The following is a 72,089-nucleotide window of genomic DNA, read 5'->3' on the forward strand; positions in this document are numbered from 1 at the left end:
TAACCACGGGGGGAGAGCAGGGAGCGAGATCTCAGAGAGGGAGAGCTGAGAGCCCAGAGAGGGGGGGTGAGGGGGCTTTTTATAGGGCGACAACCAGGGGTGACGTGTAGGGCCAGGATTGGTTGAAGGGGGCACTGCTAGGATTCTGTGGGGTGTAGTAAAACCTGGGGGAAGAGACTGCATCAGAATAACTCCTCAGCAACATCTCCTCCTATCCCTTTATATCTAAATGGACACAGTAAAGAAAAATGGAATGGAGCAGGCTTAAATGTTTTAGAGGAATGTCGTGCTCAGGTGAGAAGATGTAGGACTTTCTGTGGAGGAGGGAAGGCTTAAATGGCTGCGAACCTTGTGAGATTTATGTGTCCTCCTGTGCTCAACCCCTCTTTAGAGAGAGAGACTTACCTGGAGAGACTCATCTCATAGGTTTAAGCGCAGCCTACTCAACCATCTCTTCACAATATCTCTACATCTTTTCTATATTTCTATCTAGTAATTGCATAAGATGTACAAAGTCTGTAAAAGACTATCATGGAGCAGAAACCTTTTGGGCATAAGCCTAAATGATATAACAAAACAGGAAGGGACAAGTAGGGGAGTAGTAAAAGCCAGTGTGGTGTGAAGGAAGGATTGGTGTGTAAAGGAACATTTCCTGCTAGCGGTGGGGGAAGGGCAAGGGTACATAAAGAGGGGGAGGCGGGAGGCATGACCCACTAAACAGAGGGGCCATTTGGCATTGTATAGTCCTCAAGGCAACAGTCTGTAAAGTCTATGAATTACTCAGGATCAGTCTATGAAAAACCAGCAGCGTGAAGGGAAATAAGCTGCTTCAAAATTGTGTAAAATGTAAATAGGGTATGTCAGAAAGTCCGATACAAGTCTCAGTCCGAAGTAGATGGCTAGGGGAAGAATTTGCAGGGGATGCAACGCTGCATGAGGGAGGTCAGCCACTGGAATGTTGCTTTTCTGTAGATAGCCAGCTGGAACCGCTAAAACATGACAGGCAGGTCAGAAGCAGAACCAGGCATGAAGAAAGTTCTGTCCTTGGAGTCTGTGTATCAGGTTCTTCAGATCATGTTGAGTGACATCTAGGGTTTCGGGGGGTGTGCCACGGTAGTCGTGCCATCTAGTGGGTGACATCAGGGCGTGCAGGGGTTCAGATGGTTTTTCTGGGATTCCTGTGAAAGAAACACAAACAATCTGCTTCTCGTGGTTAATTTGAACTTGTAACAAGTTATAGGTTTGTTATAGTTGATACCTCGATGATTATAATTGGTTTAGAATATCTTTATGATTTTATTTAAAGGTCGTCTAATATGACCTCCTGTAGCAGCCTCTACTGCAGGATCTTGAGACCAATTTTAGCTAAAATATGTATTTTAAACAGACTCAAATTGCTTAGAGAGTTAACGCATATTCGTGACAATGATTTTAACGTTTACAGTGCCAGATTGATGCCAGATCTGTTGTGGATTAATTTCCACAAGATAGTTTACAGGGCACCTTTGGGGGCCCTTCAAAGGTCCTGTATATAAAATTTATATAGTTTAGTTTTGGGAATGAATAGGCATGTTGAACATTTAGACTTTTACCTAAATAGTAAGTTACCTTAACAAATTAATTTTTACCTTGTCTGGTAAAAGTGTAGCTGTAGGGTTACACTTTTGACCATTAAGTTAGTGTTACCAAACTTGAGACATACCCATAAACATTTAGTTATAACAAACTGGAGGAAAAAGAAATTTTGTTATAAAAACACATTATTTAAAAACAAATTTAAATCTGTCATTAGTCACACAGTTTAAGACTAAACACTTACATATATACCAAAACTATATATAGAAATCAAAGAGGGAGAAAGAAAAAAAAAATTTTTTGGAATGTTTCTGGATGTCTCCAGAAACTTTGGCTGCATCCAGCATTTTTATATAAAGCCAATTACCTTTTAGATTACTCCGAGCAGATGGGTCATGCAAAAAAAAAAAAAATTTTTTTTTTTTTTGGTCATTCAACACACTCACTCACAAAAACAACTGGCCAGTTATAACATAAGACATACAGGTAAAGGGTAGGAGAGAGGTCTCTGTGAGCCAGATTTTGTAGGTTCTGCCATGTCGTATTACGGGTCCTAGGATGTATCCTGCATCTGGTCCTCTTGTAGTATTTCTTGTTCTTTAGGAATAACAGCGCCATCCTGCGAGTATTGTCGGACATGGCGGGCAGGAACACAGACAGGTTTAGAGAAATTTTGAGGGAAAATGCATGCGAAACCCCTTCCCATGGTCAATAATGGGTCAGGCCCTTTCCAAATTTTATCGAGTGGGTCTCTCCATTTGACCTTAACAGATGGGAGGGTAGATGGTGTTTGCCAGTGAAGAATAATAGGGGGTAAGGCCGAGTTATTGTAAATATTAAAGAGATTTAATATAGTTAAGGATTTTGCTAGCTGGATATTGGGGGGATATGTTCCTCCTTTATCTTTATTTAGTTGAGCCTTCAGAGTTTGATGGGCCCTCTCGACAATGCCTTATCCCTGTGGATTGTAGGGAATGCCTGTGGTATGAGTAATATTCCAGAGGGAACAAAAATCTTTAAATTGTTTGCTTGTAAACATAGGTGCATTGTCTGTTTTCAAAAATAATGGGACCCCCATAACGGCAAAACAAGAGAGCATATGGCTTACAAGCTTTTTAGCACTTTCTCCTGTCTGAGCTGTAGCCCACATAAATTTAGAAAAGGTATCAATTGAGACAAACACATATTTTTGTTTGCCAAAGTTTGGTATGTGGGTGACATCAATTTGCCAAATAGCATTAGCTTTTAAACCTCGGGGGTTGACCCCAAGGGTCTGGATAGCAGGTGTCTTTATGAGACTTGCACAAGAAGAGCATGTAGCGAGGATATGTTTTAACTGTAGTACAGGAACATCAGGGAATCGAGCTCGAAGGCCTTTAAGATTAACATGGGTTAGAGAATGAAAATTAGCAGGATCAGAGACAGAGACTGGGAAAGTTCCTGTGGAGGCAAGGTGGTCAACTGCGGCATTCCCTTCGGACAGGGAACCAGGAAGAGGGCTGTGGGAATGAAGGTGTTGAATATACAGTGGTTGGGTTCGAGAAGAGAGCATAGAGGCGATTTGAATCAAGAGAGGGGAAAGTGGGTTGTCTTCAATTTTCACATAAGAACGAGCAAGCCATGGAAGTAAGTTAACAGTATACACACTGTCAGAAAAAAGGTTGAAGGATTCTGGTACAGCTTTTAGTGCAAGAAAAACAGCGTAAAGTTCTTTGTACTGAGGGGAATTATCAGGAAGCTCAGTAAAGAGAGGTTTAGGAGATTGTTTGTCTGGGTAATATATAAGGGCAGCAGCTCCCCTTTTTCCGCCATCAGTAAAGATTGTAGGAGCAGAGGGAATGGGATCCCGAGAGAAAAGTTTAGGTACTAGTAGAGGCAGAAGAGGTAAAGAAGCTATCAAATTATTAGAAGGAAAATGGTTATCTATTTGTCCTGGAAACCCCACGAAGCTTATGGCAAAGCGGGAATGATGGTGTATAAGCCACTCTGTATCTGTGAGAGAAAAGGGCAGAATGATTAAATCCGGTTCTTTCCCTAAAACCTGCACAGACCTATTTCTCCCTTGGCGAACCATGAATGCTAACGCGTCTGTCTCAGTGAGGAGTCTTGGAGCTCCTCCTACTGGCATGTGAAGCCATTTGAGAACCCCATGGTCTTGCCACAGTGCCCCTACTACTGTGGGGGTGGAGTTGAAGATTAGAAGGTTTACCGGAGAGGAGGGGGAGAATTGAACAAGGTGCATGTCCTGGAGGGCCTGGTTAACCCTTTCCAGTGCCAAGGAGGCCTCAGGAGTTAACTTACATTTTGAAGAGGGCTGTTTGTTTCCTTTCAACAGGTCAAACAGTGGTTGGAGGCAGCTTGTGGGCAGATAGAGATACTGTCTAAGCCAATTTAAATTTCCTAGAAAACTTTGTAAAGAAGCAAGAATAAGGTTAGAAGGGAAGGTAACATTAGGTTTTAAGGGACAAATTTGCATTAGAGAAATCTCTGAACCTAGGAAGGATATTGGAGGGACTAGCTGTATCTTCTCAGGGGCTACATTAAGGCCACTTTTCTTTAATGCAGGAATGAGAAAATCATGTAAGGCATAGAGATCTGTATCTGATTTTCCCCATATTAAAATATCATCTGAATAATGAAAAATATTAAGGCCCTTATGAATATATGGGACAAGGGCAGATTTAACAGCCTCCTGACAAATTGTAGGACTATTGGCCATACCCTGGGGCAGCACCACCCATTCAAATCTATCAGCAGGGCTGGCGTTATTAATAGACGGAACAGAGAAGGCAAAATGTTTACAATCTCGCGGATGCAAGGGGATAGAGAAAAAACAATCTTGTATATCAATAGCTATGATTGGAATTCCCGTGGGAATTGCAGAAGCAAGAGGCAAACCCCTTTGGGGGGAGCCCCAGACCTGCATGGTTTTATTTACTGCACGGAGATCTTGAAGGAGGCGCCATTTTCCCGAGCGCTTTTTAATCACAAAGACAGGAGTATTTCATGGGCTTCAAGAATGAGGAATGTGTCCCAAGGACAACTGCTCTTGGATGAGCTCTTTTAAAATTTTTAGCTTATCCCTAGGTAAAGGCCACTGTTCCACCCAGACAGGCTCATTAGAAAGCCAGCTTAAGTGGGGTGTTTGGCTACGAACAGTGGCATTTAGTATTGGGGGTGCTGAATAGACCTGGTATCACGGGAACAAGTTTTACTCTCTGCAGAGGCGTCTGTGGATATCCTAACATCAAGACATTCCAGAAGATCCCTGCCCAGTAAGTTGGTGCTAATATTAGCTACCAAAGGGCGGAAGTGTCTGGTAGAACCTTCTGGGTCTTCCCACATGAGCGAGTCTCGTGTGCAAAATGCTCTGGTCATCCCTCCTATTCCATGTATACTGGGTCCAGGGATAAGTTCCCAATCTTGGGGAACCTCTTCTTGCCTTAAAATTGTCTTTGCTGCCCCCGTGTCAATCAAAAATTTAAAAGGAATATTGCCAATCCTTACTGTCATAGAAGGGTGGCCCCGTTCTAAAACAGGAGTGGTCCACAAAATATCAGGCCCCAAATTTGTACCATTCAGGGGCAAACCATCTTTATGAAATTGGGACCAACAATCTCTCTTCCAATGAAACCCCTTACGACATTTTGGACAAACAGTACGTGGTCTCTGGCTCCCTGACTGAAAGTGGGGTTGCTCTGGCTGGAGGTGTGGTTTCCCTGACTGGAGGTGTGGTCGCAACTTACCAGGACATTGGTTACGCCAATGTCCTTGGCGACTGCACTGAAAGCAGGCCCCGTTTTGCTTACGTGGGGCAACTGCATAGACTTGTGTCATAGCGGGTGCCCCATAATTGCCTGATGTAAGTTCCTGTGTTGCTAGAATCCAATTATCTGGGTGTAGGTGTTTAAGATTAAGGCATACCTGACGGAATTGTGGTGTCATGCCTTCCCAGACAATAGAGCGCAGGAGTAGTGTGCGGACATCAGGATTATAAACCTTTCTCTCTAAGCTTCTCTTCACCCTTGAGATGAAGCTCGCCAATGATTCATCAGAGCCTTGGTGAAAAGAGTTAATGGGAGCTGACGAATCTACATCGGGTGGGGTCACCCTTTCCCATGCTTGTGTTGCACAGATGCGTACCTGTTCAAAATAACCAGTTGGAAACCTGGCTTCTGCCTGCTGAGCTCCGGATTCATAAGCTCCTGCGCCAAACAAAGCATCAGAATTCCATTCTACCTGTTTGTTACTATTTTTCCTGCGATTGTCTAGAGCACTCATCGCAGAAGCATGCCTGCCACTGAAGATAGAGTGGGTCTGGGAGTGCAGCATGAGCCAGATCTTTCCAGTCTTGTGGTGTATTTAGATGCTGGTAAAAGCTCCTTAAGACGGACTTGGTCCATGGAGAATGCATTCCGTCCTCCCTGACCACTTGTCTGTGTGTTCCAAGATACTTTGAGGAATATGGCTGCCACGGCTGAGGGTTTTGTTTAGAAGGGGCCAAGTTTACCAGGAATGTGTGGATTTGGTCCGATGGCATGGGAGAGGGAGCTACAGAAGTGGAAAGTGCCGTAGAAACTGCTGTAGTGGCCGCAGGGGAGACTAAACGCATATCTACGGGGACGGAGCTCCCGGGGTGGACTGCACATGGTTTAAAATCCTTAAATGCTGAAAAAATATCCTTTAGCTCTCATATCTCAGCCACCAGGTCCCTTAATAATGACGTATCAGCAGGGGGCGGGGTCAGGGACGAGGAAGCCTCAGGCAGAGCTGAAACCGTGGCAGCAGGGGCCAGGGGCAGGGTCAGGAATGCAGAAGCTGCAGGCAGAGCTGAAACCAGGGCGGCAGGGCCAGGGGGGTGTTCAGGGATGCAGAAACCTCAGGCAGAGCTGAAACCGGGGCATCAGGGGGTGGGGTCAGAGGAGGAGCATCCGAACACGTGTGCGTGTCTGTGGGAATGGAATTCTTGGGTTTAGCCACTGATCTTTAGGACTTCTACGTCTTAAGCACATGTGATTTAACTCTCGTACCTCAGCCTCAAGGTCACTTATCCTTATGGCATACCACGTTTTACATATCTTGAAAGTGGCAACCACAGTTAAAAAAATCCAAGGGGTAGCGAAAATTAAAACGTTTATGACAGCGCGAATCTGTCCCAGGTCAAGAGATAATGACTGGGATACCTCATCATAAAATGACAACCAGGGGTGATGTGTAGGGCCAGGATTGGTTGAAGGGGGCACTGCTAGGATTTTGTGGGGTGTAGTAAAACCTGGGGGCGGAGACTGCATCAGAATAACTCCTCAGCAACATTTCATAATGTCATTCAACAACTTATGTTTTTAATTTCAAAAATAGTTTCTTTACTTACATATTTATGTATACAATATAGAGGATGGGAGACAGAAATAGAGTATCACTCTGGCATATGGGTTCCAGAGACTGAACCTGGGGCCTCTAAAATATAAGCTTGTGGTGCTCTCTACCCACTGTGCCACCGACTTGACCCAAATCTATTTTTTTTCATTGTGTCAAACATGCCTATTTATTCTTTTTTTTTTTCTTCCAGGTTTGTCACTGGAGCTCAGTACCAGCATGATGCATCCACTGCTCCTGGTAGCCATTTCTTCCTTTTTTCTTCTCCTATTTTATCTGATAAAACAGAGAGAGGAAGTGGCATCAGGATGGCTGAGAGGTCTAAGGCACTGTGTTGCAGAACAGAGAGAAACTGAGAGGAGGGGGGTAGATAGAGATGAGAGAGAAAGATAAACCCCTGAAGACCTATTTCACTGCTTATAAAGTGTCTCCCACTGCAGGCAGGGAGCGGTGGCTCTAACCCTGGTCCTTACATGGTGTTGGGACCTGCTTGGCCTTGATCTAGGCCCAGCAGACACTCCCTAAGCTTGGCTCGAGTTTCGCTGAGGGTCACTAACTTCCTCAGAGTGACACAGCACTTCCTGTGAGCTGTGCCTGAATTCACCTCTGCCCTCCAACTGATGATGTGTGAAGAGCATAGGCCCCAGACGGTGACACCACCTCACACCACCTCTAATGTCATCTCACCCTATCTTTCCATCCCTGCCCCCCCTGCCTATAAAGAATGGCCTTTTCCTCAATAAAGCGAGTCACTGCCGTAACATAACTCCCCACTTGGTGTCTTTTCTTTTCTCATCTTTTCTTTTCTCAAGTCGTCGACACTCTCCCTCCCGCTCAGCCCCAAAAGGGGGGTCCGGCTGGTCCAGATCTCCCTCCTCACAACTACCTATTGGGGAGAACGTGACAACATGGGTCCTTCTGCATAGTACTGTGTGTGCTTAATCACGTGCACCACTGCCCACTCCCCTACTTTTTTATTTAGATAATGAAGATGTTATATAAATGCAATACTTAAAGCAGGAAGAAATCACAACAAATAAACCTTGAGGACACTCTGCTAAGTGAAATAGGATGAAGACAGACAAATGTCAATACAATCTTTAAAAAAAGACAGAGAGAGAGAGGGAGTCGGGCGGTAGCACAGTGGGTTAAGTGCAGGTGGCACAAAGCACAAGGACTGGCGTAAGGATCCCGGTTTGAGCCCCCGGCTCCCCACCTGCTGGGGAGTTGCTTCACAGGCGGTGAAGCAGGTCTTCAGGTGTCTGTCTTTCTCTCCCCCCTCTGTCTTCCCCTCCTCTCTCCCATTTCTCTCTATCCTATCCAAAAACAACAATATCAACAAAAATAATAATAACTGCAACAATAAAAAACAAGGGCAACAAAATAAATAAATAAAATTAAATAAAAGAGAGAGAGAGAAGGAAATCAAGCTCAGACACAGAGAACAGACTGGTAGAGGCTGGATGAGAAGTTGTGGGGAGAATGAGTGAAGTCTATTAAAAGGCATCAACTTCCTGCTGTAAAATATGTGATGGATGGTATGTTTAGCATAGTGATCATAGTGAATACCATACATTACTTTTTTGTGTACTTGCAGAACCAGGGCCTTGAACATATGCAGTTCCACTGATCCAAGACCTACTTTTTTAACTCAGATAAACAGGGGCTTGGGGGTGGGGGACACCAGAGCTCCAGAGCCTTCCTTCTGACATGGCAACTCCCAAGTGGGCCATGAGTACAGCAAGGCTTATAAACCTCCTCCTAAACTGTTCCTTAACCCTTACTTGAAAGCTTCTAAGAGAATAGATATTAAAAGTTACCATGCTGACAATGTTTTGCTAATACCTTTAGCACGGAGATGAGACATTTTACCCACATATTAACAACTGGCCTATAAACAACTAACACATCAAAAATGATAAATAAAAAAGAGAAAGTGAATAGAGATAAATGAAAACATACACACAAAAGTCACCATGCTATGACTACATAATGTGATTTTAAAAAGTCCATGTTATGATCACAAGGAAAAATTCATAAGTATGTATGTTGACTGAAGGGTGTTGACTAGACATGGTGGTGATTATTTCTCTCTACATACAAAGACTGAATAACATGAAAGTACAAGGGGATATGGCAATGGACAATGGTAGCTCTACTAAAAAAATGAATTGAGAGATCTTGAAGTTTTACTCAATGAATGACTAAACCTATCACCAACTTGTGACTACTAACTAGACTATAGAGAGTAAACTGTTTTCTATCACCAACTTGTAACTACTCACTAGGATATAGATAGTAAACTCTTTTCTATTACCAGTTTGTAACTACTCACTAGACTATAGACAGTAAACTGTTTTCTATTACCAACTTGTAACTACTCACTAGACTATAGACAGTAAACTGTTTTCTATTACCAACTTATAACTACTCACTAGGCTATAGACAGTAAACTGTTTTCTATTACCAACTTGTAACTACTCACTAGGCTATAGACAGTAAACTGTTTTCTATTACCAGTTTGTAACTACTCACTAGTCTATAGACAGTAAACTGTTTTCTATTACCAGTTTGTAACTACTCACTAGGCTATAGATAGTAAACTGTCTTCTATTACCAACTTGTAACTACTCACTAGGCTATAGACAGTAAACTGTTTTCTATTACCAACTTGTAACTACTCACTAGACTATAGATAGTAAACTGCTTTCTACTAACAACCACCTCTGGTTTTCCACTACAGAGAAACATGATGTTCCTGAATATTGACACTGGAAATTTCCACTGATCTGCTACAAAAAAAGAGAATTAGCAATTATCTTAGAGGTCAACTAATAAAGTGGTTTTATAACAAAAGTGTCAGTTTGGCTCCAACCAGGCTGGTAGATTGAAATCTCTGAAAATGACAGTGGATTGAGGCACCCCAGGAGCTGTGGAGAGAGGTTGTGAGGAGGTAGTGGAGGCTGGAGAGACCTGTGGGGCTGAGTAGAAGCGGCTGCCGAGCCCACCTCCCTTTCTCCATGCTCATAGAGGATGTGGATGTCTTCAAGTTCTGGCTGGCTAAGTTTCTGTAGCCCATCTGTGACACGGACCCTTCAGCCTCAGCCTACTGTGATGTAGCACTGGTCAAAAAGGACAAACCTGAGAAGTAATTGAAAGCCTTTTGTGCTGATCAACTTAATGTCATTTTACAAAAAGATAATTATTTTGGGTCTCAAAAATATTTGGGTAAAGTTTTAAAAGTTAAAATTTTATAATAAAAAAGTGTCAAATATCAAAGTAAAATGGAGGCTAGGCAGGGGCACACCTGATTAAGCACACACATTCCACATGCAAGGACTCAGGATCAAGCCCTTGCTTCCCAGGTCTTGCAGAGAGGAATCATCAGGAGGGGGCAACTTCAGGAGTGGTGAGGCAAGTACTGCAGGTTTCTCTTGTATCTCCATATCCCCCACATCCCTCTTAATTTATTTCAGTCCTATAAATCAAGGGGGGAATAATAATGCCTCCAGAAATGGTTGACTTGCCATGCAGGCACTGGGCCCCACCAGTAACGCTGATAACAGGAAAAAAAAAAAAAGTCAAGTAGGAAGACTCACATGTTGGGAAATTATGTAGATGCAGTTACATCCACCATGTTGTCCCCTCAGGATATTTTCAATTCCTGTGAGAGTTGAAACTATATTCCCAGAGTGCCTTGTTCCACCATGTCCCCTCAGGGTATTGTCAATTCCTGTGAGAGTTGAAACTATATTACTGGAGTGCCTTTCCTGACCAATCCTGTCCCGACTTCCACTTCTGGTTTTTATCCTATAAAGCCCACTGCTGCTGTGGGTCCAGTTTCCTCTTGCCCGATTTTCACCTGGGTGACCTGACACAGGGAAGGATTATTGTGCATAGCAGGAGGCTGCCATTTTGCTAGCTCCACGTGGCCCAAACTGCTGCACTCTCTCTCTCTCTGAGGTACCCTCATAAATAAAGATGTGTGTTCCCCTCTCTGCTCAGATCCCTTCTCTCTCCCCTCCTACGCCGACCAACACTCACCACTTGCTGTTAACTGACATCTATGTAGCATATATCCAATTAGATTCAAGAATCACTGTTGAGCTCCTGGAAATACTGAAATAAGGATTCTAGACTGGGGGAAGACTGTAAGAGAAGACATCCTGTCATGGAGTGGGGGTGGAGGTGAAAATAGGGGTCAGGGGGTGTCACCTGAATTTGTACTTCCAGAAGGAGTATCTCATCAAAGGTGAGAAATTAAGAGAGTTATTTAGTGGAAGGAACTGAATGCACAGAGTAAGCTTTGAGGCCCATGAGGCCATGATGATGTCTAGAGAAGAATGTGGGAATCTCAGAACCAGAACAAAGAAAACAAGGAAAAGAACTTAGGAGACTATGAAGGAAACTTTTCGGAAGGCAGAGTGCCTGACTTGCAAGCAGGAGGTGTTGGATTCAATCCCCAGAACCACACAAGCCAGAGTGATATTCTGGCTTTCACTTATCTCTCACTAACACATAAGTTGATAAGTATAGTTTAAGATGTTATTGATGTGATACATATATTCTAAAGAGTTTGTATTATAATTATTATTACTAGCATAAGATAGAAAGGAAGAGAGAGAAAACCACTTAGGCATATGGGATGCTGGGGATCTAACTTGGGACTTCACACTTCCAAGGTCAGCATCATAGGTAGACTAGGTGGTAGAACTGAATCAAAAAAGAAAGGTGAAGCTAATAAAAGGCTGGGATTTTATCCAAAAGGCCATGGAGAACCACTGAATTTTTTTTTTTTTTTTACAAAAGAAGCTGTGTTTTGGCAGTATTAAGGCAATGAAATAGAGTAGCAGTTACTCTGGCCTTTGAGTTAAAATTCTAGCCTTGTTACTTGCAAGATAGGTCAATCTGAACATGTTACTTAGCCACATATTCACCTAACCTCTTTGAGCATGAATTCTTCAACTGCACACCTAGAATAATACAGTAGCATACAGAGGTTATGAAAGGAATTGAGACCACTTAAAGTACTTATCAAGTACTCAACAGAAATAGTTATTGTTGTACCCATGTGTCAACAACTGTACTGTAATTTGTTACTTTCTTTCCAAATAAAGTGAAGAAAGCAAAGTAGTTATTGATCATTATCATGCAAAAACTGGATTAAGAGGGACCAAATGTGTGGTCTGGGAGGGAACATAGTGGATAGAGTATTGGATTCTCAAGCATGAGGTCCTGAGTTCAATGCCAGAGTGATTATTTTCTCTTATAAATCTGTAGATCTTTAAATAAATATCTATTTTTATTAGAGAGAGAAAGAAAGAAGTGAGATAGAGAGATAGCACTAGCTAGCTACTGGGCAGTTTGAAAGTATCTTCCTTGCATTCAAGGTAAATTCATCCAAACCAGAGGGTTCTGGACCCCAATCCTAGCAAAGACACAAAATGTTAGTCACTGGAAGCTTTGTTTTTTAGACCACTACTGAAAGGAAAGCAAATCTGGGAAGTACTAGAAAAAGGGAAAAGGAAGGATACTTGGACTGGTAATAGGAGTAGGTGTGACTTAGAAAGTTAAGAGGGCTGAGGAGACACCATAATGACTAAACAAAGAATTTTAAGCCTGAGGCTCCCAGGTTCAATCCCCAGCAGCAAGATATCAGAGCTGAGCAGTACTTTGGTTTTTATATTTCTATCATTAAAATAAATAAATAAATAAATAAATACTTTTTAAATAAGAAAGGAAGTGAAGGGGATATATACATATAGTCTACCATAGCTGTGACCTTGGGAAAATTAATGAAATTTCCACCAGAGAGGAAGGGGACCCAGAACTCTGATGGTAAGAATGGTGTGGAATTATACCTTATTATCTCATAATTTTGTAAGTCACCAAGAAATAATCTAAAAATAAGGTAAATCCATGCATATCCCCTGGTGAACCCTCTCTTCTATGTGTGCACAGTGCACAGCACTCCTGCTCTAGCAGGTAGTGCTCCCAGTTCTGGCTGTGCCCTGAGGGCCAGTGCTTCAGCAGCCTGCTTGGTGTTTGCTCTTCTCATCTGGGTTGTGCTCCCAGTTCTGACTGTTCCCTGAGTGTTGCTATGTTTCATATTGGTTTGCTCCCCTTCCCCCCAACTCTGAGAGAATTGGTTTGTCCCTTGCTAGTTTCACGCCCCTTTTTCTCCCGCCCCCTATGCTAAGGACGTCCAGAGTCCCAGGAACACCCACTGAAGGAGAAACATGGAGAAGCACATGGTGTGGTGATTTGCCCGTTCATGAATAAAGATTAAACTGCAGCTTCTCAGCCCAGCCATGTGTCTGCGAGTCTCTGTCTCTGTCTACCGCCGCCGCGCGCTAGCCCGGCCTGCTGGAGCCCCCAGACTTAACAACACCTGAGGGTCTGTGCTTCAGCAGCCTGCTTGTTGTTTTCTCTTCCCATCTGGGTTGTGCTCCCAGTTCTGGCTGTGCCCTGAGGGTCTGTGCTTCAGCAGCCTGCTTGTCGTTTTCTCTTCTCAATCTGCATTCTCCTCAGGGAGCTCTTCCACCACCAGGGCACCAGTTTTCACTCACCTGCTTTTACTCAGAACTTCCAGACCTCTATTTCTGCCTCAGATCTCTTACCTCATCTGCAAGCTGTGTGCACCCTGAGGTGCACTAATTTCCCAGGGGGACCCTGCTTGCTTTCCCAATAATCTTCCTATCTCTTGAAAGAGACCAATTGTAAGAGCAAACAAAAAGCCTTTCCTTTAGACCTTCTCTCACCAGTCTCCCGCCCCCACGCTCCAGGCCATGGTCAAGACCAAGACCGGTGCACCCCACCTGGTTAACCCCCTCCATTTACCCAAAGTTGCCACGTTGCCCCCACCCCAGTTGCCCCTAGGATATCCAGGCTCCCCTCCTCACCAGTGGCTCTCCTGTATTGTCTCAGACTCCCCACTGTTGCACCCCTGCTTCCTCAGTCTACTCCAGGGGTCATGCTATACCTCACATCACCATTGCCTCCATCTGACACCCCCTCCCCTCAGTTTTCCCCCAGATAGCCTCGGGTACCCTCTGCTTGCCCCAGATATCCCAGAATCCTCGTATAACCTTCCCAAGGAGGTTGCCCCCGGTGAACCCCCCCACCTTCCCCTTGGCTTCCCCCCAGATATCCTGTCCCCTAGCTACTGCCCATCTCCCCCAAATAACCCCCTCCCCCTCATGTGGGTGGACATATTTGTGGGACTCTCCCACCACCCCCAGTTGTCAAGAGGGCAGTTATCAAGCTTCCCTGTTCTTGATTGGGAGTATGGGCTGCAGAAGGTGGAAGGTCTAGAATATGACCCTTCAAATTAGTGTTTTTGTTTACTTTGAGTAAATGCCTAGTAGTGGTATTGCTGAATAATAAAGACATTTCCAGTTTTTTGTTTGAGGTAAATGATTTTCTGGAACAGAATTCCTAAGTATGATGGTCTGGGAAGTGGTGTAGTGGATAAAGGCATTGGCCTTTCCTGGATGAGATCCTTGTGAAGCAACTCCCCTGCAGGTGGGGAGCTGGAGACTCAAAATGGGATCCTTGCACTTCACACCATCTGCACTACACCCATTACAATACCGCCCAACTCCCTCCAGTGATTTATCTTTTTTCCCTTTGTTGCCCTTGTTTATCATTGTCATTGTTATTGTTTTTGTTATTGCTGTTGGTGTAGTTGGATGGGACAGAGATGGGAGAGAGGAGAGGAACACAGAGAGGGGGAGAGAAAGACACCACAGACCTGCTTTACCACCTGTGAAGCAAACCTCCTGTAAGTGTGGAGCTCGGGGGCTGGAACTGGGATCCTTACACTGGTCCTTGCGCTTCACGCCATGTGCACTTAGTCCACTGTGCCACCGCCCAGCTCCCCCAGTGACTTTCTGTACTGCTAGTGATAAGCCCATTTTTGTCCTATTGATGCATCCCTTTTGGGTAAACCACCTAGAACAATCTCAAAGCATGCCACATCAGGACAGAGACAGCTGTGCAGGATAGTCAGCTGACTCACAACCTCTATCCTTGCTCTATCCCTGCTCTATCCCTGGTGCTGAACAGAGTAGCAAAATTCAAGGATAGCAGCCCAAGGTCATCTACTGGGATGTCTGCAGCCAGTAGTCAGAATGCAGTCTGCTTCTATAAGGACTCCACAGCCCAATCTTAATCTGAAGGAATGAGGGCACAGGGCACCAAGATAAGATCTTCAGTCATCGAGGAAACCTCTGGTCTGGGACACCCCACAATGGCTTCCAGGAGAAGGGTTAATGTGGCTGAAAGGAAGACAAAGTGGCCTCGACTCAGCTACCTCAACAGACACCAGCGGAGTATGAACCCAGGCTAACTCTCTGCTTTGTAGAAACACTCCCTGGGATGCCTGCCCCCAACCTGGGTCGCTGTGTATGGCAAAGCTGCACTCTCCCCAGGTGAGCTATATCACAGTCTCTGATTTTAGGACTCATAAGTGTTCATGGCTGCTTTTTACACCCCCGTAAGTTGCATGCACCTCACTGAAACTAACACAAGGCTTTGGAAAAGCACCCACCTCAGCCCATTTTTTTTCTGCTATGAGTAGACTTCCACAGAAACAGGCAGCACCCATGCTTCCCCCAGTGCAGTTTGCTGGCCTCAAGCCTGGGTCTCAAGTCACAACAAGGTGCCTCCCACTGAGTTTTCTCCCCTTGGCTCCCACCCCCCTTTCCTCCAGGATTATTGCTGGGGGTCTGCGCTGACACTATGAATACACCACTGTCCTTCGTGGCTATTTTTCCTTTTTTTCCATTTGACAGGACAGAAGTAGAGGGAAGGGGAGGTATACATTGGCACTCTCGCTTCACAGATCATGAGCATCCTCGTAGCAGGTGTGGAGAGGCGGGTTTGAATTCGGGTTATTGAGCATGGTGGTATGTGAGCTTAACCAAGTGCACCACCTCCTGGCCCCCAGGGCTCTCCTTTTCAAGCAGCCTCTGCCAGCGAACTCTCAAATTTAAGTCCCTTTTCCTTCAAACCTCTTAAATTTCTCCTCCCCCCATTTTTAAGAGCCCATCAGTATCACAACCCTCAGCCCTTCAGCTTTAGAAAACAAAATAAAATGTTTCTCAAATCCCTATATTCATTTTCATTATTTTTATTTTCCCTTTGTTGCACTTGTTTTGTTGTAGTTATTGTTATTGATGTTGGACAGGACAGAGAAATGGGAGAGAGAGGAAGACAGAGAGGGAGAGAGAAAGACACCTGCAGACCTGCTTCACCACCTGTGAAGCGACCCCCCTATTCAACCGCTTTTTAAAGAGTCCATCAGTTCCACGACTCCCCTCCAAAGTCCCCTGTGCCAGCAGCAAATTCAACTCTCATGAGCAGCTTTAGGGGAGTCGCCTTAGCAGCACCTCTAGTATGCAAAATGTTAGTCCCAGCCTGGAAGCTTCAAGCAAAGCGCTGACTTGCTAGCTGGCTAGTGGATCAAAACCCGTGGAGTTTATGCCTGTGGCTGCACAAACAACGACCGGAAAACGCCTGCGCGAATGACCGTCCACTCTGGCAAGGCTCCCGCCACCCACACGGCGCTCAAGCAGCCCCTCCAGCTCCCAGCAAAAGTCTGATGCCCCGCCGGCCAGCCCGCCTCATCAAGGGGCGGGGCCACGTGCAGAGGGGCGGAGCTCGCAGTGGTGCACTGACCAGTCAGCGCCTTAGCCCCGCCCAGCCTTGACATCACGTGGGGAGAGGGGGAGTGGCGGGCTGCAGGAGCAGGGCAGGGCACCACCTAGGACACTGGGCTGTGGTTCCGCCTGGCCGTGACTGGAGATGGGTCTTCACAACTGGAGACAGGGGGTTGAAGGCGCTGTGGGGCATCTCTTTCCTGATCTATAAAAGCACTGGGCCTTGTGGTCCAGGAGGTGGCGCAGAGATAAAGCTTTGGACTCTCAAGCATGATGTCCCAAGTTTGATCCCAGGCAGCACACGTGCTAGAGTGACGTATGGTTCTTTCTCTCTCCTCTTGTCTTTCTCATAATTAAAATCTTTAAAAAAATAAACAAATAAAAGCACTGGGTCTCTCATATCAGTGTATTTGTCCAGCTGATGCTCTGGTCCCCTCATCCTCTCCACCTTCTCTCTTATCAATAAGAGTAAAAACAATATTAAAAGATTTATTGAGAGACAGGTGCTTCCACTGTTGCCAGGTGCCCCTCCAGGAGACCAGGCTCAGGTGTACCTGCTTCTCCCTGTCCAGCCCTCCCTACCCCCATGCCTGCCCCTGTGCCCACAACACTGCCTGAGGTGCAGGGCTTTCTCCCTGATGTCCAGAACTTAGACTCCGACCTCCCCCCACAGCCTCAAGAGCAAGGAGCACAGCCATCCTCAGGGGAGGCCCAGCTGGTGTGTTGTTTGTGGGGACTCACTCAGCTCCCCTTGTGTCTACAGTGTCCATGTGTCGCCCCACCATCCAGGTGAGGGTGGGTAGGAATGGACAAGCCTCCACTGAGCCACCTTCCTGGCTGCGCTATTTCTTTCAAGAATCTGACTTGTCTATTTAATACTTTATAAAAAAAAAAAGACCGACCTCTGAGTTGATGAAATTTGGCCTCTTGAAGTGCATTCTCCACTGTGTCCACATGGTGGCATCACAACAGCACAAACCCTGTGCGAGTCTTCCACCCACATGTCACCCCTCCTTCCTGCTCAGCTGGCTCTTCTCTAGGTTGTTTGGAGCCAGCTGATTCCGACAATATTTTTAAGCCTTGCCTCATTTCAAGAAAATTGAATTGAGTGGCCGGAAGGATGGCTGCACCTGTGGAGCACAGGGCCTGCATGCTGGAATCTCTCTGCTCACGCCCACCCCCACCCCCACCCCACACACAGGTGCTCCAAGGCTCATCTGGCATCTGTCTCTGTCTGTCTCTGCAGTGAGGAGCAACCTCTTCAGTAAGATGAGGGAACTGGCCTGCAGAGCAGGAAGCAGCGCCGAGGGGTTGGAGGTCAAATTGGGAGACAAGTTTACAATTCGAGGGCCCCTCCCTGGCTCTGCTTCAGACATTCAAAGGTGAGTGTGGTGCCCCAGGGACAGGGTGCTGCACCGGCTCCTGGAGGTCCTGGAGGGATCCTTCTTATGGGGGCTCTGGTGTCCATTTTCTGAATGGGTATCCTCTCCCTAAAAGCTTGCCTGGATACCACACCAGAGTAAAAATCCACTGTGGCCATGGCCTCCACAAAACGTTTAGAAGCAGCCTGGATTGTGGCGCTTTGCTGCCACCGTGTGGACACACTGTAGTATGCTCCCGGAGACAAACTCAAGAACTTTATCTGTACCAAACAAAAAAAGCCCCAAATACCAAAAACCAAGACAACAACAAATGATGGGGCTGGGCAGTTGTGCAGGCAGTTGAGTGCACATGTTACAATGCACAAGCCCCCACTCCTACCTGTAGTGGGAAGTTCCTTAATGGTGAAGCAGTGCTGTGTATGTCTCTCAGTCTCTTCTGAGATGAATCCCCTCTCCTCTCAACTTTTCTCTCTTTATCCAATAAAGAGAAAAGGGGAAAGCAAAAAATGTCACCTGTAGTGATGGAGACATTGTGCATGCACCAAGCCCCAGCCTTAAGTCTGGTGGCAAAATTAAATGAATAAATGTGAAAAAAGCTAGACGAGGAACAGATCATAGTCTCTCTCTCTCTCTCTCCTCTTTCCATCTTAAAAGGAAAAATGTGTGGACAAGGAGGTGGTGTAGTGCCAGAGTGAAGTTCTGATTCTCTTTCTTCTTCTCTCTTCTGTCACTTCCATTAGTAAAAAGTTAATTAAAAATAAAAAAATAGGGCCAGGTGCTGGTGCACTTGGTTAAGCACATCAGTGCACAAGAACTTGGGTTCAAGCCCCCATTCCCCACCTGTAAGGGGAAATCTTTGCAAGTGGTGAAGCAGGGCTGCAGGTGTCTCTCCCCCCTTTTCCTCTCAATTTATGGCTGTCCTGTCTAATAAATAAAAATTGTTGTAGTTATTGTTGTTGTTGTTATTGATATCATTGTTGTTGCATAGGACAGAGAGAAATCGAGAGAGGAGGGGAGACAGAGAGGGTAGAGAAAGACAAACCTGTAGAGCTGCTTCACCACCCAACTCTCATGGGTTGACTTTATCACTATATATCTATATACTTTTTTGTATATTTTTTCTATACAGTCCTCCCTTCACTTCCTATCTGTCACCCATATCTATTACCACTTCCATATGTCCTTCCTCTTATCCTTTTCTCTCAATGAGTTATTTTTCATTGTATTTATTTATATGCTTTACTTTTTTAAAATTATTGGATAGAGACAGAAATTGAGACAGAGAAACCTGTACCTAGAGCCTTGCTTCACCACTCACAAAGCTCTCCTTCTGCATATGGAGACCAGGGGCTTGCATTGGGGTCCTTTTGCATTGTAATGTGTGCACTTAACAAGGTCCACCACTGACTGGCTCTCAACTTAAAAAAATTATCTTTACTTATTAGACAAACACAAAGCAGGTGTATTTCACTAGCATGCTCTGAGTGACCTAGGGAACACATACAACTGACTTATGTTTTAATGAGTTATTTTCATTTTTATGCATGTTCTGTATTATAATTTTTATTTTCATTTTCTCTTGCTAATGACAGAAAGAAACAGATAAAAAGGCACTACTCAGCTATAGGTCAGGTGGTGCTGGATGGGGAACTTGGACCTGAGAGCCAGCAACAGGCATGAAAGCACTTTCCATGGCCTTATGCTATCTCCACAGTCCCAACATAATGAACAATTTCTAAATATTGACTTATCTAAGCAGGAAAGTGAGAGAGAGAGAGAGAGAGAACCAGAATATCCCTCTGGCACATGAAATGCCCCCTCTTGCTTCCAAGTCCAGCACAACACTCACTGTACCACCTCCAGATCACACAACTTACCTATTTCAAGGTATCCATAGATTTTTAAGTATACTTATCAGTTAAAACATGTCCATCACAGCACTTAATTCAAAGCCAAGGCTGAAAACTCTATGTAAGCCTGCTCAGGTTGCCTTGGGGCCATGCCTTAGCCCTGTATCATCTACAATGGATTCTACCTCTGAAAACAGAGCCAGCAGGACAGAGAGATAAAATACAGACCTCAGGGCCAGGGATATGGCATAGCTGTTACCTTCTCAGGAGCTATATTAAGGCCATTTTTCTTTAAGGCAGGGATAAGAAAATCACATAGGGCAGAGAGATCTGTATCTAATTTTCCCCATATTAAGATATCATCCATATAATGAAAAACCTTAAGGCCCTTATGAATATATGGAAAATGGGAAGATTTAACAGCCTCTTGATAAATAGTAGGACTATTGGCCATTGCCTGGGGCAGTACCACCCACTCAAATCTATCAGCAGGGCTGCCATTGTTAATATAAGGAACAGAGAAGGCAAAATGTTTACAATCTTGTGGGTGCAAGGGAGCAGAGTGAAAACAATCCTGTATATCAATAGCTATAATTGAAATTCTCATGGGAATTGCAGAAGCAAGAGGCAAACCCCTTTGGGGGGAGCCCCAGACCTGCAAGGTCTTATTAACCACAGGGAGATCTTGGAGGAGGCACCATTTTCCTGAGCGTTTTTTAATCACAAAGACAGGAGTATTCCATAGGCTCTGGGAATGGTGAATGTGTCCCAAGGACAACTGCTCTTGGATGAGCTCTTTTAAAATTTCTAGCTTCTCCCTAGGCAAAGGCCACTGCTCCACCCAACCAGGCTTGCTAGAAAGCCAATCTAAGCAGGGAGTTCTGTTACAAATAGTGGCAGTTCGTACTGGGGGTGCTGGTTAGATCTAGAAGTCTCACAGAGTGAGTGTGACACCCAGTAGAGATGTCTGAAAATATTACCACATCAATATATTCCAGAAAGTCTCTGCCCAACAAATTGGTGCTAATATCAGCTATCAAAGGATGAAAGTGTCCTGTAGTCTCTTCCAGGTCTTCCCATAAAAGAAAATCTTCTGTGAGGAAAACTTGTGCCAATCCTCCAACACCATGTAGACATGGTCCTGGAAGGAGTTTCCAACTCTGGGGAACCTCTGCTTGCCTTAAAACTGTCTTGTCTGTCCTGGTGTCAATCAAACACTGAAAAGGAATTTTACCAATCCTTACTGTCATAGTAGGGTGACCCCTTTCTGAAATAGGGGTGGTCCACAAAATCTCAGGCTCTGAATCCATGCCTTTCACTTGGTCCAGCCAGCTATTTTTTTATTCTGGGAGTTCCCACACACTGTGCTCCTCCTCCCGCTCACCCTCTGCTATTGTTACATGGTGTGATGGGTGGAGCAATGGGTTGGGTCCCGGGATGGGCTCTTGTTTATGGAATAAAGGCATGGCATTGAGCGGGCAACCTGCTTGACTACCTCTTGAAGGCGGGGCTGAGCGAGGCCCCACACCTAGTTTAAATCCCTGTTTAAATTTAAATTCAGCAGGGGCGTGCCATTTTTATGGAACCAAGACCAACAATCTTTCCTAGAATGAGAACCTTTCTGGCATCTAGGACAAGGCATTTGGGGCCTCTGGCTCCCTTACTGGAAGTGGGGTCATGGTTTATTTTCTGAACACTGGTTACACTAAAGCCCTTGGCAACCACACTGAAAGCAAGCAGCCTTTCACTTATCTAGGACAGTTTCAAAGGCCTGTGTAATAATGGTTGCCTGAAAAAAGCTTGATCCAATCTCCTGTGTCACTAAAATCCAGATATCTGGGTGTTCGTTTTTAAGACTGAGGCATGCCAGATGGGAATCAGGAAGTATGCTATCCCAGACAATAGAACGGAGGAGGAGAAAACAGGCATCAGGATCATAAATCTTTCTCTCCAAACATGATTTGACCCTGGTAATGAATTTAGCTAAGGATTCATCAGGTTCTTGGTGAAGGGAGAGAACAGGGGCAGATGCCACTCCCATGGGGGGTATTAGCCTCTCCCACACCTGTAATGCACAGAGGCATAACTGATCAAAACAACCAGGTGGAAACTTGGCCTCTGCCTGTTTAATTCTGGTTCCCAAACGACCTGTTCCCAAAAGAGCCTCAAAAATCCCACTTGGGCTGATTCTGGCTATTTCTCTAGGATTGCTGTAAGCATTCTTCTCTAAAAAATACTTTCCATTGAAGGAAGAGTGAGCCTGGGAGTGTAGCTTGAGCTACATCCCTCCAGTCTTGGGTATAAGGTTCCTGAGAAAGCCTCGTAAAATGGATCTGGTCCATGGAGCATGAACTCAGTTCTCAATTGCTCGGTGAAGTTCTTTAAGATCTATGGATTAATATGGGTACCACACCTGAGGTCTCTGTCTATTGGGGGTAATGTTTACCGGGAATGTGTGGACTTGCTTCAGATGAAAAGCTCTGTCGTGAAGCCGGCAAAGTTAGCCTGTGTCCGATAGTGGTGTAGTGGCATGCGGTGGAGATGAGGTAGGAGAAGCTGCAGAAGCGGCAGTGGCAGTCAGAGATGTGTCTGCTGAAATGGAACCCTCTGGGTGAAATGCAGAGGGCTTAGGGTGAGTCAGGATTGGGGCAGGCTTTGCTTTCTCTAGAAAGCACATATGGAAAAAGAGACAACTCTGCTCACCTCTAGTTTATAGTGGTGCCAGGGATTGAACCTGGGAACAAAGAGCATCAGGCATGAGAGTCCTCTCTATAGCAATTTGGCTGTCTCTCTGCATCTTTTGTTATTTTTCTGAGAAAGATAATTTCAGAGACAGATTTAAGCCCTGCTCAGTCTAGCAAATGGCAGTGATATAGGCAGAATCTGGGGTCATGGAGCCTCACTAGTGAGTTACTGGCAGGCCAATATGTGGTCTCATTGGTATTAACATATTTTTGACATTTGTTAATTATTTTATTGATTTAATTAAAGTGAGCGGGAGAGGAGATGAAGCCTTTTTCAGCTCCAGTTAATTATAGTGCTTGGATTGAACCTGGGACCACAGAACTTGATAAGTGAAAGTTAGCTGGGTCACTGTGATGCTAGCTCACCAGCTGCCAAGATACTCTCAAACATTTGTTAAAGATTTTATTTGTGAGAGCGAGAGAGAGAGAGAGAGAAAGAGAGAGAGAATCACTCTGGAACATGGGATAGAAGGATTCAACCTCAGGAGATGGGCATAAAGATAACAAGAAATAAAGTAATTTAAAAAAATTATTTATTTTCCCTTTTGTTGCTCTTGTAATGAAGTAATTTTTAAATAAAATATCATGTATTATTAGCAACTTAGGTAACATGTAAACAAGTAATTTTTATTATAGGAATGCTTTTATACTTCATTTTTTAATTTCATAATGTTATTTTCTATGTAAAAGAGGTAGAGAGACCAAAGCACTACTCACCTCTAGCTCATGCTGGTGTCTGGGATTGAACCTGACACCTCATCCTCAGGCAGGAAAGTTTTATCTTTAACCATTATGCTGCCTCTGTGCCCTATATTTTATTTTTAGTGACTGAGATATTGAGTGAGACAGAGAGAGATCAAAGCTCTTCTGAGTTGCAGTGATGGCGGTGCTGGGGACTGAGCCTGGGACCACAGCCTCACAGATCGAAGTCATTTGGATCAGTAATGTCTCAGCATCCCCTCCAAGATACTTTTGAACACATGTTAATGATTTTAAATATTTATTGAAGAGATGGGGGCAACCCCTGAGATGCAAGTATTCAACTTAGAAGCTGAGCATAAAGATAACAGAAAGTAACTTGATATTTACCTAAATATCACAGTTCCTAGCAACCTAGAAAACATAAACTGATTTTCTTTTTATTTTTGAGTGATTTCAAGAAACTTATTGTCATGAGAGGGAGATCAAAGCCCTGGTCAGCTCTTGCTGATTGAAGTGATGGTGGCTTAACCTGGTACCAGAGCCTAAGTAATGGAAGTCATTTGGGTCAATATGCTGTCTCACCAGCTCCCAACAATTTTTTGATTTTATGTATTTACTAAAGCAAGATACAACAGGAGAGAGAGAGAGAGGGAGAGACGAAGAGAGGAAGAGAAGGAGAGAGGAAGAGAGGGGAGAGAGAGAGAGAGAAAGAGAGAGAGAGAGAGAGAGAGAGAGAGAGAGAGAGAGCAGTAGCAGCTAGTCTGTAGCAATCCAGCTTGGGACTGGGTGGCAGAGCAATCTAGTGACCTGCCCAGTGAGGAGCCAGGGGAAGGGATCTCCAAGTGTGCAGGGGACTATGAGGATGGCCTGGAGTCTTGCAACAAGAGCCTAAGGAGGAGCTGCCACTCCCACCACTCCCCAGCTACATGGAGCTGGAGGTGGAGGAGCCAGGACTGGTCCAGAGTGACCTACTGGATGTGCCATGAGAAACCAGAGTTGGCAGTGGTCAAAGCTTGGCTGAGGGAGATGGAGAAGCTTCCGCAGCTATGGCAGGAGGTAGAGAAGCAGATTAATATGAGCACAGTGACCGTGTCTGTGGGTACGGAGACTATGGTGCAACAGCACAGCTGAGGCATCCTTTCCTGGCTGTGGTGCAGTCATCCATGTGACCAGGCTTTGTGACAAGCTCAGTGGCCACCGCCATGAAAATGCATCTATAGAGCTCTCAGAGTCAGCAACCTGCTGGCCTCAGATGAGTCCCTGTGTCAAGAAAGAGAAGTAAAGATGACCCTGAAGTGAACCAGCAGACTAGCATCAGCACCGCAGAGCAATTTTATTCCTAGAGCCTGATACCAGGCCGACCACCATCTGCAGCAGTCACTGTAGGATGCTACAGGGGTTCCACTAGCAGGCTCCGGGTCTGCTCCTCACCTCCACCTCCATGACCCTGACTACCTCTCCCGTCTGAGGAGTGTTCAGGAACTCTATTCATAATCAGGAGCTTCCCTCTCTCACCCTGCTCATGGACTTTAGGGACTGGGTCTCCTGCCCATAGAGGAGATGGCTGAAGCTGAGGTGGGGGGAGGAAGAAAGAAGCCTTTTATTTATGCAAAGGCCAGGACCTCAGGTTTTCTGATAACTCTGGCCCCAAACAAAGGGACCATACAAGCTTTTATAGGGGGTACAGGATTGAGAGCAAAAAGCATCATTAGAGAAGCAGAGGCTACAAGGTTAAGGGGTGGGACTTGGACCCGCTTCTGGTGGCCTGAGTTACTGTCATGTTTAATGCAGTGCTGTGTCTGGGAAAGCTTAGCCCCAGCATAAGATACAGCAGTGTGGCAGGAGGCTGGGGTTACTTTTAGGAAGGCAGAAGCTAACCGGGTTACAGAAGCCACCTTCGCAGTAAAGACTCAGTCTGACCTTCATTGTCTCTTCTTGTTGTAACTTGCTCACCCATAGAAGACTGGCCTGCACTAAACACTGACCATCTCAGACTTCCTACACATTCTTAACCCTTTATTATATTTTCAGTCTTTCTGTCCTGTATTGAGGCCTACTTACAAATGCATTGTCACAGTCAGATCACAACACATATTATAAGCATCCCCAGGGTCTAACTTCTGGAAATTTTCTATCAGGAGATTCCCTCTCTCACCCTGCTCATGGACTTTAGGGACTGGGTCTCCTGCCCATAGAGGGTGAGGAAGGTAGTTGTAGGCCAGGCCAGGTTCATCTCCCTGGAGCCTCCCTTGCAAGGACACTGGAGCATGGCTGAAGCTTCTCAGCAGCCTGGGCGGGGACTGAGATCTGACTCAGCTGAGTGAGGTTACCTTCTTACTGAACCCATGGTGTCCTCCTCCAGCATCTAGAGGTAGGTGGCTCATAGGCATACCTCGGCTCTTCCTCCACTCTGCTCCTGCTCCTTGTGTTCAAGAGGCTCTGGCGGGAACCTGGGGCTGATGTCCTGTGGAGGACAGAAAAATGGGATCAGCAGTGAGGCTTTTTATTGCCCTTGGATCTGATGTACCTCACTGCCCGTTTGGCAAGTTTCTGTTTGTCAACACCCCCCCATTTGGCACACATCACTATTTCTAAATTGTGGGATGACTAGAATATCTGGATGCTTCTTTCCTCTTCCATTTATGTAGCTGGGGTAAGGACCCATGGGGAGGGGCTTGGGCTGCACTGCTTAGTGACCCTGTTAACTTCTAACTCACCTTTCTTCTAGGGGCTGGGCTAGAGCCACCATAACACACACACACACACACACACACACACACACACACACACACGTGTCTGTGTATTAGGAGAGAGAGGAAGAAAAAGAGAAATGAAGGAAAGAAAAAGGATTTCAAAAAAAGGAAAGCAGAAGCTACCTGATGCACATTTTTTTTAAAGATACATGTGGAGAGAGTCAGGCAGTAGTGCAGCGGGCTAAGCACACATGGCATGAAGCACAAGGACTGGCATAAGAATCCCAGTTTGAGCCCCTGGCTCCCCACCTTCAGGGGAGTCGCTTCACAGGAAGTGAAGCAGGTCTGCAGGTATCTGTCTTTCTCTCCCCCCTCTGTCTTCCCCTTCTCCGTTTCTCTCTGTCCTATTCAACAACACCAACATCATCATCATCAACAACAACAGTAAGACAAAGGCAACAAAAAGGAAAATAATTTAAAATGTTTTTTTTTAAAAAGATACATGTGGAAAGGGGGACCATCCCTTTGCTAACTGCTGAGGAGGGAGCTGCTTTGAGGATTGGGAAGCCCCATGGTGGGGGGAGGGGGCTGTTCTTTCACTCTGAGGATTCACTGTGAACACATCAAGGCAGTAGGGACAGTGAAGGGCTAGTGGGAAGTGGGGAGGGAGGGAGGAAAAACAGGCCAGGGGTTCTCAGGTAAACTGTACCCTCAGCACCCACCTTCCTGCATCACCTGCCACCTTGTATTGACGGGGTGCAGCTGGGAAGGGAGGTCTAGCAGCATAGGCTAGAGACCTTAGGTCCGAAGGATCCCGAGGACAGAGGAAGATGGGACCAGCAACAAAATGAAATGGAGGAGCACCAGCTGGACCTGGTGTCAGGGAGAGAGCAGGGGTGAGGCTGCCTGGCCATTATCCCTGCTGGGTTGGCAAAGGACAAGCCTCCCTGCCTTAAGTCTTGAGCTGCTAAATAACAAACTCGAAGCCTTTCTACACAGCACACTGGACCACTGGGCTGGCAACACATTCCTTAAGGTGCTGTGAGAATAAGTTAACAAGTATGTGTGTGTGTGTATGTGTGTGTGTGTGTGTATGCAGTGCTAGGGGCTGAATCTAGGCACCATACATGGGAGGCATGCACTCTACCACTGAGCCACACCACTGACCCTAAAGCAGAGCTGCTCTAGGGGGTTTGTAAACTTCACTTTGTCCTGACTCCCAACTGTGATGCAATGAGTTAAGCGTGAGCCAGCTGTTCTAGAAGCATGTGCCCAGAGCCACACTGGGGAGACAGGCAGTGGCGTGGGGGCAGCTTGGCTGGAGTGAAGTCCCTGTGTGGTTACACTGACTTCCTGCAGAGGCTGGACAGATGCAGCTGAGACTCTTGGGGACACACAACCCTTCTGTATCAGGCCTTAGTCACTCCAGTACAGGAGTGAGAGCTGAGCAGCTATATAGGCTTCGAGTCAGACTCGCTTACTTGAAGGACAGTAAGCCAATTTTATCTGCTCACATTGATTTAAAGCATCACTTGTTTATCACAGGAACATATATGATGTAGACAGAAATGGAGGGGTCTTAGGGACCTGGTGGTGGCACACCAGCATAACACAGGTTACCATGCACAAGGACCTGGATTCAAGCCCCCTGACCCCACATGGAGGGGGGAAGCTTCCTAAGCAGTGAGACATGTCTGCAGGTATCTCTCTGTCATCTTCCCTCTCTCCTCTCAGTTTCTCTCTGGCTCTATCCAGAGTAAATGAGAAATAAATCGATGAAAGTATACGGATCTTGCATTAATGTTGACTCAAATGGGACCGACTCACTGCTTTGTCTTTCAGGTTCTGCCAGTGGAACGAGGAAGCATTTGCCTGTTGAGACAGCATAATGGCTGTACGTACAAAAAGACAAAGTTAAAGCCAGAGCTAAGCAGTGCTTGGGATGGAGGAGGGGGGACTCATTCTTACAAATTCATTAGGAAATATTTGCCAAAAGCGTTGTAGTAGTTTCTTCAATAAATATTTTATGTCCATAAAAAATTAAAGAATAAAAGAATGAGCACACTTGCAGTGAGGAGTCTTGCACATGGCTCAAATTTCAGCCTGAAATCAGATGTTGATGTAAAGTAATGTCATCACACTGTCACTGTGATGAGTGCAATCACACACAGTTCTTTGTACTAACACAAAGGTAAGTTTTTAGGGAGAGGATACCCATTCAGAAAATGGACACCAGAGCCCTACAGAAGAAGGGTCCCTCCAGGACCTTGAGGAGCTGGTGCAGGGCCCAGCAGCCTGTCCCCGGGGCACCACTGTCACCTGTGAATGTCTGAAGTAGACCCGGGGAGGGGCACTCTGACTTGTAAACTTGTCTCCCAGTTTAACCTCCAGTCCCAGTGCTGCTTCCTGCTCTACAGCCCAGTTCCTTCATCTTACTGAAGAGGTTGCTCCTCACTGAAGAGGTTCCTCCTCACTGCAGAGATACAGGATATACAGAAAGACAGGAGAGACAGAGACACCAGAACAATCCTGGAGCACCTGTATGTAGAGTGTGGGTGATGGTGGGCATGAGCACAGAGACTTGAGCCAGCAGGCCCTGACTCTGCAGGTGCAGCTGTTTCTCCTGCCACTCTTTTGAATTTTCATGAAATGAAGGAAGACATGAAAAAAGCCCCAGTCAGCAGTCTTTAAACATCATAGAGAAGAGACCAACTGAGCAGGAAGGAGGGGCAGCCTGTGGGTGGCAACCTCGCAGAGGGTTTGTGGTGCCGTGTCGCCACCGTGTGGGTACAGAGGAGAATGCACTTTAAGAAACGACTTCTACTACCTACTATCTACCACCTGAAGAAGATGGTCCTGGAATTGGTGCAACTCAGAATGTTCCTACTCATGACCCCAGAATGCAAGTTCGGACCTACAGGGATGCAGAGATCACATAGACTCCTATGCTGAATATGGGCCCCAGATCAAATCAATGGGGTTTACAGTCAACAATATTAATACACTTTCCCCATATTAGGGAGCTACTCTCTTCCCTGATCCAGCTTTCTAGCCCTTTTTCCAGCCATGACATCATCTCCCCAGACAATAACTTGGGTCCACCTGCATATCAGATGTCAGGCTTAGGATAAAACTAAGTTCATGCTCCCATGGGGTTAAAAAATAGGAAAGCTTATCAGGGGAAGGGACGGGATACAGAGCTCTGGTGGTGGGAATTGTACCACTGTTACCCTATGGTCTTTTCGGTGTCTCCATTTTATAAATAAATAAATCTAAAAAAAATAAAGGAGTACTTTACATATTAATCTATATGGCCAACATTACTAATTTAATTCTAAAGCCAGACCATGCAAAGGAGAAACTCCATGATGGGTATAATGGTTCTGTGGTGTCTCTCCTCTCTTTGTCTCAATAGTTTTTTTAGAAGTGTACAAAGTTAATTTAACCAATAAATAATTACTTTGAAAAAGGAGGGAGAAAACAAGACTTCATAAACCCAGAGGTTGGTCATCTTAGAAAATATTAAATAGATAAGCCAGTTCCTTGGAAAGAAACAGTGCAGCCAGGGAGGTGGCTCAGTGGTGGGCTCTCCATTCCCACCTACCACCCCAAATTATGGGCAACACGTCACACTGTAGCCTGAAGGGGAGCTGTGCGAGCCCCCTTCCCCCTCTCCCCACACACAGCACACTAGCTGGGCCTCCCCTGAGGATGGGAGGGCTTCTCCCCTGGGGCTGTGGGGGGAGGTAGGAGTCTGAGTTCTAGGAATGAGGGAAAAAGGCCTGAACCTGAGTCCTCTTACCGGGCAGGTGTGGAGCTCGGGCAGTGGTGTGGGTGCAGGGGGCAAGGGGTTGGGGGGTATGTCTTATATATCTGACCATTTTTAATAAAATTAACTAACACTTTGCCCTTGTAGTCTCTTTATTAAAATTTATTTGTACTAGAGACTTTATGGTTGATTTTAAATCATAACACTACAGAAATATAGTTCTGCAAGGCACCTCACCCCACAGCAAGGTTTGTGTACACACACAGCTAACCAATGTAGTTTTCACAAAGTCTGAGAAATTCTGGCTACTTTTTGTTTGTTTTGTTTCATCAAGTTAGTCTGTTTCTAGTATTTGTGTGGCACAGCTAAGAAGGCCCAGCTAGGACTGGTCTTTCAGAGAAATGCAGACCATTTGGCAACCCATAGAAACTATATTAAAGGGGTCAGGTGGTGCACACATGACAAAGGGCAAGGACCCACACAAGGATCCTGGTTCAAGCCCAAGGCTCCCCACATGCAGGGGTGTTGATTCACAAGCAGTGAAGCAGAGTCTTCAGGTGTCTTTATTTTCTCCCCCACCTCTCTCTATTTCTCTCTGTCCTATCCAATAACAATAATATAGAGAAAATGGCCTCAAGGAGCAGTGAATTTGAAGTGCAGGCACTGATCCTCAGCATAAACCCTGGAGGCAAAAAAAACCCCAAAACACTGTATTAAATAAGAGCCCTGGACTCAAAACAACTGAAGAATAAAACTGGATTTGCCTCCCCTCGCCCCAGTACATTTTTAACAATGCGCAGCCAGGGCAAGCAGGCAGCACACTCCTTACAAAAGATACCCACGCCTGTGGTCTCAGCTGTCAGTCTAGGCTCCACCACAGGCCAGAGCTGAGCAGTGCTCTGGTGAAAAGAAGCAAAAGAAAAGGAACCCAAAGAAAAGCCCAGAGTCAGCGTTTCATGCACAGAAGACACTGCTTTGGTGCATCATGGACCTGACACTTTTTTTTGTTCTTTTCAGTAAGAGAGGTGGATGAGAGGCAGGGATTGGGGAGGAGAGATTCCACATGCATGGAGCTGCCCTGGTGCCAGTGCTCAGCCAGGCAGGCCTTCACTCACGGAGAGGCTAATACTGAATGGCATGGGCTGTCTCCAGGAGGTAGATGTCCAAGTTCCAGGCATCAGGGAGAAAGCCCTGCACCTGAGTCCTCTTACCAGATAGCATGCTTTTTCTTCTTCTAGCGTTTGCCAGATAGCATGCTGAAGCTCTGGCAGTGCTGTGAGCAGGGCGGGTGGGATAGGGAGAAGCAGATGCACCTGAGCCTGGTCTCCCCGCGGGGCACATGGCAGCAGCGGAAGCACCTGTCTCACAATAATTCTTTTAAAGTTTTTGCTTTTACTATTGAGAGAGAAGGTGGGGAGGATGAGGGGACAGGAGCATCAGCTGGGTGAATACACTGATGCTGGAGGCCCAGTGCTTTTACAGACCCGGAAAGTGGCTCCCCAGAGTGCTTTCACACCCCTGTTGTGAGGTTCTGCTTCCAGTCACGAGGGGCCCCAAACCTCAGTGCCCTGACTTGCATTCCACCCCTCCCCCCGCCTCCCCTGCCTCCCCCCTCTGCCCACCTGGAGTCAAGCGCTGGGCGGGGCTATGGCCCTGACTAGCCAGGCTCACCACCTGCAGTCCCGCCCCTCTGCATGGGGGGAGGGATGCCCCACAGGGCCCCTTGATAAGGCGGGGCGGCCTGCTGAGGCATCAGAATCTTGCTGGGAGTTCGAGGGGTTGGTCGCGGGCTGGACTAGCTGCTCTTCCTGGGGGCTGGGCGGGCAGGCAGGCGCCGGGAGCCTTGCATGGAGCGGTGGGCCGCAGGCTCTTTGACCCATCAGCGGTTTGCTTGAGGCTGCTGAGCTGGGATTCGGATATTGCAAACGTGAGGGTGCTGCTTAGGGACTCCCTAAAGCTGTTCTTGGGAGTAGCCCTTATTGGGAACTTGGTGCTGGCACTGGAGACTTTGGTGGTGGTGGTGGTGGGGGGGGGATCGCAGGGATTTAAGGAATCTTTCAAAGTTTGAAAGACAAAGGGGTCTTAGATTTGTGCTGTGACTGCAGAGGTATCTGAAAAGAACCCTAGGAGACAGATGGTGGTGCACTCCAGGAAGCTCACATATAGCCATGCTAAAGAACCTGGGTTTGAACCCCCTCTCCCCACCTGCAGCGAGGACCCTAATGAGCAGTGAAGCAGGGGCTGCAGGTGTCTCTCTACCTCCCCTTCCCTTAATTTTTCTGTCCTGTCAAAAAAAAAAAAACCCACAAGCTAGAGCAATGAGTTCAGTGTCAGCACAGAGCCCCAGCAATAATCCTGGAAGAAATGGGGGTGGGAGCCAAGGAAAGACTTGCTGGGGAAGGCACATTGTTTTGCCTTGAGACCCAGGTTTGAGGCCAGTGCCTTGCACTGGGGGAAGTGTGGGTGCTGGCTCTTGTCTGCAGAACTGTGCTCAGAGCAGCAGAAATGGGGCTGAGGAGTAGTGGGTGATTTTACGAAACTTTTAGTTTCAGTGGAGTGGGTGCAATTGAGGAGTGTTAAAAGCAGCCATGGGCAACTAAACTGCTAAAATCCAGGCCAGCGATATAGCTCACTTGCAGAGTGCAGCTTTGCTACATACATAGCGATCCAAATTCAAGCACTGTCCCAGCCCACACCACACTGAAGGAAGATTAAGTGCTATGGGTCTCATTTTCTGAGACCTAGTGTCTGAGTTAAGAAACCTAGGAATTTGACTCTCCTTTGAGGGAGACTGCTGGCTTCTCTCCACTCAATCGGATGCAGTTTTCAGCAGGGGTGAACTCAGTCCTACAGGCGCCCCTGGTGTGTGCTGGGGTGTCCTCCCCAAAGTTGTCTTACTCCTGCCACCCCCACCCCTCAGCAGCTGTCTTCTCTCCAGCCAGGACCTGAGTCTTGTAAACTGTAAATCAAACCTGGGAGGCAGATTCCAACTCAGTGGGAGCTTCCTGGTCCGGAAGCCAAAGTCCTGAATATGGGGAGCAGATCCTGACTGAGAGGCCTAGGCTGGTCCCAAGTACTCTCCCTGGCCCCAGGGGGAAGCTTGGGGTTTCGACTCCAGATGCTTTCTCTCAAGCGCCACTTTCTGAGCTGAAAGTCAACTATTCTGCTACCCTTGCTTTAACAAGTGATTTTGGAGCCCTGGCAGACCTGCTGACTCCTGTCCCTTCTGTCTTGTCCAGACTCTGAGAAGGCAGCAGATGCCCCAAAGATACCCTAAACCACCTTCAGCCTCCTCCACCACCACCCCCAATACAGAGTGTAGGTGGCCTGGTGAACAGGAGGGCCCTAGAATAGGTCCTGTGCAGAATGCTGAAGGTGAGTCTGACAGCAGAAATCTGTCCTTCAGCCTCCTCCACCCCCCCCCCCCCCACCAATACAGAGTGTAGGTGGCCTGGTGAACAGGAGGGCCCTAGAATAGGTCCTGTGCAGAATGTCGAAGGTGAGTCTGACAGCAGAAATCTGTCCTTCAGCCTCCTCCACCATCCCCACCACCAATACAGAGTGTAGGTGGCCTGGTACACAGGAGGGCCCTAGAATAAGTCCTGTGCAGAATGCTGAAGGTGAGTCCGACAGCAGAAATCTGTTAGCGAGTGGGGCCCAGGGTTGGGGGAGCGAGTGTGATGGCTTTAGGCTCAGCCCATGTTGAAGGTATTGGAATTTGAAATAACCAGCTGCTGCAGGGTGCTAGGTGAGAAGCACCTGAGTGGACAGAAGCTGTGGAAAGATTACAAAATATAAGACGTCCCCAGGAGGCTACAAAATCTAAAATACCCCCCAAGTAGGCTAGGATCCTTAACTGCAGCCCTAAAACATTGTAGGCTGATGCCCATCCCCCCATAGATGGATCTGCTGCTGCTTCCACACCCAGGGGGCCCTGGGTGCTAGGCTTTGGCCACTGTGTTAACTCTAATCAGGGGCCCTTACAGCTCCACCCATGCTAGTTGAAAGCCACTCCCCTCAGCTGAACCCCCAGCTAGACTCAGCTGTGTCAGTTCACACCTGCTCTCTGCCTGCTGGGTTAATAGTCATCCCGTGCCCACCTGGCATTCTGTCAATCAGCAACCCAGGCACCACCTGCCTGCTGGATGTGGAATTTTCACATTTAAAATGGAGCTGAGAGCAACTCTGAATAAGACTGAGAACTTGACCAGATCTGGGTGTACAAGCCAGTTGTCAGGTACTTGAACAGCTGAATCTGAGCCCAAGATTGACACTGAGGTAGAGGGGCTCCCACTGCTCCTCCCCAGACCCAGGAAGAGACCCATAAGGCTTTCTGGCCTCCCTGTAAGGTCTCAAGGACCACTTTCCCCTGGGGTAGCATATTTGGGCTTGGGCCAGTTCTGCAGAATGCTGTCCTTTCCTTACAGGAGGAATCTAGAGGGCAGACTTGTCCCAGCAGCCAGACTTGAGCCCTATCACTGACCTGTTGGGGGGAGGTTCTGCACAAAAGGTTTCTACTAAAGAAAGTTCTAGGGAGAAATGACCTTCACTTCCCAGGTCTGCAGCCCTCTTTGGAAGGGGTGCCCAGAACTGTCTTGCCCCAGAATCTGTGTCTTGTATCTCTGGAGCACACAGACAAGCCCCATTGCCTGGGGCTCAGCACTCACCCCTCAAGCTGGCTGCTTCTGGGCTGCACCAGATCAGTCCAGCCCCAGCACTAGACCTGTAGTTGACTTAAGTCCCGCTGGGGCAGAAATCGCTGCAGGTCCCCACCATCCCCCTGAGAGCTGGGTGCAGGTGCTGATCTCAGGCTGCCCCAGAACTGTTTGAGGCTGGACCATCACCCCACAAATGAGCCACTGTTGTCCTGCATGTCTGTGTCAAAAGGGCTCAGTGTCCCAGGCCTGCCCACGGAAATCTGTGTGTGTGCCAACCAGAACATGCAAGCTGGTGAAGGGGAGAGGATTCTCTGCTCTGGGCCTGCATGTGTAGGCTTCTATGAACGTTTGAAACTCATCGGTACTGACTGGTGGGGTTGTGCTGTGACTGTCAGGTGTATATTTAGGCTCAGTGTAGCCTGACTGAGGACTTTTCTGCCTTGACCCCTGATGGCAGGCTCAGCAGGGTGGCACGTGTTTTTTTTTTTTTTTTTTTTTTACATTTGCTGAATTTATTTAAACAAGTCAAATTTGAAATATCATAAAAATTAAACAAAACTTCTGACATGTAAACATACTGCCATGTTCCTGAAACAGATGTTAATATTTGATGAAAGTTAATAATCACTTGTTGGGAAAGTTGTCCATTAATGCCAGTCTCCAGCAACACTAAAACCATTTTCTTTAGCTTTCCTAGCATGACAATGCAATACTATTAAACCACAATCAAATATAATAAAGACAACATCAGATGGATAGATCAGTACCATTGGTTACAGCTGTTAAACGGTTTCATTCTGGGTGCCACAAGAAACAAGCCAACACCAAATAAATCATGGCTTTTTTTATCACGATTCACTAAGTGATGTTAATTATGGTCCATGTCAAACTGGCACGTGGTTCTTACAACATCTGATACTGATGCCCTGTTGCCACATGTCAATAACTATGGCCCTGGAGTGAGTGGTGCCTGTCTTCACTCGATCCACTCTGAAAGCACCTGGTTCCCATCCTTCTTACCATAAGCCTTAAGGGAGAATTCAGACATAATCTTCTAGGCCTTTATGCTCCAGAACCACTGTTATTTGAAGCACCTATGCTTCTTACCCTCCTGGCTTATCTCTCAGGATTCCTTCAGTTTCCACCAGACATAAGAAAGGATGAGTCCATCCTCTCCCGCAGCTGAGCAGTGCTGCATCATGAGGTTCTGCCTTAGTCAGAATTCCTTGTTTCCACCAGACATAGAAAGGATGAGTCCATCCTCTCCTGCAGCTGAGCAGTGCTGCATCGTGAGGTGCTACATTAGTCAGGATTCCTTCATTTACACCAAACATAGGAAAGGATTCCATCCTCTCCTGCAGCTGAGCAGTGCTACAGTGTGAGGTGCTGTCTTAGGATTCCTTCATTTTCCACCAGACATAGGAAAGGATGAGTCCATCCTCTCCCGCAGCTGAGCAGTACTGCAGTGTGAGGTGCTGCCTTAGTCAGGATTCCTTCAGTTTCCACCAGACATAGGAAAGAATGAGTCCATCCTCTCCCGCAACTGAACAGTGCTGCATAGTAACTGCCTTAGTCAGGATTCCTTCATTTACACCAGACATAGGAAAGGATGAGTCCATCCTCTCCCGCAGCTGAGCAGTGCTGCAGTGTGAGGTGCTCACCTTAGTCAGGATTCCTTCCGTTTCCACCAGACATAGGAAAGTCCATCCTCTCCTGCAGCTGAGCAGTGTTGCTCCGTGAGGTGCTGCCTTCATCCGGTTGCACCCCAACCCACGTTGGTGGCTTCTCAGGCAGGTCAGTGGTTGGCGACACCTCTTGGAAACACACCAGAGGGAAGTGAAGATATAAGCATGGGGGAATTGAGTGGAGCAGGTTCTGCAGTTTCCTCTAAGTTGGTCAGAACTGCCTGAATGAACCTGAGCATTGCTGCACTTGGTTGATCTCATTTTCTGTTCTCCATGGAACTGTCTTTCTGACCTGTGTTCATTTTCCTTTGGCTGCTAACCTTCTGGGCCTTGTGTCTGGAGCACAGTGTTCCGGGAAGACAGAGCTCATGGCTCTGGTCAAGCTCCGGGGCTCTGTGCCTTGTTACTATCATGAGGTTTCTTTGGGGAGGCTTTTCATCAGTGTATGACCAGTCTTCATCCCTTAAGACTTCCCAAGACGAAATATCATTACTGTCTTAAAAAAATCGCAAAGGTATGCACACTGCAGGGTTCCTGGGTATCTGTCCTCTAGAGGCCTCCTCATCCTGGGGCCAGCTTGAAATGTTTTGTGGGAGAAACACAATGCAGGTGTCAGTTGCACCCTTTTGATGGCTGTCCACAAGGGAGGATGTTTGTAAAGCTGATGGGTGTGAGTTCAGCTGAGGTCTGTTGTAATACTGGAGAGAGATGGCCTCTGGTGACTGCAGTTGGGATTGTAGGCAGATGGCCACCAGGCATCCTTTTGATGCCTGTGTCACAGATAAGCTGCCAGAGAAACTGAAAGGGAGAGGGAGGGGGGAGAGTGAGAGGGAGAAGAGGAGAAAACTACTGGCCAGTTTGCCCCCCTGAAGCCGACTCACTCCAGACAAGTACACAGAGCAAGTTTCCTGATCCACAGCATAAATGAGACCAAAAGACTTCTGAGGGGACCAAAGCCTCAGCTGGGAGGTAGGAAAGCACATGCGTGGGACTTGTGCAGAGATCAGAGCAGGGTGCAGATGCCTCCACCAGAACTTCACAAGATGTCCAGAACTCAGGTGCTCACATTCTGCCGATTAACACCACCAGAGCACTCTACTGTGGAGGGGTAATCAAACAAGGGGGCCAGATTCTGCACCTGCCTGAACGCTGGTGTTTCTATGTGCAAGAACCTGGGTTCTGTGGTTCTGGGGTGGGGTGAGCTTTAGGACTGTGAAGCATCTTTTTCTGTCCTTCCCTATAGCCTCCTTTCCAATAAGCTTCTGTTTCTACCCACCTGTGCAGGGGGTTCGCTTCACAGGTGGTGAAGCAGGTCTGCAGGTGTCTTATATTTCTCTCCCCCTCTTTCCATCTCTCCATTTCTGTCCTAATGATGACATTAATAACAATAACTACAACAATAAAAACAAGGGCAACAAAATGGAAAATACAAAAAAAAAATTTTTCATGGTCCTTTACAGTCCTGAAAAAATAAGGCAGCACTAAAAATAATGGGATTCACTTGCCCATAGAAAGCTTCTGCATTGTCTTAAAAGGATCAGTCTTTTGTGAAGAGGCCTTGGCCAGACCAAAGACTGTTTCTTCCAGATACTAGAGGGGAGCCAGGTAAGGGTGCCCCCAAGGTGTTAGCAAAAAAAAAAATGCTGCTGGAACTGTAGGGACTCTCTTCTGAAAGACACAGGAGCTATGAAATTCATCAAAACACATTTCTGGGGTTGGATGGTGTGATGCATTTGAGTGCACATGTTACCGTGCACAAGGACCCAGGTTTGAGCCTCCAGTCCCCACCTGCAGTGTGAAAGCTTTACAAGTGGTGAAGCAGTTCTGCAGGTGCCTCTCTGTATCGCTTTCTCTAAATTTCTAGCTGTCTCTATTCAATAAAGATAAATATTTTTAAAGCATTTCCATGGTGTAGGGTAAGGGTAAGGGGGGATGGGGGCTAAGTTAGGGTAAGGGGGTCAGTGAAAGGCTGACAAACTGAGGCCTCTTGCAGCCAAGGGTCTTTACTGCCCAGTTCCTGATGATGTTAGAGGTCTCCTTAGGGAAAGCACCCACTCCCCCCTGCATCCCTGCTGACATGTTAAATGTAAAGTGCACTTCTTTGTCATAATGAACTTTACGTATTAGTAATAACATTCTGCTCATAATCCTACTACACTATCTTTACCACAACTATAGCAGCTAGGTAACTCATATTTAACCAAGACTTTAAGCACAATTTTTACTCTAAGAAACTAACATCTCCTAATCCCTAATAATCTAACATCTAGCCTATATCATGCAAACCAAAATTCAGTTCAATCACAAAAAGTACATTCAAGAGTACAGAAAACTAAAATAAAATAAAAAAAAAAACCTTAATGACAGATATACAGAAACATCAGAACAATTTTTAGTTTTGGCTCATGCTGGTGTCGGGAATTGAATCTTGGAGCTTGAAGTTCTATACTCCTATAGCCATTACTGTTTCAGAATAAATAAGTGGTCTGGGAGACAAATCTGGATAATGCTTTGAACTCTAAAGCCTCTTCCCTTTCTCTTAAGTAAATGTTAAAGCTTGAGTTACATCAAAATGGTTATGCAAAAATATTTCTATGCTCAAGGCTTGAGGTTCCAGTTTCAATCCACAGCACCACCAGCAGCCAGAGATGAACAATGCTCTGGCCTTGTTTTTTTTTATTGTATTTCTTGCTAGCTCTTCCAGTAAAATAAGCAAAATATTTAAAATATAAAATATTACCACAGTCAGAGATTGGTAGCATGTATTATTCATAAGCCAGTTTTTACCCCAGAATAAGGGTCATATAAAAATGCTAAAATATGGGCTCCTCTCCTCTCTGGGATCAACTAGGAATACCAAAGGAGACCACCCGGACCGAAACAAGACAGGACTAGAATGACCAGAGGAATCCAGTAAATCACCTGTGAGTACAAACATGCATGGCTGGTGACAGAGAGGAGAGAGGGGCCTAAGGAGAGATTAAGTGACTGCTAACAGTTCAACAGTTTATCAGTGGAGACACCACCTCCAGTCTGCTCCACAACAAGGGGACATCTGAAGAGAGGAAAGGACTCCCCAGAGACTCACCAAGTGCAACTCTGAGTCTCCATTGCTACTACCCTCAGAATCTGGAGCAGCAACAGGGAGGGACACCAGGGGACAGAGATCTAACCGGGAAACTCAGGAGAAGACCTATACCTCAGTGGCATAGCTGAGGGGCTGTGAAAGTCTCTTTGCATAAGCACTGGATTATCTCTGCCACACCCTGCTTTATCTCTTGGTCAGGAGTCAGTGATTAAGCTAAGAAGCCTATTGATAGTTTAAAAGTCCTCAGGCTCCCATAGCCTACAGGGAAGAAAAAAAAGAGGCTTTTACATCACTGAGCTCCAACTCAGGGATTGAAAAAACTGTTAACTTCCACCACAGTAAACCCTTTAATTAAATTACTTAGACACAAGTCAATCCAGGCAATAGTGATCAATAATTTGAAAAGTACTGATAAAGGGAACTCATAACATAATATATAAAATGGTTAAAACAACAAGAAAAAATATTGGAGACTTGAGCCAGGACAAGAGTCCAGCTAAAAGTCCTCCAGAGGGTGAAGCACAAGACAACAAGTTCAACAGCCAAACATTAGCTAAGGAAATAATAACAGGAGTGAGTAAATAATTTGAAAAAATTGTAATCAGAAATGCAGGAACAACAAATGAGAATATGGAAGAAAATTCTAATTATCTCATGGTTATTAGAGAGCTGAAAGCTGAAATCGCTGAGCTAAGAAGGCAACTAGCTGAACAAACTAAAACAGTATCAGAGCAGGGCAACAAAATAGATGAACTCCAGAAAGCAGTAGAGGGCAGAGAGAATAGAATCTATGAGGCTGAAGACAGAATTTGAAAGATTGAGGATGAATTAGAGACAACTAAAAAAGAAGTAAGAGATCTCAAAAAGAGATTAAGAGATACAGAAAACAACAACAGAGTCCTATGGGATGACTTCAAAAGAAACAATATACGCATTATTGGCTTACCAGAGGAAGAAAGAGAAGGAGAGGAAGAAAGCATTCTCCAGGCCATAATAGCTGAAAATTTCTCTAGTCTAGACAACACCAAAGACATAAAGACTCAAGAAGCCCAGAGGGTCCCAAACAGAATTAAACCAGAACTAAAGACACCAAGACATGTCATACTTAGAATGGAAAGGAATAAGGATAAAGAAAGGATCCTCAAGGCTGCAAGAGAAAAACAGTCACCTACAAAGGAAAACCCATAAGATTAGCAGCAGACTTCTCCATACAAACACTACAGGCCAGAAGAGAATAGCAAGATATCTATCGAATACTCAATGAGAAAGGCTTTCAGCCAAGAATACTATATCTTGCTAGACTGTCATTCAGACTAGATGGAAGCATCAAAACCTTCTCAGACAAGCAACAGTTGAAGGAAGCAACCATCACCAAGCCTGCCCTGAAAGAAGTTCTGAAAGGTCTCCTATAAACAACCAGACCACCACAAATAGGACATATATCAAAACACTCTAAAACTCTACAAGAATGGCATTAAAATATCTTCAATCTTTGATATCAATAAATTTCAATGGCCTGAATTCACCTATTAAAAGACACAGAGTAGGAAGATGGATCAGAAAACACAACCCAACAATATGTTGTCTACAGGAAACTCACCTAACTCAACAAGACAAACACAGACTTAAAGTGAAATGATGGAAAACTATCATACGAGCCAATGGCCCACAAAAAAGGGCATGAACAGCTATTCTCATATCTGACATGATAGACTTTAAAATAGATAATATTAAAAAAGATAGGAATGGACACTACTTAATGCTCAGAGGATCAGTCAATCAAGAGGACTTAACAATTATTAATATCTATGCACCCAATGAGAAGACATCTAAATACATCAAACTTCTACTGAAAGAGCTACAGCAATATATTAACAGTAACACAATCATAGTAGGGGACTTCAACACCCCACTATCTCAACTTGACAGATCATCCAGGAAGAAAATCAGTAAAGACATAAGGGAGCTAAATGAAGAGACAGATAAACTAGAACTATTGGACATTTTCAGAGTCATTCATCCCAAGAAACTGGAATACACATTTTACTCAAATCCACATGGATCATTCTCAAGGATAGACCATATGTTAGGCCACAAAGACAGCATCAGCCAATTCAAGAGCACTGAAATCATCCCAAGCATCTTCTCAGACCACAGTGGAATTAAACTAACACTTAACAATCAACAAAAGATTAGTAACAGTCCCAAAATGTGGAAGCTCAACAGTACACTTCTTAACAACTTCTGGGTCAAAGAGGAAATCAAGGAAGAAATCAAAATGTTTCGAGAGTTCAATGAAAATGAAGACACAAGCTATCAAAATATTTGGGACACAGCTAAAGCAGTCCTAAGAGGGAAGTTCATAGCTATACAAGCACACATTAGGAAACAAGAAAAGGCACAAATTAACAGCCTGATTGCACATCTTAAAGACCTAGAAGAAGAACAACAAAGGAATCCTAAAGCAATCAGAAGGACAGAAATCACTAAAGTTAGGGCAGAAATAAATAACATTGAGAATAGGAAAGCCACACAAAAGATCAATGAAAGTAAATGTTGGTTCTTCGAAAGAGTAAACAAAATCGACAAACCTTTAGCCAGACTCACAAAACAAAAAAGGGAGAAGACCCAAATAAATTGGATAGTAATTGAAAGAGGAGATATTACAACAGACACTGCAGAAATTCAACATATCATGCGAGGCTTCTATGAACATCTATATGCCACCAAGCTAGAGAACCTGGAAGAAATGATTTCCTAGATACCTACCAACTTCCAAAACTAAGTAAAGAGGAAGTGGATAACATGAACAGGCCCATCACAGCTAATGAAATTGAAACAGTTATAAAAAATCTCCCCAAAAATAAAAGTCCTGGACCAGATAGTTTTACAAATGAATTCTACAAAACTTTCAAAGAAGAACTAATACCTCTACTTTTAAAAGTCTTCCAGAAGATTGAAGACACTGGAATACTCCCTGCCAGCTTCTATGAAGCCAACATCACCCTGATACCAAAAGCAGACAGGGACACAACCAAAAAAGATAACTACAGACCAATATCTCTGAACATAGATGCGAAAATATTGAACAAAATTCTAGCCAACCGGATACAGCAGTATATCAAAAAGATTGTTCGTCATGACCAAGTGGGGTTTATCCCAGGCATGCAAGGTTGGTTTAATATACGTAAATCAATCAATGTGTTCCACCACATCAACAAAAGCAAGACCAAAAACCACATGGTCATATCAATAGATGCATAGAAAGCCTTTGACAAAATACAACATCCCTTTATTAACAAAACACTACAAAAAATGGGAATAGATGGAAAATTCCTGAAGATAGTGGAGTCTATATATAGCAAACCTACAGCCAACATCATACTCAATGGTGAAAAACTGGAAGCATTTCCCCTCAGATCAGGTACTAGACAGGGCTGCCCACTATCACCATTACTATTCAACATAGTGTTGGAAGTTCTTTCCATAGCAATCAGGCAGGAGCAAGGAATTAAAGGCATACAGATTGGAAGAGAGGAAGTCAAATTCTCCTTATTTGCAGATGACATGATAGTATACATGGAAAAACCTAAGGAATCCAGCAAGAAGCTTTTGGAAATCATCAGGCAATACAGTAATGTGTCAGGCTATAAAATTAACATTCAAAAGTCAGTGGCATTCCTCTATGCAAACACTAAGTTGTTGTTTTCGATGGGTTATGTTGTTTTTGCCGGGCTAGCTTTACGGGCGGGTAACAGACGACCAGGGATTCAGGGTTGAGCTGTAGGCAGTATCTCTTTATTCATGCAGGACGCAACACAATCTAAGCTGAGCTAAACTAAAGTACAGTACTCTAAAACTCACAATGCTGTCTTTATATATACTTCCCAAGTAGGGTGGAAACAGGATGTGACATAGAGAGGGTGGAGAGAAAAGTGACTGGTGAAAATCAGGGTGTGACAAAGAAGGGATCAGGGTGTGACAAGGAGGGGGGGTGGAGCAAGAACATATCATGAAACAGTGGGGATTGAACCAATGCCCTGGAGGGAGGTGCTTGTTAACAGCGGTTATGTAAATAGAATGAAGTGGTTATGTAAATAGAATAGTGTTAAGCAGGGGGGATTTAAACCAAATGAAACAGAAGGGGTCTCATGCATACCAACACTAAGTTAGAAGAAATTGAAATCCAGAAATCAGTTCCTTTTTCTATAGCAACAAAAACAATAAAATAAACCTAACCAAAGAAGTGAAAGACTTGTATACTGAAAATTATGAGTCACTACTCAAAGAAATTGAAAAAGACACAAAGAAGTGGAAAGATATTCCATGTTCATGGGTTGGAAGAATTAACATCATCAAAATGAATATATTACCCAGAGCCATCTACAAATTTAATGCTATCCCCATCAAGATCCCAAGCACATTTTTTAGGAGAATAGAAAAAAATGCTGCAAATATTTATCTGGAACCAGAAAAGACCTAGAATTGCCAAAACAATCTTGAGAAAAAAATAACAGAACTGGAGGCATCACACTCCCAGATCTCAAACTGTATTATAGTGCCATTGTCATCAAAACTGCTTGGTACTGGAACATGAACAGACACACTGACCAGTGGAATAGAATTGAGAGCCCAGAAATGAGGCCCCACACCTATGGACATCTAATCTTTGACAAAGGGGCCCAGGCTATTACATGGGGAAAGCAGAGCCTCTTCAACAAATGGTGTTGGAAACAATGGGTTGAAACATGCAGAAGAATGAAACTGAATCACTGTATTTCACCAAATACAAAAGTAAATTCCAAGTGGATCAAGGACTTGGATGTTAGACCACAAACTATCAAATACTTAGAGGAAAATATTGGCAAAACTCTTTTCTGCATAAATTTTAAAGACATTTTCAATGAAACGAATCCAATTACAAAGAAGACTAAGGCAAGTATAAACCTATGGGACTACATCAAATTAAAAAGCTTCTTCACAGCAAAAGAAACCACTACTCAAACCAAGAGACCCCTCACAGAATGGGAGAAGATCTTTACATGCCATACATCAGATAAGAGTTTAATAACCAACATATATAAAGAGCTTGCCAGACTCAACAACAAGACAACAAATAACTCCATCCAAAAATGGGGGGAGGACTTGGACAGAATATTCACCAAAGAAGAGATCCAAAAGGCCGAGAAACACATGAAAAAATGCTCCAAGTCTGATTGTCAGAGAAATGCAAATCAAGACAACAATGAGATATCACTTCACTCCTGTGAGAATGTCATACATCAGAAAAGGTAACAGCAGCAAATGCTGGAAAGGGTGTGGGGGTCAAAAGAACCCACCTGCACTGCTGGTGGGAATGTCAATTGGTTCAACCTCTGTGGAGAACAGTCTGGAGAACTCTCAGAAGGCTAGAAATGGAACTACCCTATGACCCTGCAATTCCCCTCCTGGGGATGTATCCTAAGGAACCCAACACATCCATCCAAAAAGATCTGTGTACACATATGTTCTTGGCAGCACAATTTGTAATAGCCAAAACCTGGAAGCAACCCAGGTGTCCAACAAGAGATGAGTGGCTGAGCAAGTTGTGGTATATATACACAATGGAATACTACTCAGCTGTAAAAAATGGTGACTTCACCGTTTTCAGCCGATCTTGGATGGACCTTGAAAAAATCATGTTGAGTGAAATAAGTCAGAAACTGAAGGATGAATATGGGATGATCTCACTCTCAGGCCAAAGTTGAAAAACAAGATTAGAAAAGAAAACACAGGGAGTTGGGCTGTAGCGCAGACGGTTAAGCGCAGGTGGCACAAAGCACAAGGACCGGCATAAGGATCCCGGTTCGAACCCCGGCTCCCCACCTGCAGGGGAGTTGCTTCACAGGCGGTGAAGCAGGTCTGCAGGTGTCTGTCTTTCTCTCCTCCTCTCTGTCTTCCGCTCCTCTCTCCGTTTCTCTCTGTCTTATCCAACAACAACGACAACAACAATAATAACTACAACAATAAAACAAGGGCAACAAAAGGGAATAAATAAATACAATAAAATATATTTAAAAAATTAAAAAAAAAGAAAAGAAAAGAAAACACAAGTCGAACCTGAAATGGAATTGGAGTATTACACCAAAGTAAAAGACTCTGGGGTGGGTGGGTGGGGAGAATACAGGTCCATGAAAGATGATGAATGACATAGTGGGGGTTGTATTATAAAATGGGAATCTGGGGAATGTTATGCATGTACAAACTATTGTATTTACTGTTGAATGTAAAACATTAATTCCCAATAAAGAAATAAATTATATATATAAAAAAATGCTAAAATATGAAGCCAGGTGGTGGCGCATCGGGATAAGCATACATGGCACAAAGCGCGTGGACCAGCGTCAGGATCCTGGTTGGAGCCCTGGGCTCTCACCTGCAAAGTGTTTGCTTCACAGGCAGTGAAAGCAGGTCTCATGATTTGTCTTCCCCTCCTCTCTCGATTTCTGTCCTATCCAACAACAGCAATAACAATGACAATAAACAATGACAACAAAAGAGGAAAAATACAGAAATCAAATAAAAAATAGAAAACCTAAAAAAGTTTTAAAAGAATGAAGGAAAACAAGTTATTCAATTGATGCAGATTGAAAAAACATTTAGGGGACTGGATGGTAGCGAAGTGGGTTAAGCACAGGTGGCAGGAAGCACAAGGACTGGCGTGAACCCTGGTTCGAGCCCCCGGCTTCCTACCTGCAGGGGAGTTGCTTCACAGGAGATAAAGCAGGTCTGCAGGTGTCTTTCTCTCCCCATCTCCTCTTCCTCTCAATTTCTCTCTGTCCTATCCAATGGCAATAACTACAACAATAATGACAATAACTACAACAATAAAACAAGGGTAACAAAAGAGAATAAATATTCAAAAGAAAAAAGAAAAAAGAGGATGATAACAGGCAGTTGCTTCTGCCCAAGCTCTTGTTTACTATTCCATCCTATTTTACTGTTGCCTAGGTATGAGCTAGAGACTCATGAGAAAGATAGAAATACTGACATGGTCAGAGGTAGATAGCGATAGCATAATGGTGACACAGACTCATATCTGAAGCTCTGAGGTGCCCACAGCTGCATAATGTGTGGTTGATCCAGGCTTTGGTAAAAAAAAAAAAAAAAATTCCAGATTGAGTCTGCACCACTGCTCAGATCAGACTTTATACAGCAGATGTGGGAATTGAACCTCAAGTCCTGAGACATTAAGTACAGGGCCTTTGATATCACCATTATGCTATCTCCATAGCCCCTAAGGTGTTCTTTGAACTTGAACCCACAGACTGACTCAGACCAAGAATGGAACAGCCTGCCCCAGTGCAGGACAGGGATTCTCACATCTCAGAGCTCAGTTTTATTCTCTGCCATTAGCAGGCCTAACTTTTCAGATCCCCTCTTTACTGGATTGGTGAAATACACAGATCTGTTCTTCCCCATAGAAAATCGTGAATTCCTGTGAAGCATACAATAAAAATCTCCAGATCCCCAGATGAAAAGGAGACCTTGACTCACATCCCCTTTGCAGTGGGCAGAACTCTGCTCCTGCTGGGTGGATTGTTCATTTTCCTAGCACTGAGCAATCCCCACACAAACTGAATTTTTCTCGATTTTTTTTTTTAATGGCATCTATTTAGAAGGCAACATTTTCAAAATGTGATGTATTGCCTATTACACACCAGCCTAGGGGAGAAAGAAAGAGACAGATTGGTTTAGAGCATTTCTTGCTCAGACAAGGGGCAGAGGAATTCAGACATCACCAAAGTAGGTCCTCTGCACTCACCTCCACAGACATCAGAGACCCCAGAAGCAATGAGCGCCCAGCTCAGAGCCTTACTGGGTCAAAAATAGGAAAGGAGTAAATTCCCTTTGAAGGATTCCTGGTGCTTCAGCTAATCAAGCCAGGCGCTTTGCCCAGTAACCCTACATCCTGTCTTTCTCTGCCCCCTGGCAAGGAAGCTTTCAATAACAGATCCTGCGAACAGACTGTAAACATCTCCTCACATGAACACCCAAGTTGGCAGTCCAGTTGGGAGCAAGGAGTATCCAGCAGGGGCATTGCTATAAAATGTTGCCACCTTTGCACAGAGTAGAATATACCTGAAGGGAGAAATCGAGCCAAGCAAAGGGCTCCAGTATTTCTGACTATTGTCTTTATTGTTTTTTCCTTATACAGATCCAGTGAGAAACAGAGGAACCATGACAGCATCATTCAGCTCAAGATCAGGATGGTGCCAGGGAATGACCCTGTGATCTAGAAGCCACGAGCATGAAAGTCTTTGGCTGAACTTCCAAGCCAGATCTAAGCCCACAGTCGTTATTTAAATATTTTTGTGTCATGCTATTATGTAGCTATTGAGAGACAGAGAATCATGCGAGCTACTAAGCTGAGTCCAAGGACTTTTATTTTAATTTTACTTTTCATTAAGTTTTGGTAATGAAAGTTTTATTTTATTTTATTTTCCCTTTTGTTGCCCTTATTTTTTTATTGTTGTAGTTATTATTTATGTCATCACTGTTAATAAGACAGAGAAACAGAGGAGGAGATGGGAAAGAGAAAGATAAACACCTGTAGACCTGCTTCACTGTATGTGAAGTGACTCCCCTATAGGTAGGGAGCCAGGGGCTTGAACCGGGATCCTTATGACAGTCCTTGCACTTTGTACCATGTGCACCTAATCCACTGCACTACTGCTGGACTCCCATGAGTTTTAAAGAAAGATGATTAACTACTAGGCAGTCACTTCTGCCCAAGCTCTTAATTACTATTTTATCATATTTCATTATCTTTAAGGATGAAAACTAGAGATTGATAAACAATATGCATAGACTGACATGTAGGTATCATAATTGTAATACAAAAGACTTTCATATCTGACTGAAGCTCTGAGGTTTCCTGTTAGAGAAGAGACCGAGCAGAGAGGGAACACAAATCTTTATTCATGTAGGTACCTCAGAGAGCTCAGCGGTTCAGGCCACGTGGAGCTAGCAAAATGGCCACCTCCCACTACCTGCAGCAACCCTTCTCTGCATCTGGTTGCCGAGGTGAAAAAGGGGCAAAGAGAGACAACGGACTGCAGCAGCCAGCGGGCTTTATAGGATAAAAACTGGAAGTGGAAGTCGGGAAAGGCACTCCTGGAATAGTTTTAACTCTCATGGGAATTGACAATACCCTGAGGGGACAACATGGTGGAACAAGGCACTCTGGGAATATAGTTTCAACTCTCACAGGAATTGACAATATCCTGAGGGGAGGACATGGTGGATGTGACTGAATCTGCACAATTTTCCAACAGTTTCCTCATCAGCAGGATGCAGAGTTGATGCAGAGTTAAAAAAAAAAAATCAGTGGGAGACCATAACACTTCTCAGCTCACAATTATGCCGAAGAGCTGGAGATTGAACCTCTGAAGTCTTGGAACATCAGTATATAAAGCCTTTGACATAAGCCAATATTCTGTCAACCAGCACCCAAGTTGTTCAGATTGTTGGTTCAGGCCAAGAAGGAAGGGAACAGCCTGCCAGATGAATCAATGCAGGACAGGGATGCTCTCACCTGAGGGCCACAGTTCAATTTACTGCCCTTCCCTGGCATAAGTGCAGTGAACTCTGCAGAGCCTGGACAAACAGGAGACCTTGACTCACATCCTTCAAGGAGGCAAAACTGCTCTTCCTTAGTTTCCACTTTTGTAGCACTGAGTATACACCAAGACAGTTTGATTTTTACATCTTTCTTAATGTTTTTTTCAAAAGGGCATCAATTTAGAATGCAACATTTTCAAGAGAGTGAGACACAGAAAGACAGATTCAGAGCATTTCTTGCCCAGGCAAAGGAAACTCAGATATCACCTAACAAGGCCTTGTGAACTGACCCACCTCCACAGACACCACCAGAGACCTTTGAAACAATGAGGGGGCCAGCTCAGAACCTTACTGAGTCAATAGCTAGAAGGGAATGAATCCCCTTGAAGGATTCCTGCTCATGTGACCTCCACACTGAACCCAGGCACTGTGCACGGCTATGCAACTTGGATGTACTTTGACTGCTGGCCCGATGACAAGCACCAGTCTTGTCTGCATTCTACCAGTTCAACCCACAGCACAACCTGTGTGGGATCCTGCATTTGTGCTTTCTCCATTTTCAATTCCTTTTCTTTTTTTAACCAGAGTGATGATCAGCTCTGGCTAATGGTACTGTGGGTGATTGAACCTGAGACTTCAGAGCCTCAGACATGAGTCTCTTTGCATAACATTAATGCAATCTACTCAAGTCTTTTATTCCTTCCTTCCCTTTTTGTCTGTACTTTCCCCCCTTCTTATTTATTTTTTTCTTTAAAGAACACAAATCTATTCTGGCTTATTGTGGTGCACAGGGCACTGAACTTTGGAATTCAGTTTCAGCATGAGTGTCTTTGCACCACCATTATGGAATCTACCCACCCTTTTCTACTTCTGATACCACTAGGCTGATTGCTGAGGCTCTGTGCCAGCACTAGGAATCCAAGGTTGCTAGCTATTACCCCCAAGCCTCTTCCATTGGCTCTTTAACTTTGGTTTTAAAGTATCTTGAGTAATTGAGAGCAGAGGGTGGGAGAGAACAGAGGGTGGGGGGGGAGAGAGAGAGAGAGAGAGAGAGAGAGAGAGAGAGAGAGAGAGAGATGGAGAGAAAGAGATGCCCCTGTAGACCTGCTTCACCTCTCCTCGCCCTGCAGGTGGGGGGGGGGGGGGGCTCCAAGCCTGGTCCTTGTGAATGCAGTCTGGGAACTCCATGAGGTTGGTCACCACCCAGAACCCAGCAGAGGATTTCCAATCGTCCTTTACCTGCAAGGGGATCTGAATAGTGCAGGAGACAGAAAGGGACTGAGCCAAGGGACAGAGTGGGGGAGCAGGGAGCAGAGGCAGAGCTGCAGGACCTTTGTGACTCTGGCCAGACCACCTGCCAGGCCAGAGGACCTGGTGCCTCAGCCATGCAAACCTGGTGCTCTGCCCAGTCAACTGACTCCTGCTCTCTAGTTCTGACAAGGACGCTTCCAAGAACAGACTGAACAGACTGCAAACACTCTACCCACATGAACACCCAAGGCAACAGTCAGTTGGGAGCAAGGTGTGCCCAGCAGGGATACTGCTGTGAAATGTCACCACCTTGTGGACATGGAGTAGAATGCACCTGAAAGGAGACTACAGCCAAGCAAAGGACTCCTGTATTTCTGAATTTTGTCTTAATTTTCTTTTCCTCACACATATTCAGTGAGAAAAACACACTGGTAAACACCACAACACTGCTCAGTTCCAGCTCTCCATGGTTCCAGGGATTGAAACTGGGTTCCTGAAGCCACAGGCATGAAAGTCTTTGGCAGAACTCCAAAGATGGCTCCTAAGCCCAAGGTCTTCCCATTTTAAGTATTGGCATTTTATTGTATAATTGCAGCTATTGACACACACACACACACACACACACACACACACACACACACACACACACACACACACACACACACACACACACAGAGAGAGAGAGAGAGAGAGAGAGAGAGAGAGAATGATGTGAACTAAGCTGTGTCCCATCCCTATGACTTCTTTTCTTTTCTGTTTATTTTACTTTACTTTGTTAATCATGGTAGTGTTGAGAGAGAGGTTTAAAGAGAGAATGAGGATAACTCCTTGGCTGTCACGTCTGCCCAAGTTCCTATCTCATTCACTACTTGGTCATATTTTTATTATCTTTACTAACAAGAGCAAGAGATAACACAAAATAGGGATAGATACAAAGAGGGACCAGGTGGTGGCACACACTTTACAGTGGGCGAAGACCCAGGTTCAAGCCTCTGATCCCCACCTGCAGGGGGAAATCTTCATGAGTGATGAATCTGTGCTACAGACAGGATGGGCAGGAAAAAGATCTGATAATGGTGGTGCAAAACAGACTCTTAGCTGAAGCTGAGGCTTCCCTAACAGCATGATGCAGGGCTGAGCAAGGCTCTGGCTAAAAAAAAAAAAAAAAAGTCAGACCAGAGCAGTGCTCAGTTCAGATGTATGCTGGAGAGCTAAACTGGGGATTGAACCTGAAGCCTAAGGACATTAAGCATGAAAGCCTCTGACATAATCGCTATGCTATCAACCAGCCTCCGAGTTCCTCTTTCAACAGGAGCCCACAGATAGTTGATTCAGGCCAAGAATGGAGCATCCTGCCAGATGGATCAATGGAGAACAGGAATTGTATTTATTTTTTTTTAATTTCTTATCTTTGGGGAGTTGGGCGGTAGCACAGGGGTTAAGCACACATGGCGCAAAGCGCAAGGACCAGCTCAAGGATGGCGATTCGAGCCCCAGCTCCCCACCTGCAGGGGAGTCACTTCACAGGCGGTGAAGCAGGTCTGTAGGTGTCTCTTTCTCTCCCCCTCTCTGTCTTCCCCTCCCCCTGTCTGTCTTCCCCTCCTCTCTCCATTTCTCTCTGTCCTATCCAACAACAATAATAATAACCACAACAATAAAGCAACAAGGGCAGCAAAAGGGAATAAATATTTTTTAAAAATTTCTTATCTTTGATTTATTGAACAGAATCAGTCAAACTTTAGAGGGAAGGGTAGTGATAGAGAGGGAGACAAACACCTGCAGCCCTGCTTTACCACTCCTGATGTTTTCTCCATTCAGGTGGGAACCAGGGGCTCAAACTAGGGTCCTTGTGCATTGAAACACACATGCTCAACCAGGTGCACCACTGCCTGACCCCTCAGAACAGGAGTTTTATTACCTGACAGCCCAGTTCCATTTCCTGCCCATCCCAGGCCTAACTGCTTGACTTCCCCCCCCACACACACACTGACTTGGCTAAGTACAGAAACCTGTTTTCACTTGTAGGAATGAGTGAATTCCTGTGCAGCATGAGAAATGCAAACTCTCCAGATCCCTGGTCAGAGAGGAGACCTTGACTCGCATCTGTCTCTGTAGTGGGAAAAACTTTGCTCCTGCTTGGTGGGTTTTCCATTTTCCTAGCACTGAGTAATCCTCAAGCTCATTGCAATTCTCTCTCTCTGATTTTTCAAAATGGCATCAATTTAGAATGCAACATTTTCAAGATGCACTATGTATTACCTATCACATGCATAGAGAGATTCACAGAATTCTTGCTCAAAGGGCAGAGGAACTCAGACATCACCAAGTAAAGCCCTGTGGACTGACCCACCTCCAGGGACACCAGACACCTTTGTATACATTAGAGGACAACTCAGAACCTGATTGGGTCAACAGTAAAGAAATGAATTCCCTTGAAGGATTCCTGCTTGTGTGACCTCCACCCTGACCCCAGGCACTGTGCACAGCTACACAACTTGGATGCACTTTCTGATTGCTGGCCCACTGACAAGCACCAGCTGTGTCCTTTATTCTACCAGTTCAATCCCCAGCACAACCTGTGCGGGATCCTGCACTTTCTCCCCAATACCTCTTCTTTCACTCCTTGTTCATATCTTCTTCGGACCTTTTTTCTTTGCTTTCTTTTTATTTCCCTTTTTTCCCTTGCTCACTTCAGTTATTATTATTTTTTTAATAGCACTGATCGGCTCTGGCTAGGAGGTGCAAGCAAGGAACTTGAGACATCAGGATCTCTCGCATATGAGACTGTTTCTGCACCACCTGAAGGTATCTGCTACCACACCACTTTTCTAGTTTTGATACCAGGAGGTTGATTGCTGAGGCTCTGCCAGCACTAGGAATCCAAGGATGCCAGTGGCTATTACGCCAAGCCTCTACTGTTCTTATTTTAAAGTATGCTGAGAAATTGAGAGGGGAGGGTGGAATCTAGAGGGAGAAAGAGATGCCTCTGCAGACCTCCTTTACCATTCCTCTCCCTGCAGGTGGGGAGAAGGGGCTCCAAGCATGGTCCTTATGCATGCAAGTCTGGGAACTCCACAGGGTTGGTCACCACCCAACAGAGGCTCTCCAATTGTCTTTTACATGGAAGGGGATCTGAACAGTGGGATCTGAACAGTGCAGAAGGACAGAATGGGACTGACCTCTGGGATGGAGAGGCAGCGAAGACAAAGCTGCAGGACTCTTATATCTCTGTGGCCAGCCCACGAAGCTAGAGAAACTGACGCCTCAGCCTTGTAAGCCTGGTGCTCTGTCCAATCTAATTTCTCCTGCCTCTCTAGCTACTACAAAGCAAGCTTCCAAGAACAGATCCTGTGAGTCGATTGCAAACACTCTCCCCACATGAACACCCAGGGAGGCATTCCGGTGGGAGCCAGGCATGCACAAACAGGGGCCCTGCTGTGAAATGTTGCTGCCTTGTGGACATGGAGTAGAATGCACCTGAAGGGAGATGAGCCAAGCAGAGTATTTCTCTGAATATTGTCTTCATTGTATTATCCTCACACACATCCAGTGAGAAAAACAGAAACCCCATAACACTGCTCAGCTCAGGATATTGCCAGGGATTAAAACTGGATTCTTGAAGCCACAGGCATGAACATCTTTGGCAGGGCTCCTAACAGAGCTCTTAAGCCTGAGACCTTTTAAATATTTGCATTTTATTATACTATTATATTTAGCTATTGAGAGACAGAGTCAAAAAGAAAGATCCTAGCTATTAATCTGTCTCCCACTGAAAGGACTTCTTTCCTAATTACTTTTATTATACTTTTAAGTTTAGTAATGAGAGAGAAGTATAAAGAGGTATGGATAATGACAAGGTAGTCACTTCTGCCCAACCTCTTATTTACTATTTTATCCTATTTTATTTTATTATCTCTAGGAATGAGAGCTAGAGACCATGAGAAAAATACAGAGACACTGCCACAGGCAGGGGTAGATAACATAATGGTGATGCAAAGAGACTCATACCTGAAGCTCTGACATCCCCTCAACAGCAGGATGCAGGGTTGAGCCAGGCTCTGGGAAAGAAAAAAAATCAGAGTGAGATCACACTGCTCAGCTCAGACTCATGCTGGAGAGCTGGGGATTGAACCTGAAACCTTAGAGCATCAAGCATAAAAGGGTCTGACATAACCATTATGATATTTCCCCAAACACCAAGGTCTTCTTTGAACATGAGCACACACACTGCTGACTCAGGCCAAGAATGGAGCAGTCTGCCAGATGGCTCAATGCAGGACAGGGATTCTCACACCTGAGAGCCCCAGTTTAATTCCCTGCCCTTCCCAGGCATAACTGCTGTGAGGCCCTCTTTTACTGAATTCACTAAACACACAAACCTGTTTCCCCCATGGAAAAGAGTAAATACCTGTGCAACCTCTCTATATCCCTGAACAAAGAGGAGACCTTGACTCACATTCCCCTAGCAGTGGGCAACATTCTGCTCCTGCTGGGTGGATTTCCCATCTTCCTAGCACTGAGCAATTTCCAACCCACTTTGATTTCTCTCTCATTATTTTTAAATGGCATCAATTTAGAATGCAAAATTTTCAAGATGTTATGCATTCCCTCATATCACATAACCAATTAGGAGAGAGAAACAGATTCAGAGCATTTCTTGCTCAGTCAAGTCAGAGGAACTTGGACATCACCAAAAAAGGCCGTGTATGTACCTATCTCCTGGGACTCCAGAGACCTCTATACATGAGGGGACTGCTCAGACTTCTGGGTCTACAGCTAGGATGGAATAACCCCCCTTGAAGGATTTCTGTTTGACACTGGCCCTGACTGCAGGCACTGTGCACAGATATGAAACCTTGATGCCGTTTCTGACTGCTGGCACAATTACCCATCTGTCTCTGTGGTCAGTCAGAGAACCTGGCATCTCAGACATGCAAGCCTGGTGTTCTGCCCACTGAACTGTCTCCTGCCCCTATCTCTGGGAAGGAAACTTCCAATAACAGATCATGGGAACAGACTGGAACACCCTGTATTCTACCACTTCAGTCCCCAGAACCACCTGTGCAAGTCCCTGCATTTCTGCTCTCTCACTTTATTTCGCTCAATCCTTCATCCTTTACTTTTTGGCTGTATCTTTTCCCCCTTTGTGCTTCTCATCTTTTTTTTTTTTTTTTTGTCTTGCCTTTTTTTTTTTCTTTTCCTGAATCAGAGCACTGATGAGTTCTGGCTTATGGTGATTTGAAGCATTAAACCTGGAACTTCAGAGCCTCAGGCATGAGTGTCCCTGCACCACTATTATGGTATCTACCCACACCCTCTTGTCTAGTTTTGTTCCCACTATGTCGATGGCTGAGGTTCTGGGCCAGCATGATGAATACAAGGATGCTAGTGGCTATTACCCCCATTTTCCCCATTTACTCTTTCTCTTTGACTTTAAAATGCCCTGAGTAATTGAGAGCAAAGATGTCCCTGCACACCTATTCACCTCTCCTCCCCCTGCAGGTGGGGAACAGGACTACAAGCTCAGCACCCCAGCAGGTTCTCAAAGCCCCATGTTCCTGGAAGGGGCTTTGAACAGTGCAGGAGACATAAAGGGACTGACCCACAAAAGAAGGTGGGAGGGAGCCAAGGCAGAGCTGCAGGACCCTCCTGTCTCTGTGGCCAGTCTGTCTTCCAGGCCACAGAACCTGGCACCTCAGCTACACAAGCCTGGTGCTCTGCCCAGTGCACTGTCTTCTGCGCCTCTAGCTACTGGCAAGTAAGCTTCCAAGAACAACAAATTCTGTGAACAGACTGCAGACACCCTCGTCAAATGAACAACCAAGGGGCTGTCCAGTGGGACCAAGGCACACCCAGCAGGGCCACTGCTGTGAAACTTTACTGCCCTGTGGACATGGAGTAGAATGCACCATACAAGGGAGACAAGAGCCAAGCAAAGGGCTCAAGTATTTCTCTGAATATTGTCTTTTCCTCACACACATGCAGTGAGAAAAACAGATATGCCACACCACCACTCAGATCAAGTTCAGGATGGTGCCAGGGATTGAAACTGGCTTCTTAAAGCCACAGGAATGAAAGTCTTTGGCAGAACTCCTAAGACAGCTCCTAAACCCAAGGTCTACTTTTAAATATTTGTATTATATTGTATTAATATATGTAGCTATTGAGAGAGACACACAGAATCATGCTAGCTACTAAGCTCTCTCCAAGCCCAAGGACTTCTATTTTAATCAATTCTATTTTACTTTTCATTGTTAATAATTTCAGTAATGAGTTTCATTTTTTCCCTTTTCATTGCCATTGTTGTTAATCATTGTTATTGCTGTTATTGCTGTTGGATAGGACAGAAAGAAATGGAGAGAGGTGGGGAAGACAAAGTGGAGAGAAAGATAGATACCTACACACCTGCTTCACCAACAGGGAAGCGAACCCCCTGCAGGTGGGGAGTCAGGGGCTTGAACTGGGATCCTTAACACTGGTCCTTGCACTTCGCTCCACATGCACTTAACCCACTGCGCCACTGCCCGGCTTCCTGAGAGATAGTCTTAAGTGAAGGTGGTAACTATTAGGCAGTCATTTTTGCCAAAGCTCTTCTTTCTTCTTTACTATTATATTTTATTTTGTTATCTTTAGGGATGAAAACTAAAGATCTATAAAAAATATGCAGAGAGGTTGCCATTGGCAGGGGTAGGTATCATAATCGTGATGAAAATAGACTCATACCTGAAGCTCTGAGCTTTCCTTAACAGCAAGATGCAGAGTTGAGCCAGGTTCTGGTAAAAAAAAAAAAGGGGGGGGGGTACCACAGTACTGCTTATCTGACACTTCTCCTTGGGAGCTGGAGACTGAAACTGAAGCCTTGGCACATCAAGCATAAGGTCTTTGACATAGCCATTATGCTATCAACCAGCCCCCAAGTTGTTCAGATTGTTGACTCAGGCCAAGAATGGAGCATCCTGTCATAAGGTTCAATGCAGGACAGGGATTCTCAACACCTGAAATGTCCAGGTCAATTCCCTGCCCTTCTCTGGCATAACTGCCATCAACCCTTCTCTAAACTGACTTGGCTAAATACAGAAACCTGCTTCCCCCTGGAAGAAAGCGTGAATTCCTGTGCAGCATGAAAAAATGCAAACTCTCCAGATCCCTGGGCAAAGAGGAAATCCGGACTCTGCCCCTTGGAGTGGGCAAAACACTGATCCTGCTGGATGGATATTCTAGCACTGAGCAATCCCCAACCTAAAATGACTTCTATCTTCTGATTTTTTTTTTTTCTGAATGGTATCAATTTAGAATGCTACATTTGCAAGATGTTGTTGATTACCCTATCACATACCAATAGGGAGAAATAGAGATTGAGAGAGATACAGACATATGGCAGATACACACACAGAGATAGAGAAACAATGAAACATATTTAGAGCATTTCTTGCTCAGACAAAGGCCAGCAGAACTCAGTCATCACCATCCAAGGCCCTGTACACTGACCCACCTCCTGGGACACCAGACACCTCTGTATCAATGAGGGAACTGCTTATAGTCTTACTGGGTCTACAGATAAAACAGAATAAATTCTCTTGAATTAATCCTGCTGGTGTGACCTTTACCCTGACCCCAGGCACTGCGCACAGCTGTGAAACCTGGATGCAGTTTGTACTGCTTGCCTGAATTACTCTTCTCTCTGTGGCTGCCCATCAGACAGAGAACCTGGCACCTCTGCCATGCAAGCAAGGTGCTCTGCCAGTGAACTGTCTCCTGCCTCTTTTCTTCTTTTAAAGCCTTTTCTGTTTAGAAACAAAAAGAAACTAAGAGTTAGAGAGGGAGAGAGAAACCAAAAGCACTGCTTCATGGCTCATGACAACTCCCCCATCCCTCACCCCTTCCACGTAGGAACTAGACCAGAACTTGTGTATTATAATATGCACTGTCATGAACTTGTCTGTTGACCATCTTTAAAATCAAATGTTGTGGCCTAATGACAGAGGAGTACAAAACCAGGTAGGAACAAGAGACAGGAGAGTGGGTATTTGATGTTAGACATGTGACTGTTCACCTCACCACCTGCCAAGAAATGATGAGACTCACCAGAGACTGAGTTGTGTTCTTGCAGATTCCAGCACTAACAACGGATGATTGTAAGAGACTTGAATTTTGTCTTCCATGATTACCACGAGGGCTTGGGATTTCTTTGAAAGACTCTGCTAGGTGGCTGGACTGAAGTTATCTCAAGGAAAATCCTCTAGGTGTGCTGCTCCCAGACTTCAAGTTTGATTTTGTTTTTCTGTTGGAGAATAATTAAGTCTTACTACTTATTTCTAAATGTACAGCTTGTATTTATGAATACTACATGAATGTTTTCCAATTATTTTTTAAGATTGATTCTAGTCAGAGAGAGAGAATATAATTCATGCAAAAAGACTTTCATTCCTGAAGCATCAAAAATCCCAGGTTCAATCCCCAGTAACCAGAGCTGAACAGGGCTCTAGACGATCTACCCTCCTTTTCTCTCCTCTCTCTCTCTCTTTCTCTCATTAAGATACAATAAAATAAGACTGATTTTTTTTTTTAGTGATAGATAAGACAGAGGGGGGAACAAGAGAAACACTGTGACACCACTCAGCTCAAGCCAACAGTGGTGCCAGGAATTAAAACTGAGTTCCTGAAGCTCCAGGCATGGAAGTCTTTGGCAGAACTCCTAAGATAGCTTCTAATTCAAGGTAGTTTGTGACTTAATGCAGGTAATAATTTTGAAACTTAAGTGCATCTAATCAATACACTGTATACCTTACACATAGAGAAAGTTCTATCTGAATGGGAGAGAATCTCTTTAGAAAGAGAAATAAAATGTGTTAAACCAGTTACTACTTAGACTATACTATGTGCCAAGCACTGCACTGTCCATCTGCATACTTCATGTTTACAGAAACTCTAAGAATCAGCAAGTAGAAAAGCCTTGTGCACAGAAGAGAGAGAGATGACACAACCATTTACCTGCCCATAGGAAAGGCAGATGAGATGGCATCTTGCACAGTCAACACACTTGCCACCTGACCAAAGCTTTTGCACATTACAGAAATACTCAACTAGAAATTATAAAGAACCAAATAAAACACTATCAACATATAGGAACTAGTAGACCCAGACAGGGGTAGATAGCATAATGGTTATGCAAAGAGACTCTCATGTCTGAGGCTCTTAAGTCCCAAGTGCAATTCTCCATCCCACCATAAGCCAGAGCTGAGCAGTGCTCTGGTAAAAAGAAAAAAAAAAAAATCATAGGCCATTAATGCCCCCGAATAAAGAAAAATATAAAACTAGGAGATAAATATCTTTTTATCTTAAGATTTTGTATATTATACATAATCGAACAAAGGAAATACTTAGGTCATATGAGGGCAACAAGCACCATTTACAGTCACACCTGAAGGACACAGTAGTTATACAGAGACACTAAAAGGACCCAGGGGCTGGTTGGTGGTGTAACTGGTAGAAATCGTGTTCCTATGCCTAAGGACCTGGGTTCAAGACCCAGTCTCTCCCTGTGAGTGGGAAGCTACACAGCAGGTGAGTACTGCAGGTGTCTCTCTTAATCCCTCCCTCTGTGTCTCCTTCCTTCTGCTCAACTTCTCTCTATCTGTATTAAAAAAGATCAAGAGCTCTAGATTCATCATGCAGGCACAGAGACCAGTGATAACCCTGGGGTACTAACAATAAAGTCCAAGAGACGGCTCCATGGGAATAAACTTGAAGGCTGGAAGGCATCATGATGCTTACAAAGAAGCTTTTCATGCCTGAGGATCCTAGGACCCAATTGCAACCTGTAAACTCAGGTTGAGCAGTGATTTTAATATAAGAAAAAGCATGTGGTTGTCAGAGGGGTGGTGCAGTGGATAGCATTGGACCCTCAAGTATGAGCTTGTCCGATTGAGCAGAACCACCAAATGGGTCAAAGTGGGGCTTTGGATTCTCTCACTCAGCTCTATCATATGTAACTCTTTAAAGAGTGGTAGAATAGAAGGGTGAAATGACCTTTCTTGCTGGCTCAGTGCATCTATAGATAACACTGAATCCTCAAAAATAATGTCTGGGGGCTGGGTGGTGGTACACCTGGTTGACAAGAACACTTTACCAAACAAAAGAACCTGGGTCCAAGCCCTTGCTGTAGGGACTTTAGATTAGGATATTCAAAATTATCAAGTACTTAGACATGAAATCACACTAGCTGAGCAAATTCTGAAAAAGGTATTTTTCTTGGATATCTTTTGAAATGGGGGCGGAGTTCATTAGTTGGCCCAAAATGAACATAGAATCAGGTTTTTAACAGTAATTCAAAGGTACACATGCACCCCTAAGTTCAGAGCTGCACTATCCACAATGACAAGGAGTAGAAGTACCTTAAATACTCAACAGGTTACTGGATAGAGAACTTATGAAATAAGAAAACCAGTATGGGATATCTAGACCAGAGCTAAGAAGTGTTCTGGTCTAGTGCTCTCTCTCTCTCTCTCTCTCTCTCTCTCTCTCCAGGTGTGTCAATAAGATAAAAAAGATATATTTAGCTATTGTCAAATAGAAAACATTAATTCCCCAATAAATAAATTTAAAAAATATATATCACATAACATTGATATGGACAAAGACCCTTGTGGCTCAGGGGGTGGCACTGTGGATAAAAGCATGGACTCTCAAGCATGAGGTTCTGAGTTTCATTTCTAACACTGAATTTCACAGGAGAGATGCTCTGGTTTTCTCTCCCTCCCTCTCTCAAAAATAAACAATCTAAAAAGAAAGATGGGCCAAGTTGGAGCCTGTCCCTACAGCAATGAAGGTCCCAGGTTCAGTCCTCAGCACCACCATAAGCCAGAGCTGAGAAGTGTTCTGGTATCTCTCATTAAATAAAAGTACATGAACTGGGTGATGATGATGGTGATGCAACTAGCTAAGCACACAAGTTGGCCATGCATAGAAACCCAGGTTCAAGCACAGGGTTGCAGATATCTCTCTCCCTCTCTACCTCCCCTCTCTATTTCTCTCTGTACTGCCAAATAAAGTTTTTAAAAATGTATTAAAGGGGGGGAGTAGGGTGTAAGCGCATGGACCAGCGGAAGGATCTGGATTCCAGCCCCCGGCTCCCCACCTGCAGGGAAGTCGCTTCACAGGTGGTGAAGCAGTTTGGCAGGTATCTTTCTATCTTCCTCTGTCTTCCTCTCCTCTCTCCATTTTTCTGTCCTAACAACAACGACATCATTAACAACAATAAAACAACAAGGGCAACAAAAGGAAATAAATATTAAATGTATTAAAGGAAATGAATATATTTAAATAAATAAATGATATTAAAAAATGGAAACACATGAATTTCAAAAACTCAGGATCAAGCCCCCAGCCCCCACCTGCAGGGGGAAAGTTTCACAAGTGAACCATTACTGCAGGTTTCTCTGTCTCTCTCTTCCCACTCCCTCTCAATTTTTGTTCTATCAAATATAACATACACATTTTGAACAAGTGTGGACTGTGGGAGGAGATAGCATGATGGTTATGCAAATGTAAATACAGTGGTGGGGCCTGAAGCTGAATCCCTCATTACAACATGCTAGAGCTGAGAAGTACTTTGGTAAAAATAAAATAAAATTTGTTTTATTTGATTTATTTTAATTTAAAAATCAGTAAGGAGGGCTGGTGAAATAGCTCACTTGAATAGTATTCTTATTTGCCATGTATTTGTATACAACCCAAGTTTGAGCCCAGCCCCCACCACACTGAGAAGCTTCAGTGCTATGCTGTAGACTCCCTCAGTCTCTCTCTCTCACACTCACACACTCTCTCTCTCTCTCTCTCTCTCTCTCTCTCTCTCTCTCTCACACACACACACACACACACACACACACACACACACACTCACTCTACTAAAAGTAAAATCAGCAAGGATACAATGAAACAGAACCCTATAGTTTAAAAAGATGAGACTGTTTTTTGAAAGAAAAGCTGATAGAGCTGGTGACTATGGTTAGCTAATAAGAATCAAGAGACAAGTTAGATATAATATTCCTTATATGTGAAAATTTTATGACCAAAGCAAACAAATTTCCAACACAAAGATCACCAAACTGACTCAGAGTTTGAGAGTCCTTGTGTGGTCTTAAAGGGAGTAGGGAGGCACAGAACGTTGGTGGAGGCCTTATACAAAAGTCAGGCGTTCAACCTATACTCCTGAAATCTTACAATTTGGTAACACATCATTCAATCAGTAGCAATAAAAGATATAAAAACAATAAAACAAAGATCATTCAGCAGAAACAGGAAACTCCCAGTAGCAGTCCCACCACACAGCACGCAGGCAGCCCTGCCCCAGAGACCTCTGGAGCACAGCTGGAATTCTCACCCACATGTCTCCACTAAGGATCTCCACACTCCCACAAAGCAAAAAGCACCCCCAAGGTGCTCTCCAGACACAGAAACCCACCCATAGCCTGACTGACCCACAATTTCACGTGCTTTCAAAGCTGCAGTCACAAGTCAGGAAAACGCTGAGTCTAAACAAGTCAGTTCAGTCACACAGCTCACAAGATCTTCAGACGCAGAGATGGTGGCTGTAAAAGGCAGTAGCCTTGATGTTCCCTTTTTATGCAGAAGTTTTTAAGTTCCTTTTAGTATAAGTTGCTTGTAGTGTGAGATGGAAAATTCCTTGCCCTTTCCCCCTTGAAGAACAGGACCTAATCAGTAAGCCACCAGTTGTTTACCAAGAATCAGTAAGCCACCAGGTTGTTTACCAAGACCCTGCAAACAGGCAGAGCTTATCAGGGCCTTTGCACTAGGAAATTATTTTCTAGGAAGTGGCAGCTGATGGCGGGGGGATGTGGTGACCCTACCTGGCTAGATTCTATTGGTTGTGTGATTTTGCAATGTTTGAAACTAGCCTGCACTTTGCTTTGGATCATGCTTTTGCTAAGTTTGAAATGATTAGATTTTGTGTTCTCTATAGCCTGTTATTGGATGTAGGTTGATAAGGTGATGTGTTCCCCCTCCCTGAGTGTAGTCTGAATTCCTATAAATTGTGTGGTTTGAGCCTTGTTCAGGGTTGAGCTTGGTAGACTAACATCAGTCACCACTCAACCCAGATTGCAATTCGTGAATAAACATCTTTGCTTCCTTGCAGTGGATGGTGTTAATTCTTGCTCTGTAACATTTGGAGGCCACAGCGAGATTACTTCGGACGGAGATCCCCGAGGACACCCCATCCCGGGTCCTGACCCTAGGAGGCCTTGGAGGCTCTGCCCGGCGCCAGTAAGTCAGGCCTGAATTTTGCATGGTACCATTTTGGGTTTTCAGCTCCGTGGATTGGGATTTGGGCAGGTGGATTGCGGGATGCCGCGCTAATCCCCACCCCGACGCCGGAGGCAACGGCCTCTCGGCTGAGTAAGGACAGGAGCTAGAGTAGCTTCTGCACAGGTGCACAAGGTATAGGGTGGAGTGCGTTGCGAACCCACACCACTCTGCTGGATCCAGCACTGAGGCTAGTCTGTTCTTCCTCAGGGACAGACATTCAGATGTTATGTGGTTTTTGTCTTTGTCATTTGTGTGGCCACTCTTTGTCCGTCTCCTCTCACCTTTGGCGATTCATGAAAAGGTTGATCTCACTAGTGCAACTGATGGGTCTGGCCAGAGCTACTGTCCGGTGATTCCAGAAGGCCTAGTTTATGACACCCTAGTAATGGTGGCCGGAATGTTAATCGCCCACCTCTTGACTGAGTGAGTGTTCTGCTGCAAGTGTTTATGTGTGCGCATGTGGTGTGCCTTACGGCCGAAAGGCTACAGGGCCTGAGTGGGCTCTAACCTGCGTGTCCGTGGAGTCGTTTCAGCTCAGTGGGGATTCTCAATTTATTGAGACCAGGGCCGGGGATCATACAGTCTCCCCTTAAGCTAAGACTCCTTAAGGTCCTGTGAGGGGCCCGGCCAGGTGAGCATATTTGAGTGCCTGACATCCCCCAGATGCCAGTTCTTATTCTACCACTTGCTGTTGGTCTCTGTGGCCTCATTTTGGCACTCGCTGTCTACCTGGTCGTGCATCTCCCAGCCTGACCTACACTGGGTGTCGGCCCTCATCCCAACACTTGTTGCTAGCCTTGTCAGTCTTCTCTGGGTACTTGTTATCTGTTTTCCTGTTCGTCTTCACCCTTTTCTCTGCATTACAGCGCCATCCCCTAGCAGAAACCAGGAAGTTCTGGGTTAAATCAAGGAAGAAAACTGGAGTCTCCACTGTTAGAGATGTCCTGCAATCCAGGGGGAGAATGTCCCAAGTGGACACCCTTTGGGTTGGTAGGAAAAGTGTGTGAGAGTGAGAGAACAGTGTGCCAGCCGGCTGTAAGAGGAAGTGTGAAAGGAGCCCATGGAATCTGGGCCACCTGACATGGAATCTGGGGTGAACTGAGGGCCCTGAGGACCTCGATGTGGAATCCAGGGTGTTTGGTATTGTCTAGACATTTATTAATATCAGATTGATTAAGTGTGCTTGTCTGTCTGTGTGTGTCTTGTCTGTTTGTCAGTCTGTGTTTCGTGTTCACTTACTTTCACTTTACAGGAATGGGCCAGGCGGCATCTACCCCATTGGACCTGGTTACTCATAGTTTGAGGGTAGGAGTGCGTAAATATAAACTCATGACTTTTTTGTTCCTCAGAATGGCCCACCTTCGATGTAAGATATGTTTCTGTTTTTTTTTTGTGTGTGTGTGTCCCTGTGTCTTTTTGGTCAACATTAGAAAATCATCTCAGAGCGATGAGACCAGATTTGGTTCTGGCCTGAAGTTACCAGCTGAATTTTGCCTTGTCTATGTCTCTCTTTTAAGCCTGAGTAGCAGAAGCATGTCCAGGCAGGAGCCTGAGGGCGCTACCCCACCCTCACAGGAGTCAGGTGGGCTGGTCGCAGCAGGGGCCTGGAGCTGGGCCAGGCAGCAGCTCTAGTGCAGGGGCAACACCCCGCCCTTCCTCGGCATAGCTGTCACCCAAGATGGGCACAGCAAGAGTTTTTGTGAAGATGAGCTGACTGTAGATGTCTAGAAACAGTCCTTTTGGTCCTCTTGGGCTCCTCATGGAGAGAAGCTGAAAGAATTTGTTTCTTCCTAGTTTTTCTAGGGCTAGTTAAGGTTGTCCTAGGAGCCGTTGGTTAAAAGAAAAATCTTAGTGTATAAATATGAGATGTTTAATCTTGAAAACTGTGTAAGTGCAGATCTGAATTTGTGTTCTACCAGATATGCTGCTAAGATGTGTCTGTACTGGTTAAAAGCTGTTCTTTTCCCCTAAGCAATCAGCCCCAGATATCTAAATGATAAAAAGGTGACTATGATATGTCTTACATGTTTATATATCTGTTTTAGGTTTGTTTTTGTGGCCTGAGAAACGTTAATCTTAAGGTTAAAATTGTAAGTAACTTTAAAGCTGCATTCTTATCAAAATTCTTTAAAAAAGAGTTTTCAATACAGTTCTTATGTGGTAATATAAGGATAAAAATTAATTTCCTAAGACAGCTAAATATTTAAAGTCTTAAGTATTTAATGTGACAATTCATATTCTCCAAATTGATATGCAAATTATCTATGTATTGCCACAGCAAATTTGGCATTTGTCTGACACTAGAGATGGTTTGAGAAGTCACTAGTATGTGTTAACTCTCTAAGTAATTAGAGTTTGTTTAAAGTTTAGAAAAATTAGTTAAACTAAATTTGGTTTAGAGATCCTGGTTATGGAGATTGCTACAAGAGGTTAAAAAGATAACTTTTAAATGTATGCTCTTTAAAATTCAAACAGAGCCTCTCAAGTTAGGTATCACACACTAAAGATGTGTCTCTATCTCCTGTGTAAAAAATGGCAGAAAGGTTATTGACATGTAAAAGTTTTAAAATACCTTCTCAACTAAAAAAATAAAACTGGCTTAGGTGAGTGAAAAATAACACAGTGGTTATATTAATGATTTTCTAGCCTGAGGTTTTTGCTCTGGTTTTCCTCTTTATATCTTTCTGCTTTTAAAAATTATCTAGTTTAAGATGCTGTCAGAGATTTATTCTTGGCAAATGGTGTTTTTGTTCTGATAGAAGATTTGTTTTGGCAAATCCTGATTTAACAAAATTATTATTTTGAATATTTAAGTTATGAGGTTTATTTTAGCCTTTTAAGTTGCCATATTAGAGTTCTAAGGGATAAAATCTATTAATATTTTTATATCTACACTTAATCATGATAGCTTTGTGATGAGTAAAGATCTTAGCAAAAACTGTTTTAATATTGTGCTTAAATTGTTTAAGAAGTTTAAAATAATGCTAAAAAATGGTAATCATTTTATCATGTCAACACATTGGATATTGACTTTATATACTATACTGGTATATCTGTTTGTTAAAAAAGGCCTTATACAATTATATAGAGATGTATAGGCCAATTCTGGTCATTAGATTGTCAATTTTGGTAAACTCCTAACTTGGTTTTGTGTATGTCTTACTGGTTACAAATGTACAAGTACAGCAGTGATACCCCTTCAGTCATACTGCCAGATTCTCTTAGGGGGTCTCCAAGGGGCAGTAAAATGGCCCACAAATCTCTCTAAGGTAAATAGAGTGACACTAAATTTGGCCTTTTGTTGCTCAAATCCACCCCAGGTATTAGAAGAAAGTTACAAAAGACAAAAAGATTTTAAAAGAAAGCTGAGAGATTGCTCAGAGGGTTTTTAAAAAGTTGACAAATGTTTTGACATTAGACTTAAAAAAAAAAAAAAGAGAAAGTTGGGGCAGTGCCCAAAGAGAAAAAAAAAAAGTCAAAAAGATGAGGCTAAGGGTAGAGAAAGATCAGTGATGTTACTGCAAAAAAAAAAAAAAAAAAAAAAAAAAAGGACACTAGAAAAAAGGCTGTTTTATCAATAAGCCATTTAGACTGCTTGTGGATGAACTTAAAGACATAAGCCGGGGAGTGATGAAAAAACTTGGGCCATGGCACAGACCCATTGCCTATTTGTCAAATATTGGGCCCAGTGGCTGCTGGATAGACAAAAATGCCTGAAGACAATAACACCTGTGGCACAACTGGTAAAGAAAGCAGACAAGCCATCACTGGGGCAAGTCCAATGCCCATCTAACCTGCTACCAAGTTCTGTTCCTAGACCAGCCATGAGTGAAATTCAGTGCTGCCACTGGCCTGAACTCTGCCACCCTGATGTTGGAGACGGATCCTGAAGCTCCCCGCAAAAACATGACTACCAAGAGGTATGCCTTGGCTACATGACATGCACATGAAGCACATGGAAAAAAATTCCTGACCTCCACTGAGAAGAAGATCCAGCACAAGGCTACTGGAGGCCACATGGACCCTGCAAGAAACAGCTGTGATCCATTGTTCCAGACATCAAAAAAAACCCCAAAAACTAAAGAGCAGATGAAGCCACTTGTACAACTACACAACAAACAGGGCCAGGCTTGGCATTGATTCTACTAGACTCCCTGCTTCCAAAGGACCCTAGATACAGTAAAGAAAAATATAAGATGGACAAGAGATTAAGACTAGAGACTAAATAGATTTTACAGAAGTAAAATCAGAGACTTTTGGATATAAGTACTTGCTGATATTTATAAACACTTTTTCAGATTAGGTAGAGGTTTACCCAATAAAGTCTGAGGGGATATAGATGGTAAACAAGAAAATTTTAGATAAAACAGTGCCCAGGTAGAGAGTTCCCTCTCACCATTGGTTCTGGTAAACAGACATTCACTGTTTTTGTGCCTCAGTTAGTGGCCTGAGTAATGAGAACAAATTGGAAATTTCATTGTGCTAATGAGCCCCATATCTCTGGGCAGATAGAGAGGTAAATTAGACCATGAAAGAGATTTTAACTAAATTAACCCTTGAAACTGGTGGGGGATGGGTACCACTGCTGCCCCTGGCCCTTCTGAGAGTGCACTGTTTCCCATTTGTAAACAAACTATCTCCCTTTGAAATGGCTTTTGGCAGACTGCTCCTGTCATGATCTGTGATTCTCTTGTCTCTGATCCATCCCACAACTGTTACCAAGTTCTTACAGATCTCCAGCCTATATTACAGGACAAATTAGAATGTTGTGCTACGAGCCTTTGGAAAAGACCTTATATCATGATTCTGCATACACCAACTGCTACAAAGGTTGCCGGAAAGTGCCACTAGATTCATCACACTCATTTGAAGAGGGCAGTTGCTGAGCCCACTGAAACAGAAGGACTCTTAAGATATAATGGTTCTTAGAACTGGATATGCTGAGGCTTCAACAGAAAGAGAAGAACAGGAAGATGAAACAAAGATTTGATTCTTAGCTAAGACTAGTGGGGAATGTAAAAGGCAGTAGCCTTGATGTTCCCTTTTTATGCAGAAGTTTTTAAGTTCCTTTTAGTATATGTTGCTTGTAGTGTGAGATGGAAAATTCCTTGCCCTTTCCCCCTTGAAGAACAGGACCTAATCAGTAAGCCACTGGTTGTTTACCAAGACCCTGCAAACAGGCAGAGCTTATCAGGGCCTTTGCACTAGGAAATTATTTTCTAAGAAGGGACAGCTGATGGTGGGGGGATGTGGTGATCCTACCTGGCTAGATTCTATTGGTTGTGTGATTTTGCAATGTTTGAAACTAGCCCGCGCTTTGCTTTGAATGGATCATGCTTTTGCTAAATTTGAAATGATTAGATTTTGTGTTCTCTATAGCCTGTTATTAGACGTAGGTTGATAAGGTGATGTGTTCCCCCTCCCTGAGTGTAGTCTGAATTCCTATAAATTGTGTGGTTTGAGCCTTGTTCAGGGTCGAGCTTGGTAGACTAACATCAGTCACCACTCGGCCCGGATTACAATTTGTGAATAAACATCTTTGCTTCCTTGAAGTAGATGGTGGTTAATTCTCGCTCTGTAACAGTGGCCAACTTGCCCCATTCCTGATCTGTGGCCAGACAGCAATGTCTTCTGGGGGACAGACATTTCAAAGCCTGCTGCCCTAAAGTAGACCAAGCCTTTGCTTGCCTCTCCTGGGAAAGCCAAAATCAGATTTCATTCAAAACCCCCACTCACCTTCTGATTCCAAACACCTAAACTCCAGGCTGAGCCTTCACAGCGTCCATGGTGGGGAGGTGGTGGGGAGGGTGAAGGTGGAGGCTGGGGCTTGCATTTTTCATTGTGTAGCTGCTCAGAAGCTAGTCTTCCACTTCCCCTTTGCACAGGTTCCCATGTGGGGGCTGGAACTTGAACCTCAGGATAGTTTCTTTTCTCCTCCTCTTCCAGCTGCTTCTTTTTCTTACCAGAAACTGCTCAGCTAGGGCTTATGGCTGTTCTGGAAATTGAATTTGGGACTTCAGTGCCTCTGGCATGAAAGTCTTTTGCATAAAATGCCCTGGACAGTTTTCTATGACTGTTTTCAAAGCACTAATTTGCAACTTCATGGATGCTTGCCATTAGTAATAGCCATTGAATGGGTAATATGAAAATTATGACCCATTCATCTCTACCAATTTGACTTGGGTCTATTTATTTTTATTTTATTCTATCTTTAACCAGAGCACTGCTGAGTAGTGCTGGGGTGGGGGTGGGGTGGGGGTAGGGTGGGGGAAGCAGCTTGAATCTGACACTCTGAAGGCCCATGCAGGAGATCCCTTTATATAACCATTATGCTAGCTCCCCACTTTAAATAAATCTACGAAAGAAAGGTAGGGCAGTAAAATAGCTCACCTGGAAAATGCACTGCTTTACCCTATGCTGGGAAATTGTTACAATGCAGTCACATCTGCTATGTTGTCCCCTCAGGCTACTGCTAGTTCCTGTGAAAGTTGGGACATTCTCAGAGTGCCTGTTCAGCCATGCTGTGCCCTCAGGACATTGTCTATCTCCCCGCGATATTTGTAGTGCTTTGGTTACTCTTCCCCCCTCCCATTCTCACAAGAGTCATTATCCTATCCTAGAGTGCTATGGTTACTCCTCCCCCTTCGCATACTTGCAAAAGCTACTCTTATAAAAGTCCTTCTTCTTCCGCACCTCACTCTCTTGCCAGCGCTTCACTCCAGTGTTCAGACGCAGGAAAGGTTATTGCGTGAGGCAGCCATTTTCGCTACCTCCATGTGGCCCAACCTGCCTCTCTAGCACCCAACTCTGAGGTGCCAGCACAAATAAAGATTTGTGTTTCCTCTGTGCTCCAGACCCCCTCTCTCTTCTCCGTGGCCCACACACAACAACCCTGTGCTTGGCCCAGGTTTTAGCCCAGACACTACTTCAGTGAAGGAAGCTTTGGTGTTGTGGTCTCTTTTATGCCTGGTCTCTCTCTGCCTCTTTATGAAATGTTTCCCAATTCTACAATAGACAGGAAGGTCCACCATTCCTGCATTTCAGCAAACCTAGGGGACTAGAAATGTAACCAATCAGGTTGAATAATTTTGTTTAGCAAATTGTAGCCAACAAATTGTACGTTTCATTTTGTATTCCCTTGCACCTTGGCAGCCTGGATTGGGTGTGTAATGAAACCAGTCCACTTCCTCCTTTGTTTTACACGTGCCTTGAAGACTCACCATGTGACCAATCTGTTTGCACATTACCCTTGTACCTGAACACATCTGATTGGTGCACCTTATAGCTACCTTGTAACCAATCAAAATGTACCTTTTCTAAAACCACCCTGTAACCAATCAATGCATGTCATGCCTAGTTTGAAGGCTATATAATTTATTTCCAAATCTGGTGAACAGTCTAGCATGGTAAGAGTCTGATGGTGTAATAAAGTATCTCCCTGCTCTCCAGTTGCTTTTGGCCTCAGATTCATCCTTTGGATCTGCTGCACCCTGAAGCTATAACACATGAAGCTGTAACAGTGGAAGCTGTTCTGTTGATATTTCTGTAACACTTGCCTCTCCAGCTATATCAAAAATTAAATAAATAGGGGGCCAGATGGTGGCACAAAAACTTTTTCAGGACTGTGAAGGGGTTGTCTGTTAGGCTTGCTATGTAAAGAACAGATGAGATGGACCATGATCAGTCTGCTCTGGCTGTAGACTATAAAGAGCAGGAAGGACCTTCTGGAATCCTGTGATCTGTGCAAACATGTGACTGAAGGTATGTTTCTGCAGCCCAAAGGGTTTTCTCTAAATTTCAGCTACTGCACTTAGAATTGACACTAATTCTGTCTCTAATGGGAGATTTCATGATCTGATTATCAGAATGTGTCTTTAGTCTTTCTTGAACAAAGGAAAACAAGTAACATTTAAGGTAGGACAACATTTATGTGTTTCAGAAACTAATCCCTAGCTTAAATGTACATCTTTCTGGGGACTGAACCTGAGACTTTTGGTCCCTCAGGCCTAAACTTTTTACATAACCATTATGCTGTTTCTTCAGCCTCTCTCTTTTTTTAAATTTGAAAAAAATTAGTACTTGAGGTTTAAAAGTCCTTATCAGAACAAATAAAATGTGGTCCAGGAAATGATGCAGTGGATAAAGCATTGGACTCTAAAGCATGAAGTCTTGAGTTCAATCTCCAGCAATACATGTGCCTGAGTGGTGTCTGGTTCCTTCTCTTTCTCCTCTTCCCTAACTTTTTAAAAAATATTTATTTTATTTATTTATTCCCTTTTGTTGCCCTTGTTGTTTTATTGTTGTAGTTATTATTGTTGTTGTCGTCATTGTTGGATAGGACAGAGAGAAATGGAGAGAGGAGGGGAAGACATAGAGGAGGAGAGAAAGATAGACACCTGCAGACCTGCTTCACTGCCTGTGAAGCGACTCTCCTGCAGGTGGGGAGCCGGGGTTCGAACCGGAATCCTTATGCTGGTCCTTGTGCTTTGCGCCACCTGTGCTTAACCCGCTGCACTACAGCCTGACTCCCTTCCCTAACTTCTTTATGAATAAATAGTCTTAAAAAATATGGAGCCAGATGGTAGCGCACCTGGTTGAACACACATATTTTAATGCACAAGGACTCATGTTCAAGCCTCCAGTCCCAACCTGTGGGAAAGCTTTGCAAGTGGTGAAGCAGTACTGCAGGTGTCTTTTTCTTTCACTTTTGTTGTTTTTATTTTTT

This window comes from Erinaceus europaeus, chromosome 4 (assembly GCF_950295315.1).
Source record: "Erinaceus europaeus chromosome 4, mEriEur2.1, whole genome shotgun sequence".
Taxonomy (NCBI): Eukaryota; Metazoa; Chordata; class Mammalia; order Eulipotyphla; family Erinaceidae; genus Erinaceus; species Erinaceus europaeus.